This window comes from Porites lutea, chromosome 8 (assembly GCF_958299795.1).
Source record: "Porites lutea chromosome 8, jaPorLute2.1, whole genome shotgun sequence".
Taxonomy (NCBI): Eukaryota; Metazoa; Cnidaria; class Anthozoa; order Scleractinia; family Poritidae; genus Porites; species Porites lutea.
This window is the reverse complement of record NC_133208.1, coordinates 32,189,451-32,260,627: the sequence shown is the minus strand read 5'-3', so window position 1 is coordinate 32,260,627 and position 71,177 is coordinate 32,189,451. Positions and strand designations below refer to the sequence as shown.

At 39.2% G+C, this 71,177-nt stretch overlaps 5 protein-coding genes and 1 non-coding gene across 6 annotated transcripts; 3 read left to right on the top strand and 3 right to left on the bottom strand.

The window, feature by feature from the left end:
• Positions 1-190: 190 nt before the first annotated feature.
• On the top strand, positions 191-1,026 carry LOC140945575 (uncharacterized). The gene has a single exon (XM_073394588.1). It carries the CDS (start codon positions 421-423, stop codon positions 1,024-1,026), a length of 606 nt encoding a protein of 201 aa, XP_073250689.1. The 5' UTR covers positions 191-420.
• Positions 1,027-12,149: 11,123 nt separating this feature from the next.
• On the top strand, positions 12,150-13,212 carry LOC140945574 (RYamide receptor-like). The gene has a single exon (XM_073394586.1). The coding sequence runs from the start codon at positions 12,202-12,204 to the stop codon at positions 13,210-13,212; it is 1,011 nt and encodes a 336-aa protein (XP_073250687.1). The 5' UTR covers positions 12,150-12,201.
• Positions 13,213-14,603: 1,391 nt separating this feature from the next.
• LOC140946770 (uncharacterized) lies at positions 14,604-29,721 on the bottom strand. The gene is made up of 19 exons (XM_073395880.1): positions 29,593-29,721; positions 27,766-28,011; positions 26,877-26,962; positions 26,431-26,519; positions 25,969-26,080; positions 25,745-25,851; positions 25,501-25,581; positions 24,697-24,742; positions 24,039-24,159; positions 23,087-23,172; positions 22,250-22,341; positions 22,033-22,101; positions 21,760-21,813; positions 21,546-21,609; positions 21,155-21,255; positions 19,824-19,952; positions 18,392-18,506; positions 16,630-17,068; positions 14,604-15,596 (listed from the first exon to the last, which is right to left on the bottom strand). Exons 2-19 carry the CDS (start codon positions 27,996-27,998, stop codon positions 15,395-15,397), a joined length of 2,226 nt encoding a protein of 741 aa, XP_073251981.1. The 5' UTR covers positions 27,999-28,011; positions 29,593-29,721; the 3' UTR covers positions 14,604-15,394.
• A 67-nt stretch (positions 29,722-29,788) lies between these two features.
• Positions 29,789-37,660, top strand: LOC140946186 (large ribosomal subunit protein uL10-like). The gene is made up of 7 exons (XM_073395270.1): positions 29,789-29,856; positions 31,426-31,518; positions 32,404-32,579; positions 34,257-34,491; positions 35,529-35,637; positions 36,621-36,697; positions 37,288-37,660. Exons 2-7 carry the CDS (start codon positions 31,465-31,467, stop codon positions 37,588-37,590), a joined length of 954 nt encoding a protein of 317 aa, XP_073251371.1. The 5' UTR covers positions 29,789-29,856; positions 31,426-31,464; the 3' UTR covers positions 37,591-37,660.
• Positions 37,661-43,461: 5,801 nt separating this feature from the next.
• LOC140945843 (coiled-coil domain-containing protein 6-like) lies at positions 43,462-65,099 on the bottom strand. Its single transcript, XM_073394887.1, has 8 exons — positions 64,858-65,099; positions 60,718-60,867; positions 59,081-59,209; positions 54,963-55,066; positions 53,847-54,007; positions 50,229-50,385; positions 48,510-48,714; positions 43,462-47,731 (listed from the first exon to the last, which is right to left on the bottom strand). Exons 1-8 carry the CDS (start codon positions 65,077-65,079, stop codon positions 47,663-47,665), a joined length of 1,197 nt encoding a protein of 398 aa, XP_073250988.1. The 5' UTR covers positions 65,080-65,099; the 3' UTR covers positions 43,462-47,662.
• On the bottom strand, positions 51,744-51,815 carry Trnaw-cca (transfer RNA tryptophan (anticodon CCA)). Its single transcript has one exon. It is a non-coding gene; the product is annotated as a tRNA-Trp (tRNA).
• Positions 65,100-71,177: the final 6,078 nt, after the last annotated feature.

Here is a 71,177-nt window from a genome sequence, read left to right as displayed (position 1 = left end):
CTTCAACTGAGTGATTCATCCGTTTTATTCATTTCATACAGATCCTTCAATTTGCATATATTTTGCATATTTCAAGGAAAAGTGTTTAATTTCGCACTTGTCTTTATTCAAGGCTTTTCTAAAATTTTTAATGTCTTTTAATAGTCGAATTTTCAACGCCAAGACGGGTCTCTCAAATTTGGAAGTTTTTTATCTTGTCGCCAATTTGTACCAGAATTACATGATGCTTTGAAGCGGCACACCTGCTGGCATTTCTCTCCATTACAAGTATTTAAACCCGACTGATTACATGAATATTTTTATCGTTAGCACTCTTCCGTGCTTTCCCAGTTTGCGTAACAATTTAAAATTCAACTTAACTTGCTTCTTTGATTTTGATTTCAGGAGTTGAGTAGGATTAAAAATTGAAACCCGTCAAACATGAACAACAGCGCAAGTGCGGCTTTCAAACTGCAAAATCAGGTGGAAAATCAAGGATTGAGACAGATGATCAAGGTTCTTCCCATCGCCATAGCAATAATTGTTACAAACGGACTCGTGTTTTTCTTGTTTTATAAACGAAAGAGCCTGCGCATCAAGTCTAATTACCTTCTGCTTGGCCTAGCGGTCTGCGACTTTCTGACAGGCGCAGTAAATATTCCATACTTCATTATTTTCTTTTTCAGTGCGGTACCTTCTCGGATGTTTGATCAGTTTGCCTTTTGGTTCTACGCTCTTCACACTCTTACGGCTGTTTCGGCAGCTTATCACATTCTTGTCATAACTGCAGAAAAGTTTCTGGCAATTGCTCAGCCACTGAGACATCATATAGTCACCAAAAAGGCAGTGTTCAAAGTATTAGCGGGAATTTGGTTCATATCAGCTTTTATCGCTATAATACCGCTCTTTTGGCGGAATGCCAAATCAAAAAGCCTTGCTCTTATCATTCATTCTTCCTTTTGCCTCGCTCTCGTATTCTTGGTCCCGTATGTATTTATGGTGTACGCGTACACGGTGATGTTCAAAGTCGTCACCGGTATAACCTGAGATCAGGCGTTATTTTATTTTATTTTTTTTTGCTTGTTTGGCTCGAGAAGGAAAAAAAGGGATAATAGGGAGAGGGCATGATCTCAGGCTATCACCGGTAGAAAGAGGCCATCACAACATGGTCACAAACAGCGACTACAAAAGAAAAACAAAACCGACCGAAAGTGTATCTTTGTATTTGCTTTGATGGCGGCGATATATCTGTGCTGTTGGCTGCCGTATTTCACTCTCATGTTAATTATTAACATCAAGATTTATAGCAAGTCCAACGATTTCGTAGCTATAGAGAAAGCTACGAATGCTTTCGCAGTTATTAGATACATAACATCGGCAACGAATCCATTACTCTACACTTTTTTCAAGCGCGACTTTTGGATAGCCTTGCATGGTGTTTCGGTAAGAAGAAACTCCACTTCGTCTGAAAACACAGGCAGCCCAAGCTCACGTCACGTGAAAGGATTAGATTAATTATTAGCGGTGTGCGAGCCGGGACGTGACTGTTCAACGAAAGCGGTATTGGGTTACATGGCGGCCGTGAATTTATAAAGGATTTGTATGGCAATCCACGTTATAGATTTAGGAAGATAAATACTCGTAGAAATTCTCAATAAAAAACGTCTTACCTTATTTACATGGTGTGTTCTTGCTTGCTGTGTGGTTATTTTCCCGATCCGGTGCGATTTTAGCGATTTTTTTCATTTCTGAGTTTCCACTACTAAAGAGAGAGCAAGGCCGAACACTTCCAATCTGGACAGCCCACCGAACGAAGCCAAAAATTCCAGGTTAAAATATCCCCACGGCCAAAATTCCACCGCAGAATCCAACTACAAAGGTTAAACTTTCATTTCAACTTTCTAGCCACGCAATCGCATCCCTGCGAGCGACGCCAGGCGGCAGTTTGTTTCCCCGATGAAACAGTAAAACGTTGGGCCAGAACCGCGTACAAATCCACCACGACACAACGACCGTTGAAGTCGGCTTGGTAACCTCGTCACGTTGACAAACAAAGACTCACGGGGGGACCCAGGGATGAGAACAGAAATTCATGTTGACAATTTGCGTTAGTGTACCCCGTGAGTCTTTGTTTGTCAACGTGACGAGGTTACCAAGCCGACTTCAACGGTCGTTGTGTCGTGGTGGATTTGTACGCGGTTCTGGCCCAACGTTTTACTGTTTCATCGGGGAAACAAACTGCCGCCTGGCGTCGCTCGCAGGGATGCGATTGCGTGGCTAGAAAGTTGAAATGAAAGTTTAACCTTTGTAGTTGGATTCTGCGGTGGAATTTTGGCCGTGGGAATATTTTAACCTGGAATTTTTGGCTTCGTTCGGCGGGCTGTCCAGATTGGAAGTGTTCGGCCTTGCTCTCTCTTTAGTAGTGGAAACTCAGAAATGAAAAAAATCGCTAAAATCGCACCGGATCGGGAAAATAACCACACAGCAAGCAAGAACACACCATGTAAATAAGGTAAGACGTTTTTTATTGAGAATTTCTACGAGTATTTATCTTCCTAAATCTATAACGTGGATTCCCATACAAATCCTTTATAAATTCACGGCCGCCATGTAACCCAATACCGCTTTCGTTGAACAGTCACGTCCCGGCTAGCACACCGCTAATAATTAATCTAATCCTTTCACGTGACGTGAGCTTGGGCTGCCTGTGCTGAAAATAGCTCACTGACGCAGAGAGTACAGTTTTCGTTGAGATACTTTTCAGTAAAACGCCAATCAAGATCGTTGGACAGCTCTAAGTCCGCTAACAACACCGAACTCTCCCAACTCTAGTCAACCACAGCCGGTGACAAAACATAAGATTAAGAAAGAGAGAAACATGACGACTTTTAAGTACATTGGTGCAGCAAATGCCGCTTATATTATCGCCTCGTGGTTCGGAGGAAACGCACAAAACCTTTCCGGGGTTGCCACCTTGACGAGTACCAGAAAGACAGAAATAAAATAAAACCACCGGAGAAGTCTTCTTCGACAGTTTTGAATGAACACCTCATGGAGGTTTTTGTCATTATCAGATCATTTACTCGCTGATATAGTCGTGATACGGGAGAATAACGGAGCCAGAAAAACTTGCTTTATCAGAAACAGGAGCCAGTCTTCTCTTATTGCCCCCGCAGGGATTTCGCCCAGAGGCGAAATCCCTGCGGGGGCACCCCAGTAACTCGCGCGTATATTAAGGACAGTACTTCCAGTTCAAATATACAGTCAGTATACTAGAAAAAATCTCGATTTGCTCGAACTGGGGCCGCGAGGAATCGGTAGGTAATAATTACGTTTCTATTGTTTGCGCCCGCAAGTACGAAATGGTTAGGATGACGTAAAGACAGAAAATCCCGAAGGGACCGCTTAGGTAGATTTTGTGACATTTATTGTGCTGTCACACTTCGATACTCTTTTGCGTTACGCAGTGACATTCTGTGGTGCAGTTGTTTTGAAAGTTATGGACCAGGAGAGGTTATAAGGTGCGTTTAACTGTGTATATATCAGTAAACACTTGGAGAGTTTGCCAGACACGAGTTCACAAATCTTTGATTTATATTGGAAACCTTGCCAGACACTCTTTCTTTCTCTTTGACAACGGCTAGCTTATCACTAGCAGATTGATGGACATTTACAGAAATTCGCCGACAAGCAAATTCTGTGCTGACTTATTCCCTGCTCACAGATGTCCTTCCGTTATATAGTTTCAAGTAAGACTAGAATGCGCTGGCGTGAATCGATCAAACGTCCTTTTAAAAAGGGAAAGAGAAATAGCGAAAAATTCAACTTCTAATTAAATCTTTTATGATGGTTTAGAATAAACTCTCGAAACTGAGAAGAAAGCTGTGTAAATCGAGCTGAAACTGTGCATTGAACCTTGCGTTTCCTGTATTTATTTCATTGTATGGAATATGTGTGAAAATCTTCATTATGATTCGGTATATTTCAAAGAGCTACACAACCAGCAAGAATACTATTGACCGACAATATACAGAACGGGGGCAGCTGTAGTGTCAACTATTACTAGTTGAGGTATTACTGAGTCAGTTAGAATTGGCGGAACTTTGTTCAGTTACATTTTTTGCCTCATTTATGCAGGCTTATCATTATCTGATTTAACTATTAAAATAACATCTTTTATTATCGAAAGAGTTAGCAACATTAGTAATCCTCGCACATTTGAGCTTGATATACAAAATCACTCGATCGGTTTTTGCCACGCAGCAACTCCGTGTTCTCTGCGCTGTTCAAGGTCACTTCGGTCGCGCATGGACATGAGTGTACAACCCAACATTTGTCGTGTCTTGCTTATGAGTATAACCATTGGTCACAAAAACATCTTCACTTAAAATATGCTCATTATGGTTCAGAGGGAGCTAATTGCACGTGTTTAAAGAGCTAATTGGCGTAGAGGTTATTGTTAAATTAATTAGGTTCTTGCAGTTATTGACTATTAAATATTAGGTTTTTTGTTTAGTTTATATTCTTCTTGCTGAAGGATTTACCTGGTGACGGCTTATACAACTTCAATATAATTCAGCCATTGTGTGGATTAAAGTAATAAAGAAGTCTACGATTTTGTAATGTCACCACTTGTGAAGTAGTTTTTAAATGTTTAGTTTCAGTGCTGTACAGTCTCTGTGAAGCTGGTCGCTTACGAGAAGTGGTCGCTATGAGAGAGTTGACTGTAGTAATAAAAAGCTGTTTCACATTCTTAGATTTGTGGCAAACAACATCAGCCTCCACTAGTAAACTATACAACACGTAAATGGGAAATTCAAAGTTCAATGTTTCGAATGCCAGTAGACTGTTCTTTTGCCCGACTGTTTATAATTACCGTATTTATTCGATTTACCGCCCTGGGCGCTTATTAAATTTTTGGACTTTGAGAGTGGGCGCCTATTCGAGGTAGGCGCTTATTCGAGGCTGGGAGCTTATTAACTTTTTCTGCCTTTAGGATGGGCGCTTATTCGAGGTTGGACGCTTATTCGAATAAATACGGTAAAGGGCTCAAAACATGGTTCGAGTTATCAAGGCTAAAATTATATAGAAATGATCTGAGGGGAAACAAAAACTACTTCGAGTAAGCGGTAGGTTAGAGTTATCGAGGGTTCAAGTTACCGACGGTAAAATTACAGTAATATGTATGACGGAAATCCAGCGGAAATCCATTTTGGTTCGAGGTTCAACTGTATTCACCAATCTCCAAATTCTGCGTCATGTTTGTCGGCTGAAGTGTCACAGCCGTTGGCGGAATTCCCTTTCGTTAACAATCGTTGCCATGTTTGAAGATCGGAGAAAATTTTTGACCTGTTACTGAAAGTGTTAGACCCACCAATTTTCCGAAACATCTACGAATACACTCTAATAAACTGCCTTCATATCTGATGTATCATAACGGGACCCAAGACTTGGGCTTAAACTTCGTTCTCTCTAAAACTATAAAAAATATATATTTTTTCTTATTATAATTGTAACCTAATCCAGGGAATATGTGAGATTTACCAGCAACTGCCATACTAGGCCTCAGTTTATTTTCCCGCGAAAATAGAATCTCCGCCACATCTATGAGCGCATTTCAAGTATAAGATATCAAAACTGGAAAACCCAACGTCACCTGTTTCTAACAGTAAATTGATGGAGGTTGAAAACTAACGGGCTTTACCCAGTCGTATTTAGGGGAAGGAGGAAATACGACTCACCTAACGCCTGCGTGGGAGGAAAGGAAAGAGTAGCCTCACTGTGGCAACAATCCCTTTTATCGAAAATTGATGTTAACGATTAAGGAAAGTTTGTTTGCGCGGCTTACTTACGTCAAGCTTTTTTGGGCACCAAAGTTGTTGCTAATACCGTATTTATTCGATTAACCGCCCTGGGCGCTTATTAAATTTTTGGACCTTGAGAGTGGGCGCTTATTCGAGGCTGGGCGCTTATTAAATTTACACCATTTTTAGCAAGTGAAGTATGTTTATTTTGCAACAAAACAATAAGTGCTAATAACGAAACGTGAAGAAGTAACAAAGCAAGGTTTCTGTAAAATACTCTGAAGAAAACTCCGTCCTCGGGGAAGTCTCTTATTAGAATTTATTCTCTCAAGTGGGTGTGGTGGGGGTGAGCGCTTATTTGAGTTTGATTGGGAGGAGGAGGGGGTGGGCGCTTATTAACTTTTTCTGCCTTGGGCGCTTGTTCGAGGTGGCGCTAATTTGAGGTTGGGCGCTTATTCGAATAAATACGGTACGTTAGCTCGCATACGTGTTGATACAAACGGTCATAACTTTTAATAGCGGAGCTCCACGCGCGCGAAGCGCGCGCGTGGGCGGAGCCCCATTGCTAAGTAAATCTACCCATCCCAGAAAATTTGGTAATCACGTGACCGTACACCGACCGCCGACCGCCGACCGACCGTCCGTCCGCACCACAGGAAAACCAATGTTTACTCTCACATTTTAGCTAGTTTGGGAGCCCAAGAGAAAACTAATTTCACATCAATGTTGTGATCAATTGACAGCTGTCAAAACAGGGCATCCGCTGACCAGTATCACTTGACCGTAGCGCGGGCTCAAGTGTCGACCCATCGAGGTCGAGTATTTTTTGAAGTTATCCGCTGACAAATTACCAGTTTGAAATGATCGCAGGCTCAAGTTTATTTTTTCCAAGGATTCATATCAAATATGTTGTGTTTATGTCACTATGGCCCCGCACTATTAGAATTTTGATTTCAAACTGACTTCGGAAGCGAAAATTCAGCCAGTTTTTTTAAAAGTACAGGCGGGGAAGACCTTATCTTACCATGGTCACGCGTTGGTCACGCTCTACGTCCAATTTTTATACTCTGATTGGTCAAAATTTGACAGGTGAGTTCATGCGAAAAAATTATGCAGCATCTTGAAAATTGTTTACTTTGACAGCTGAAGCTGAAGAGTTTTGTGTCAACTTGTGATGTTTTTAACTGTCTTTTTCTTCTGGATGTACAAAATGAAATACAGCTTCTATCAAGAGTCTTCTGTTATTCATGGCTGGTTTGTTTACTGGGTTTTTGGTTGAGGAACGCGTCGCTTGTCAAAATTTGGTAATTCGGTTTCGGATGGCATCATTTTCGTTTTTCACCTTGCTTAATGTTTAAGAGGGTTTAAAAGTCTCAAGCAACTGTGGCCTTCCTTGATAGCTTTCAGGAACTGAATCTCGAATGGTAAGCCTGAGTAACTATTGTATTTGATGTTTGTTTTTGTTATATCTAATTTCATGAAGTCTTGCACATTCACGCTGACAGTTTATGCGGCAAGTTTATGCACGTTTGTAGCCGTAGTTTGAGTCAATGATCTGACCTACCGGTAGTATCAGGTTTGAACGGTTTGATATAAGCTTACAGAACTTTAAAAAGCCTTCAGATATATTTGCTCACCTCAGATAGAAAGAAAACGTTCCGAAGAATATTTAGTTATAAATTTGGCTGTAGAAAGAAAACTTTGAGCGATTTTCTTGCTTCGAGGAGTTCACCTTGGAAAACAGTAAACACCCGCGCCGGGAAGCCGGCTTATAAAGCTTTACGCCGAGACTCAGGATTTTTAGAGACACTTTAATACTTGTCTTCATGAATGAAAATTGTTATCTCTGTAAATGTTTCACCGAATTATATTTCTTGTTTTGATTGTTAGTAGTCTCTCTTGCAATTTTAATCGCTTGTCTGTGCCGTTTGTTTTCATCGTTCATGAACATCGCTTGCAGGAGTACTCAAAAATGTCGCGCGTATCAAACGCTTTATAAGATTACACATCGTTATAGAGCGGTTTTCATTTGAGTGTCGAAAAGTAATTGGTTTTGCACTTTCTACACGATGCGATTGGCTTAAAAGATTGGCGCCACCTTTTCATCCAATCAGAAGTAAAACCAAAGCCAATTGTGACGCGCTCGCATGCATTTTCCCGCGCTTTGCGTCAGCCACATGTAATTACTTCGAGTTTTGATTGGTTCAATGTCTTGTCTGTGTCCTATGTGATTGGCCAGAGTAATTACTGTGGTTTTGGTTTTACGACACTCAAACGAAAACCACTCTAACTGAAACCATTAAATAACAAAAAAAAATAATAATAAATTCGCTATTATGTTGAAGCTTAACTCTATTAAAGTTCATTCAAACACTCGACCACACTGACAGCTCGCACTATAGAAACGAGAACCGGCTAGCCATATGGGTGATTTTGGAAATTTTTGAACGGTTTCGCTTTACGATTGATCGTCCTGAATATTGACTGAGTGCAATTTGTCTTGAAAAATTGTGAAAAACTGCATTCTGTCCGAGGTCTGTATGATAAATAGTACTGTTTCACCTCAAAGTGATGTATAAAAATTATAAAAGGTTGGTTTAAACACCCCCAGATTTGTTGGCAAGAATTTGCAAAGTAAACCTGTCGAACGCAAAAAAATTCGGGGTGATTTGTTTTCCAAGAATTTGTTTTCGAGGCCTAATCTACTGTGATCTTGAATGTGATCGAAGATGTTTGCTATTTTTTGGGTGTACATATAAGGTTATCAATTCGATGCAAGATGTTTCACTCTAAAATAACTTAGCCTTTCCCTCAAAAGTCACATGAATGTGCCCTTAAGTTAAATGATTTGTGGATTAAAAGTTTATTTTTTGATTTAAATTATAAATTTATTAATTGGAGCTTCGCTTTTAGCTCTGGCTAAATCTATATATTATACTGAAATTGCACATGGGGTTTTGTATGTTATTAATTTAAGAATTTGTTCATGCTTAGCGTGCGTATATCGAGTTATGGATGCACGCGGGAAGTTTGGAGAGCACGAAAGATGCGCAAGAGTTGCACGAGGCGATAGCCGAGTGCAACTCTAGCTTCTTGAGTGCTCTCCAAACTTTCCAAGTGCATCCATAACTCGATATACGCACAGCTAAAAGCATGAGCAAATTCTTTTATAACATAGCTAAAAAATGCTTGCTTTTTGATTAACTGCAAAATTCTCGTAACGCGCTACACAATAACAAAGATCAACAAACGGTTCTATTGGCTGATTACGAACACGCCACAATCGTCTAGTTTGAATGAAAATGTTCTTCCTTTAAAACTGAGAAAGAAAATTTGCTTCTTTATTCGTTAACGATCAATGGAAACTAAGCAGAAACAAAGGTAAAAGAGTCTCAAAGTTCACCTAAAGGTAAAATACTAACATGTTCGTAAGAAGTCGTGGAGTATGGTTTGGATTGCTGAAAAGATGTTTACGTTTTGCTCGGCGAAATCCAGAAAACATGTTTTTGGCGAAGACGACTGTCATCCTTCTTTAAACTTATATTCATTTACGAGCATTGGCTGGTCATTACGGCTTCTTGAGAAGACCTGGCAGCAGTTGTTTTTGTGAGTAATAAATTCATGTCTTCTTGTGTAATTTGTGTTGTTCATGATTGCGAGAGAAATTTTCCTGCTTCAGTCAGATTGTTCGGAGATAACAAAAGTGCGTAACAAATTTAAAAACAACAATAAAAACGGAAATTTTACCCTTAAATGTTGTTGATGACCAGTTGGTGTCTGTTCTGTTCCCAGTGAATGTCTTTTGGCCAAACTTTGCTGCAGCTGGTCTTCCGACAAATTTGCGAAACGCGCAACTTGCGAGTTTTTTTTAATCGGCTTTATTTTTGCTGCTTGTTGGATTAGGACCTACTGAGGTAAATGCCGATACAAAAATTGGGCAGTTTTTCGCTGGTTTCGTCCATATTTTAAAGAGAAGAAAAACTGCACTGCACTGCAGCTTAAAAGACGACAACTGTACTTTGCAGCCAGATAAAAAAAATGCTCACGTCATCTTATTTACGCACGGGCGTGCGTAAATAAAGATTTTGTTCATAGCGGCTCAATAGGACTTATATAGGGCAAGCACGCGCGCTATGTTATAATAAGAATTTGTTCATGTTTAGCGTGCGTATATCGAGTTATGGATGCACGCGGGAAGTTTGGAGAGCACGAAAGATGCGTAAGAGTTGCACGAGGCGATAGCCGAGTGTAACTCTAGCTTCTTGAGTGCTCTCCAAACTTCCCAAGTGCATTCATAACTCGATATACGCACAGCTAAAAGCATGAGCAAATTTTTTTATAACATAGCTGACAAAAATGCTTGCTTTTTGATGAACTGCAAAATTCTCGTAACGCGCTACACAATAACAAATGGTTCTATTGGCTGATTACGAACACGCCACAATCGTCTAGTTTGAATGAAAATATTCTTTCTGTAAAACTGAGAAAGAATATTTGCTTCTTTATTCGTTAACGACCAATGGAAACTAAGCAGAAACAAAGGTAAAAGAGTCTTAAAGTTCACCTAAAGTTAAAATACTAACATGTTCGTAAGAAGTCGTGGAGTATGGTTTGGATTTGCTGAAAAGATGTTTACGTTTTGCTCGGCGAAATCCAGAAAACATGTTTTTAGCGAAGACGACTGTCATCCTTCTTTAAACTCATATTCATTTACGAACATTGGCTGGTCATTACGGCTTCTTGAGAAGAGCTAGCAGCAGGTGTTTTTGTGAGTAATAAATTTATGTCTTCTTGTGTAATTTGTGTTGTTATTGCGAGAGAAATCTTCCCGAAGTCGGATTGTCCGGAGATAACAAAAGTCCATAACAAATTTAAAAACAACAATAAAAAAGGAAATTTAACCTTTAAATGTTGTTGATGACCAGTTGGTGTCTGTTCTGTTCCCAGTGAATGTCTTTAGGGCAAAATTTGCTGCAGCTGGTCTTCCGACAAATTTGCGAAACGTGCAACACGCGAGTTTTTTTTAATTCGGCTTCATTTTTGCTGCTTGTTGGATCAGGACCTAAAAGCAGGTCAATGCCGATAGAAAAATTGTGCAGTTCTTCGCTGGTTTCTTCCATATTTTAAAGAGAAGGAAAACTGCACTGCAGCTTAAAATACGACAACTTTGCAGCCAGTTAAAAAAAAAAAAATGCTTACGTCATCTTATTTACGCACGGGCGTGCGTAAATAAAGATTTTGTTCATAGCGGCTCAATAGGACGTATATAGGGCAAGCACGCGCGCTATGTTATAATCAAACATTTAGAGCACCGCAAAAAATACTCGGCGCCCCCCAGCGCGGTCAGAAAATTATTGTTAATCAAAGCAAACTTATTTTAGTTATAGTCTCGATAGAGCCTTTCACTCGCCAGAGTTTCAGGCAAAATTATTTTTCACACGAAATTGAGTGGGCGGTTTTTACTGAGACGGCCTCTTAAAAGTTGAAATATGTTCCGTGTTGCGCTGCGACGCCGCCCAATGAGGATATATTTTCTCCCATCTAGCCGTCATCATATAAAGCCCGTAATGTCGTCACGAAATCAAATTTAGTTTATGAAATCTTTAGTGGATCAAGTTAGAAAAAGGTTAGATATCTTTGTTGCACGGAAACCGTATGTCTATAAAAGAAAAGAAAGGAAAAATAGGAAAAAGTAGAAGAAAAAGAAGAAAAAAGAGAGTAGAGCGATTTGTACGTGCATGGTCTTATTAAATGGGTGCCGTCGCTTCGCCACCGCTTAATTGAAAATTCATTATGGGCATCCACGGTGATAAACAACTTTTAATCATAATTATATGTCGGGATATCTAAAGCAGCTATAAAATACTGAATCGGATTATCTTACACTCAGTGATAAATATTCTATGACATGACCACATTAATTTGCTTTTTTTTTTCTTTTCAGAAAATGTAAAATGCTTGATGTTATAATACCGATTATGTTGTTGACCACATAACTGGCTACTGATTGAACATTTTTGTCGACTGTCGTCAGAAGTTCATCGAAAAAGTTTGAAAACAGGTACATTTTGTTTAAAAAGGTTTTTGGGGGATAATAGACAAGGGTTTTAATCGGCACAATTTTTCGAATGAGTTAAAATTGCCATGGATTACTATTAATAGTTCTTTTTACCGATGTGATGGTAGTTGTTTGTGTTAAAATTAAGCACCACACACAAAATCCACAGCTTTAAAGCCACACCTGTTCGCATTTCTCTCCATCACAGTATTTAAACACGACTGATTACATGAATATTTTTATCGTTAGCACTCTTCCGTGCTTTCCCAGTTTGCGTAACAATTTAAAATTCAACTTAATTTGCTTCTTTGATTTTGATTTCAGGAGTTGAGTAGGATTAAAAATTGAAACCCGTCAAACATGAACAACAGCGCAAGTGCGGCTATCAAACTTCAAAATCAGCAGGAAAATCAAGGATTGAGACAGATGATCAAGGCTCTTCCTATCGCCATAGTAATAATTGTTACAAACGGACTCGTGTTTTTCTTGTTTTATAAACGAAAGAGCCTGCGCATCAAGTCTAATTACCTTCTGCTTGGCCTAGCGGTCTGCGACTTTCTGACAGGCGCAGTAAACATTCCATACTTCATTATTTTCTGTTTCAATGTGGTGCCTTCTCAGATGTTTGATCAGTTTGCCTTTTGGATGTACGCCCTTCACACTTTTACGGCTGTTTCGGCAGCTTATCACATTCTTGTCATAACTGCAGAAAAGTTTCTGGCAATTGCTCAACCACTGAGACATCATATAGTCACCAAAAAGGCAGTGTTCAAAGTATTAGCGGGAATTTGGTTCATATCAGCTTTTATCGCTATAATACCGCTCTCTTGGCGGAATGCCAAATCAAAAAGCCTTGCTCTTATCATTCATTCTTCCTTTTGCCTCGCTCTCGTATTCTTGGTCCCGTATGTATTTATGGTGTACGCGTACACGGTGATGTTCAAAGTCGTCACCGGTAGAAAGAGGCCATCACAACATGGACACAAACAGCGACTACAAAAGAAAAACAAAACCGACCGAAAGTGTATCTTTGTATTTGCTTTGATGGCGGCGACATATCTGTGCTGTTGGCTGCCGTATTTCACACTCATGTTAATTATTAACATCAAGATTTATAGCAAGTCCAACGATTTAGTAGCTATAGAGAAAGCTACGAATGCTTTCGCAGTTATTAGATACATAACATCGGCAACGAATCCATTACTCTACACTTTTTTCAAGCGCGATTTTTGGATAGCCTTGCATGTTACTTCGGTAAGGAGAAACTCGATTTTCTCTGAAAATAGCACACCTCGTGGTTCGAAGGAAACGCACAAAAAGTTTCCCGGGGTTGCTGCCTTCACGAGTACCAGAAATACAGAAATAAAATAAAACCACCGGAGAAGCCTTCTTCGACAGTTTTGAATGAACACCTAATGGAGGTTTTTGTCATTATCAGATCATTTACTCGCTGATATAGTCGTGATAAGGGAGAATAACGGAGCCAGAAAACTTGCTTTATCAGAAACAGGAGCCAGGTCTTGTCTTATTAACGTATTACTGAGTCAGTTAGAATAGGCGGAACTTTGTTCAGTTACATTTTTGCCTCATTTATGCATGCTTATCATTCTCTGATTTAACTATTGAAATAACATTTTTGAATATCGAAAGAGCATAGCAATATTAGTTATCCTTGGAAATTTGAGCTTGATATACAAAATCACTCGGTTTTTGCCACGCAGCAACTCCGTGTTCACTACGCTGTTCAAGGTCACTTCGGTCGCGCATGGACATGAGTGTACAACCCAAAATTTGTCGCGTCTTGCTCATGAGTAGCCTGATATTCATCCGATTGCTTCGAGTCGTTTTCTCCTCTCAACAACGTCTGAATCGACCGGCCGTTAATGCCGTCCAGTGACGTCACTCACTACCCGAAAACCGGGTAGTGATTTTGATTGGTTGATTGTCTAAACATTCGCATAATTATGTATAATTATGAAAAATTTGGCGGGATTGTCGCTTGGTATTCAGCGGATCGCATCCTTGGCATTCTTTCGTTTAGTACAAACATTTCTATAAGCTTAATCTTTATCTTAAACAGCAAAATTGCCCTTGTCTTTGAAACTGAAATGCTAAATTGAACTGCGAATGAAGAATCATTGCGGAGAGTCGGTAGGTTTTTCATTTAGAGCCGATTTGTGGTTTCGGCGGCCGGTGATTTTGTTTACGCGAAGTTTTCTGAGATCAATGTTATAATTCGACCTTCTTGCTATTTTTACCGTCAAGTGTAATGATTCTGTTAGCTTTTCTGTCTTGTCTCCTTGTTTTTTTTTCTTCGTTAAGGACCAAATAGCTTCTTTTCAATTAAAGCAAATCATTGTGTTTTTGAACTAAGTGTTCCGTTTGTGTGTTTATTTCATTGCGCGATTGCGACCGAGTTTGATTGTAGAATTTAGTACAACCGGTTCAGAGTTGTACATGTATTGCATGTAGTTGATAGTTTGAACGTTAAACATGAATTACGATCGAAAAAATAAAGCAGTTCTGTATCATGCAGACCGGCATTTCCAAGCGATATTTCTCGATTTGCCCCTTAAAAATAGTGTTTTATTTTTTGCATGAATTAAGGCAAAGGTCAAGGAGTAGTGACGTCACTGGACGGCATTAACGGCCGGTCGATTCAGACGTTACTGAGGGAGTAATAACGACTCGAAGTAATCGGATGAAATTCAGGCTAGCTCATGAGCATAACCATTGGTAACAAAAACATCGTCACTTGGTCCAGAGGGAGCTAATCGCACGTGTTTAAAGAGCTAATTGGCGTGCAGGTTATTGTTTAAAAAGTAGGTTCTTGCAGTTATTGAATATTAAATATTAGGTTTCTTGTTTAGTTTATATTCTTCTTGCTGAAGAATTACCTGGTGACGGCTTATACAACTACAATATAATTCAGCCATTGTGTGAATTAAAGTAACAAAGAAGTTTACGATTTTATAATGTCACCACTTGTGAAGTAGTTTTTAAACGTTTAGGCTCAGTGCTGTACAGTCCCTGAGACACGTTCACGAACATAATGTGCTCCGTCTCTGCTGTTTGTTCACAGCTACAAACCACCTTGCTGAAGAAAAAGCAAAGCAAGACGGTTCGGAAGTTTTTGGTTATTGCTTTCAACCGCGTTACATGTATTGCGAAACTGATCGGCTCAAGTGGGTTCCTAAGGGCTCGGCGCAGAACGCATGTTCCCCAGTAAGAAAACTTCAACATCTTTTGTCATTCGGTTGCCGTTGTATCAAGTCTTGAAGTTTTCACGTGTAAAATTCACCCTCGTTCCCAAGGTTCCTTTCTACGATAGAGAGAAACTTGGGAGGAAGGATGCGCCTAGTGATGTAGCTATCACGTGGGAGACGCCTGCTGTTCACGTGCTAGGAAATGTCAATATCTATGCCTTTAGGTTGCCATGGGATGTAATCTTCAACATTTTTAGGTGCGAAATTCTCCAGGTAAAGAATTCTCTGGAAACAAGGAGGCGTCCAGTACTGTAGCGATCACGTGGGAGTCTCCTGCTGTTCACGTGCTAGGAAATGTCAATATCTATGTCCTTAGGTTGCCATGGGATACAGTCTTCAACATTTGCAGGTGTGAAATTCTCCGGAAAAACCGTCGGTGCAATGGCGTCCTGTGACTGAAGAGAATACTGTGCCGCTAGCATCCCTGCTTTTACGCATAAAACTGGAGGCTGGCCCCGGATTATAAAAGAAGCCATTGCAGCAGCAAAGCTGAAAATTCAAAGAAAACAGCAATCAGGAGAATTGTAAATTAACTTTTATGATTTTAACAAAAACTTGTGAAATATACTATAGTTAATTATAACTTTCTGCTGATTCACAACAAGCACAGCTTAAAACCAATTAAGAAAGGCGCAAGGCAAGAAATTTCACGATTGTAAATAGCTATCGATATCTGTTATTATCATTATTATTATTATTTTATTTTTATTTTTTAGTTATACCTAGTCTTATATAATTCATTAGTAGATTATTAAGTATTTTTCTTGTAGTTTATATATATATATATATATTTTTCTTGTAATTTAAAGTCTTATCATTATTGCAAACAATAATAGCCTCTTAGGACTGGTTAATAAAGCTATTATATCGTACTGTATTCTCAGTTCCAATTGCATTCAAGCATTTTCGTTTCTGATTGACGCAAATCTCCCAACTAATTCTACATAACGAGCTAGCGTTGACCAAATTTGGAAGATGCTTAAGATTTTGGTACCAATGACGTCAATTGTACAGAATATTGACACAAAAAGGGACGGCAACCGGGAAGTCCCTGGGGACAAGATTAGGCTTGAGTAACTCAGCAAGAAATTTTGGTTTTGGTAGAGCTGGGACAAATGGCGGAAAATTCCACACATTTTGCGAAGAAATAGCAAAACCAAGCTAAACCACTGCCCAAAAAACGTGGCAAGAACAGCAAAAATACAACTCGAAGGATGATAACTTCGTTTTGAAGAATATCTATTAAACTCATCATCCCGCCCAGGTGTCCCGCCTCTATCCGTCTAATATCACACAAAGTGAAAAAAATGAACATGACCTTCACAGCAGAATGAATGCTTTTTAGGTTGTCGTTCTACTGCGAAGATCATGTTCACTTTAAAATTTTTCAGTGGATTGTGAATTCCAAAACTAGTGTAGCTATGAACTGTCAAATACCCCCGTATACAGACACCAAAAGAATGGCTATTGAAGGGGGATGGTATCTGACGCTATAATGGTAAAATACATCCCAACATCTTACCTGTCACCTGCGCCTGTGACGTTACCATTTTGCACGTGACCACCTGGGGCCGAGGCGGGAAAATGCCGCGCTGACACTAAACTGTGTTGCCGCGTTGGAGCGTGACTTGAAAAATGAGCCGTCGGGAATGGAGTATCAGCGGTAGTATCTCTACAAACCAAGGCTCCATGTTTGCCTAATGTAACTATTACACAATGTATGTGTTTCAAGAGCGGTTTACATAGAGTTAAACACTCGGTGATAACACTGTCTAAAGAACGATCTCTATCAGTATCCTCCTCCTCACTGAGGTTTCTTGGCTGTTCTTGTTGTTGTTTCATTAATGTAGAGTTCATTGATCTTAGTTCCTTTATATTTGGTGATATATAGGTTATATTATGCCACGCATCAGAAAGAAAGGGTTTCTCTGCTTTCATTAAACACGTAGGCTCGAACCAGACTGTCATAAAAACAAAATAAGACTGATTAATAGAACATAAATATGAAATAAGAATAGAAATATGCCCGGCGGTTACTAAATACACTGTTGGCCCCGCCTACAGTAGACTGTGTGCTAATTTTATTTATTTTTTTATTTTATTTTACCAGCTTTTCTGGACACAAGCCTGCCCAGAGGGAATGTGCACGAACGGGAGTCATAGGTCCCATGCAAGGTGCCATCCCTACCCAATCCCACAACCCGCAAAGGTTGGCCACGCCACCGGGGTCTACGACCTCTACTCTTTTCGAATAGTGATGTAGGTTCTTTTACGTCCCACAAGAACAAATCAGCGAAAGTGCTGTAAGACGGGACCAACGGTTTTTCGTCCTTATCCGAAAAGACTAGAAAGTCTAACCATTTGCAGATGTCATTACAAAGGCAGCACTTTCTTCTCATTTACTTTAAAGACCCTGAGTGTTGCTCCGGCCGCGGTTTGAACCCTCGACCTCCCGCTCGGCAGACCGGCGCTCTCACAACTGAGCTAACAAGGCGGCGGTAAATAATACTCACCAAGGAACTACACGATTGCTGCACTAAAATGCTATGAGTATTTTAGAACATGGAATAATCTTGTAAGCAACACAACCCAGTCTATAAGGCTAGTACTTCACCCCGAAAAAAATAACGTTAGTATACCGCCTTCCTTACTGCTGGTTTTCAGTGTCACGCCATTCAAAATAGATCAAAATAAAAATCAAAACCGTTCAATAGATAACGTCCAGAATCTGGGAAATGAAAGGAGGCACATATACAAGGACCCTCGCCAAGATTCAGGTCAGAGGAATACTTCGTATACGACATATCCGAAGAAATGTTTTACCCAAACTTATAGAGATTTGTATGGAGACGCCATGCTGGTGCTCACCTGAATGAGCTCCAATATGGAGGACGGAAACCAACACAAACATCTGTTACCGAGTTTTGCTACAAAAGCGTGAATTTATTCTTCGAGAAACTCATAAACATTAAAGTAATACTTTTTCGAATACATTTACTGTTTAGATAGCAACATTTCCTGAAATAAGTCATTTTTTTAACCTAAATGACAACTCTCTTGGCCGTCATGTAAATGCCGCGTCACGCAAAAGCTTAGAAATTCAAGCGTACTCTATCACAAAACCAAGAACCCTTTTGAAGCGAAAATTTGTATGAAAATTAGTTTTCAGCTGCTCTAATACATCGTAAAAGTAAGTACATTTATTCATCGCTCATGTTCTACCTGGAACTAGTTTGGTGTTGAAGAACTTATGATTTTGACTTTCCTTTTGATTTCTTTTTTACCTGGAATATGATTGGCTGCACAGAAGCTACACGCATGATCAATAGCTTCTTGGGTGATATTGCCGTCCAACATCAGCAGGGGAGCGTGTTTGATTGGTTCCTCAAAAGCGGAAATCTAACAGTAAGAACAAAACAGTAGTAAGCGACAGTCCTTTAGCAACTAGCCAATCAGCGTTAAGCATTGAACCCATGTGACCGAATTCAGCCAATGAGCCTTTTCCACCTTGTGCCACTCAAAACACTTCTTTCAACTTCACAACCCCTCGGGAGTTTACATCAGGGTACAAAATTACGAAAAACGTATGAGTGAAAATCAATAAAAAATACATGACAAATTCCAATAAAAATATGAAACAAAAATAACAAATATAAAGAAAATAGAAAAAACTGGCTGATTTATGGAAAAAATATAAAGGAACAGACTTTAAAAACATGCAGAATTTCTCAAAAGATTGGTCCACAAAGATTACTGTCACAGTCCCCGAAATCTAGCGTGAGGTTAATAATTGTTTAGTGTCCCCACTATCTACTTGTCGTCAGATAACGCATATGCATCGTGTGTCTTGATCCTGATACCATTCACTGTGCCAAGCACCTCTGCCCTTAACATTAGGGGGCTTAATAAGAGAGACGGCAGCGAAAACGTCACCTTAAAAGGGCACTCGCTTTCTTTTAAACTTTATCGCTACTTTAAAAACGACAAGTAGACATAGGGCTAATCGACTAACGTTCCGGCGAAACAACATCGGGCGAATCAGCCTGTTCAGTTACCGCAATTACCATATTTATTCGATCAACCACCTTGGGCGCTTATTAAATTTCTGGACCTTGAGACTGGCCGCTTATTCGAGGTGGGCGCTTATTCGAGGCTGGGCGCTTATAAAATCTTCACTATTTTCAGCAAGTTTAGTATGTTTGTTCCGCAACAAAACAATAAATGGTAACAGCAAACACGAAGATGTAAAAAAGCAAGGTTTCTGTAAAATACTCTGAAGAAAACTCCGTCTTCGGTGAAGTCTCTCTTATTATAGTACTTATTCAATTTTTTTTTGTTTGGGTGAGAGGGGAAAGAAGGATTGGGTGGGGGTTGAAGCTTATTAACTTTTTCTGCCTTTGGGATGGGCGCTTATTCGCGGTGGGCGCTAATTTGAGGATGGGTGCTAATTCGAATAAATACGGTATCCCAAAGCACTAGATACGTCAAAAGTAGGCATATTTTTCTAAATTGAGTTCTTAGGGAGGAAGGAAAATTCACCGCCTTACGTTCACGACCTCCTAATAACGTTATATTAGCATGTTTCACGTTGTACTCATGCAGCATAGGAAAAAGTGATGTACTTAAAAGCGTGATGCATGCGCAAAGGTTTTTAAGTTATTGGTGTCGTCACCGTCGTGACATCTTTAATTCCCTCCTCCCTTGCAAGCAACTTACATTATCCGGTGTGATAACTTTATGAATATCCATATCACCAACAGCCACGTGATATTCGCCATCTTGACTCAGTATCGCTGAGTAAGTACCAGTGTGATTTACTTTAGATGTATATATACCTCGTGTAACCTAGAAGGTGGAAAAAAGGTGAGTACTGTTATAGAGCTTAAGAGGAGAAGGGGGTAGAACGAGTAGTCTGTACGTGTAAAATATTACAAACAGTGAGCTAACCGGAGACCAGGGGCACCCAACGACGGTTTCCTCTTAAATACATTGATAAGACTTTTTCGGCTATCCAGGGTACTTTTAGATGTCTAGAAATGTATTCTAAGCGGCGCTATAAAATTTGCAACTGTTCGGTCATCCTAGGGGTAAATGTGAAAAATAAACGTCAGAAAATCGTAGGGAATTGATTAGATAAGCTTAGACAACTGTACATGAGTGGTATGGTCATCTAGAAATTTTTAGCCGTCCTCAAGTACGAGAAATTTCAAGGCAATATTTGCTTCTCCGAACATATATTTCACAGAAAACAGTCGTTGGGTTGCCCCTGGGAGGGAAAAGGGTTGGTAATTGACCCTTCACAGAGGTTTTTCAACTCTTGACATGGACCAGTTAGGGAAAAACTGTCGCCACTTGTATGCTGGGGAAGGGGGGGGGGCAAGTTTGTGCCCCTCCCCACCCCCCACCATACAAACGTCAATAAAATTTCGCCACTTTGAGGAGTTATATCTTCGTTAGTTTTAATGACGCTGCCCACTATTGTTACTGCGCACACTTTCTGCGCATTTCGGGACTTCCCCCGCGGGACAAGGACGCGCGGGTTAACTTTAATTTACTTTCGCAATGCTCTTTCGCGACATTGGCTTTTGCGCTTTCTAGATACACTGGAAGTAAAGACTCCTAACGTAATGGACAGGATAAGAAAACGCAACGGGAGATTCATCTCTACCAAAAGCAAGCGAAAAAGAGTTTCTTTCAAACTTGGTAGCCTGTTCCATGCGTTCGGATAGGGGAAAGCGGCGCGAAGGAAGAGAGCGAGAAAAAAATAAGGAGGAAAAGATGGAGAGGAAAAGCATCTTTCATACTGCCAAGGTCAGCAGTCTTGTAAATGACTTTTAACTAAAATAATGATAAATGAAAATTGTAAATTTTAAGGTTAGTTATGAACGAGGAACGTGACGTTATAATCGCCATGTCACTGAAGTCAGAGTGAGACAAAGCAAATATCTTACGTCCCCGGCAGGTTTTGAACCTATGAGCCCACGAACACCGGGGTGGGCGCTCTATACAGTGAGCTATGGGGAGCCGGCAAGGGGCTACTTTATTACCATGTTAACTTCTTCACAGTGTTTAAGCATCATAACTCCTAGAGGGTCTGTTCCTATCGCAGATATAAACACAGGCTTCGACCCCAGACGAGCCAGACATTCTGTAGACAAAAAATATAAAACTACAAGCAGTACAGCCAAGCAGTTCAACAATAACAGTACCCTAGCAGAGGAAGTCAAATAACATACATGACTACCAATCGCGATCTACTTCATACATTCAGAACATCAGCAAAAATTCTTTGGGTCACCGACAAGGTTTTAGCATATCCAATGTACACAATTTTCTCCTCACCTCAAACACACACACAGTGTTGTTGAAACTAGTGAATATGCTTGCTGATATTACTAATGCTTTAAAGGTTAAAAAAGCCAGTTAAGACAACAATACCTGCTAAGTTTCTTCCTACTCCACCAAAACTCATCCTCACTTGTCCAGGGTTGGATGCTTCAGGCTGTATACATGAAAAAAAGGTATTAAACTACCAGGGATGGAATACATGTGTCAGTTAAAGTTCCATTAACCAGTTAAATTACAGGTAAGTAAAAGATGTTGTAAAAGTCCTTAACACCAACATACAGAGATGAAAGAAAACTGTACTTACAATAATTTTCTCAGCTGTTGCAATAAAATCTACATTGGATCCACCAATGACAACCTCAAAAAAATAAGAGAGAGAAAAATATTACAGCAAAAAAACAGACTTCAGTTAGTTCTATTCGCAAAGAATTAAAATACAATAATGATAGACTGCATTTATTTAAATTTCTTTTTAAGAGAAGTATCAACCACCCCAGGGGTTCCTGTTTTCATGTTGACTGCCCAGGGATAGCCATCAGATAACCTAAGCTGTGTGGCACTAAGCATATTGACTTACTGGTCTTTTTAATGTGCTCCATTCTGTGGTTGAATCTGGCATCCCAGCTGGCAGCTTACTTTGAACATTCTGTAAAGAGAAATGATAATGGCCATATGGTCTCAAAAATTCAAACCAAAGATTAAATTTGAACCACAACAGTTACACTCCATCGGCTGTTGGCCAAGGTGACATGCAAAATGAACCCATTTCTGTGTCTCTTCCAAGCTACACTTACCACATCTTTCTTTTCCTTGAGTTTACGTAATCTGCAGAGTTCAACAGCAATTGAACTTCCTATTTGGCTATTGTTTTTTATAAGTGCTATATCTGAGAGTGGTAGTTAAGATCTTACACTTGTAACACAAAATAGCAATTTAAACAGCTCACCCTTTAACGTAAATGACCTAATAGATGCATACCCATTCCCAAATAAAGGCATCTCATCTAATAAATGCCCCCTCTACGTTGTTAAAATTGTATTAGTCACCCCTCTATAATACACACACCCTGTCTAATAGATGCCCCCTATGAGAATTACTACAAAATACTTGGAATTAGAAAAAAGGAGTGAAATCATTTCATTCAATGACCCTGATTTGGGATTTGAAAGAGTAATATGGATCTCTAGATGGCCTAGATGGATCACTTGATGGGGTGGATATCCTGCTATTTTTAAACTCTTTTAATCTTTTTGCTGAAAGCATATTAGTTTTGTTAAGCTTGTTACAGTGTTAGGAGAATAAACCCCTTTTAAACCCCTGTTATCTATTAAACACCCCCAGCTGGACTCGTAAAATTAAATAGACTTCCTGGGCGTTTAAAAGGCCATATGTGGAGTACCACCAAAGTCCCATAGGCAGCAATGGCAAGTGTACTGTGCTGTTAAAGTTTTAAAATTAAGATAAAGCAGTGAGTTACCCCTGAAGTTAAATCACAATCTTCCTTTAGTTGCATGGATATGCTGCAAGTACATTGAACATCCATGATCATGTGGCACTTGTCTTGGATGGAGATTGTAATTTAATAATAATTATATTAAGATAATACAAATCAAGTACGAAAAAGTGGATACTGGCTTGAAGTGACTGTCCTTTTGTAAGTTCGTTCACTCTCTTCAGCACAAAAGGTGTCACTTCCTTGCCTAAAACACCTTGATCACTGTAACGTTAAATGCACGAACTTCACAAAATTAGTACGAAGAATAAATCTATAGTTAACTTGGCCCTGCAAGATACATGTCATGGTTCACTTTTCTGTTTCAGTTCATTATCATACTCAAACACAAAGGGATGTCGAAATAAGTTGAAACCCAGCATAAAATGAAATCAACATTCCTGGTCAATTTTCAAGGACATTCAATTTTTAAGGACATTCCTTGAACCACTGATAAAATTAATCAATAAACAACTCATAATAGTATTCAGATTTTTAATTCTGCCTCTCCAAATTGGGCCAGATTAAGTCATCAATGAGAAATTGTGTTGCTGCATTCAAATAAATAGAAGTGCATTTTAATTATTAATGATGGTATGCAGTACCAAAAAAACACCAGTCATCATGAATCCTCTTTAACAGGGGCACCCAACAACAATTTTCGGAAAAATATCTGTTCGGAAGACGATTTGAGATCTAGAATTTTCGGAACATTTGTTGTAAAATTTCTTGCTTGCCTGCCTCCCCTAGGATTTTCGAACATATATTGAAATGGTATAATTGCCTATTTTAACGGATTTTTCCCTTAAAAAGGTCACCTAGAATTTTCGGGAGCCTTTTTTCTGGCTGAAATTTTCGAAAAGGTAAGTTTTGATCCCTATAATTTTTGGATCACTTAAGACTTTCAGCTAGGAAATCCGAACAGATGAAAAATTTTTAGGGGATAAAAATATGCCTTTATCCACCGTTTAAATACTAAAATATGTTTAACAATGCTATGTTTAAGTGGTTTTGAACTATATTCTCGTTGGGTGCCCCTGCTTTAAGGCATTTATAATTATCTACTAGGAAAATTAACACCCAGTTTTTACCTTGCTTCTTGTAAGGCATATTGAATAGCTTTCTCAACTTCAGCTCCAGATGCAGCGTGCTCTTTTGCTATTGGAACAGCTATTACAATTCCACTAGTTGACCCAAGGGATAAATTGGCATCTGAATCATTTAAACAACATCAAAACATTGGTACACACTTGTCAAAAAATGCCAAAAATTTTAAAGAGACTATTAACAGGTATAAGTTACAATTTCTGTCACAAGACTAATTGATAACCTTATGCCACAGAGGAAAACAGCAAATGCAATCAAAACATGGGATTGCTGCAAATAATGTTTATGCTGGCTGTGCTTGATGAGGAGCCTACAACAGTATATGCTGCATGGGGCATGTAACATTTTTTGCAACATTTTAGAGCAATATTAGGGTTGGCACACTTTGGTTAGTGCATGGCCTTCTGTGCATACAGACCCTTGTTCAATACAGTCCAAGTGTGACCTCAAATCCTTGTTTCAATTTTTTTTCTTTAAATGGGGCCTTAAATACCCTTAAAACAGAGCATGCCATTAGCTTCAGGTTTATCATGCAGTCTTATAATTACTGTTGATGTGTTAGTACCCTATGTCACTAAGGACCTTTAGATAACCTTTTTTTACCATTTTCATGATTGTAATTTGCAAAGTGTTTGATCTTACCAATTAATTTAGCTGCATCCACAGAAGATTGTACATTGTATGGAGACTGCAAATATTAATTTTTCAAGAAGCAGGTTGTTAGAGCAGACAGAGCTCAACTGGACAGGTTGCAAAGAAACTTTAGTTAGTTTTACAGCTTGTCCTTCGAGCCAGCTGTAGCTAGCAATCCAGGATCAGTCATTTTAACTAGCTTGAAAAAAAACGTTTTGATAAGCAGGATTGATTACAGTTCTTCTGTAATTTGAACCCTTGCCAAAAAACTTCACTTGCCCATCCGGCAAGTTATTTCACCAACTTTAACTCATCACTTTGTTGGATAAAGATTTGTTACAAAATACTACACACAAACAATGTCAACTGAAAATTAGTTTGGGTAACTTGCAACAACAACAGTTTAAAACAAAGATCAGAAAGCACACATGTAGAATATTAACAAATTGGAGTTTTCCCTGCAGTTTAATCCCAGGCATGGTCTGGCTATTGCATGTTTTCATGCATTTAACAGTTTGCAACATTTTATAGCCTATTGAGTCCGAGCTGTTAATTGCTAGCCACATAATGTGGGAAAGAAATAGGAACAATTTACACATAGTCAAGAATACTGGCAGAACTCTTTCAAATGTGCTACTTTATAATAACTGTAGCATTCCCTGTCTACAGTTGATCATTACAGTTTTATCGTACAAGGAAAACTCTAAAGGTATTATCTTTAAACACAAGTCAGAATTACCGATTTAAGGATACACCACCTCTACAAAGTTAATAATAAACAAACAATAAATGACTGCACTAGCTATCAGTCACCTTAAATCCACTTTGAGGTGTAAAAAAAGCAGGAAAATCCAGTGTATCTCCATATGTGGCCACTAGAACTCCGTGAGTCTCCTACAAAAATAATTAAAAATGTACAGATAGATAGATAGATAGACAGACAGACAGACAGATAGACAGACAGACAGACAGACAGACAGACAGACAGACAGACAGGACCTACAATCATTATAAGTAAATTCTTCCCAAAACCAAACAACCAGAAGACACAACTTACTAAATACTCCAGTGTCAATCCAATGTCCAAAATAGATTTTGCTCCAGCACAAACTACCGCTACTGGTGTTTTACCAAGCTCTGTCAAGTCAGCACTGATGTCAAATGCTGTCAAAATACAGTTTGGCAAACTTTAATGTCACGGTTAATGGAAGGTACAACTTCTCAATGTCATAATTCTTCAGAAGAGAAAAAAACTGTACAAAACACAGTATAAAAACTTACTTGACTGAGCTCCCCTGTGCACACCACCAATACCTCCAGTAACAAACACTGGGATACCTGTGCTGTTAGCAGCAATCATTGTACTGGATACTGTGGTGGCTCCTGTCAGACCCTGTCAAGTTCAAATGTTATCATACAACACATTTTGTAATAAAATTTTGGCAGCAATTTTTTTTTAGAAATAAAAAGATATTAAGAGGAAATCTTTAAAAACAGCTGATGTAAAACTATCACTACCGGAATAACTTTTTAAACATTCCCAATGGTTGTTAGATTTGATCCTACAAGTACAGTTATTCTCTGTCAATGTATGAAAAACAGGCTTTGTTATCTTGCTAGTACATGCTTATAAATTCACACAAATTTTCATCCTAAAACAAGCCAACAAAGGCTAATTGTATTTGCGTCACACAAGGATAACATAACTTAACAATTTAATGATGTCTAAATGCTAATCCAGACCTTGCTGATCACATATGGCAAGTCCCGTCTTGATGTTTTTAAAGCGCTGGTGTCTTGAGCAAGCATCTCTAAATCGTCATCAGACAAACCTTTCAAAGACATGAACAAACAACAACCAAATTAACTTACAGTGTACTAAATATTCAAATTATGTGACTATTTCATATCCCCACTGAGTGCAAAACAAATGACAACTGAAGGTGATTGCTTTTCCCTAAGTGGTTTTCAAATATATGACACTTCATTAAATGTCAATCAATGGATGGATAAAGGTGTGAACATTTGTATATTTGCAAAATTGTACCATTTTGAAGAAATAAAAGTCATCACTATATATAGCAGTGTATGTGGATCCTTTTGTGTTTTTTCTGTTATTAAATAATATTAAACAGTATAGATGAAGCCATGCATTCAAGAAGTAAAAATCTTTTTTGTACACTACATACCCACTTGTATTTTTCCAGCCATTATGGCCACTGTGGCTGATACTGCCCCATTGCTTCTCACAATTTTTTGTACATCTTTTGCAACTCTACAAAGAAGTTAATTGTAGCACCAGTAATTCATAACGATGGAACAATACTCCATCATGATTATTTAGCATGTTAACTTATTTTAACCCCCTTAATAAGGGATTGCAGGTCTTGTCTCCTTGAAAGAATAAAAGGCATGCATGTTGGGCGGTAGCATGTTGCATGACATTGCCTGGGGAGACTCAGAATGATTAAGATGATGATGATCTCCAGACTGAGGATTCACCAAGCCTAGCTTTGGACAATTGTTTTGTTTTACTTGGGACTGCATACCACTATTCTGCATACCATACGACGGTATACAATGGGACACAGTTCTTATTTCTCCCCCCTCAGTGATGGTCACCACTTTTGGTACACAAGGTGGAATTCTGGAAACAAGTGCTCTGGTAGTAGATGTAAGAATGATTGTCACTACCACCGCTTTTGGAAGTTTTGTAATACACTAGTGTAGCTGTAATATGTGCCAGCCTGAGGTGAGGTCCAATCTGAGAAAGCAGGCCAAGCGAAGGCAGTGCTACATAGACATTAAAGATTGCGGGTCTTAAAAAAATAATTCTGAGCTCATCTAAAAAACTCAACAAGCAGTTGAGTCAATGTTGTGTCTCTTAAGCTGTATACAATTTTGGTTGTCTTGGTTATGTTCATGGTGAATGAATGCACATAACATTAACCAAAGTTTACCAAGTAATGGTAAACACTACTTGTAAAACACTGTAGCTAGAATAGTATGGCCATAATATTTTTCAACATATAGAGCTGCCCATAAGAGGCCTCTGACACTGAATAGATCTTTCAATACCTTATATTTTCTGGATAAGGCATTCCATGTGTAATAATGGTTGATTCCAGAGCAACAATAGGTTTTCTTCTGACAAGGGCCTCCGCAACTTCTGGGTGAACTTGAATAAGCCGCTCTGGCAAGCTGTTAAGGACGGATGATCCAGGACCAAGGGAACGTGATATGCGCCGAGCTATCTGCCTCAAGTGTTTTGCTTGTTTTAGAACTTGATTAGATGTTTGAATATTAAACATCTTAATATATTTTCTAAAAAGAGAACAATGACAAGAGTATTCAACAATAAGAGAGTGTTGTAACTGGGATCTCTGTGAGGATATTGCAGTAATATACATGTATGCAGCTGTATATCTCTCACACTTATCACATGCTTATCAATTTGAGATAAGATTATTTTGCAGAGCTTGAAAAAGGCCTGTCTTATTATCCTGGACAAGAGGATTTTCTTGCTGGACAAAATACCTCTAAAGCCTGGTTTTCACTAGCGCATAAGCATAAGTAGCCTGTGAACAGGCCTTTGGTCGAGCGGGGAACTGGGGAGAGGGAAAAGCCCCCCCTTTTCTTTCCCTTCGCTATTTTTTTCCCCAAAAAGAACCGAGAGCCTGTTCACAGGCTAAAGCATAAGCATAAGGACATTCACACGCACAGAATGGCATACTTGAATAAAATTCTCGATACCAGCTCTCCTCAACCCGATATGATAGACAAGATGGGGTAAGAAGCATCTGCCATATTGCCTTTGAAATGTTCACATGAGGTCTGGGCCAAAGTGGCCTATGACTGGTCCACTGCCTTGTGCTTGTGCTTATGATGTCAACCCAGTTTTCACTAATGAAAGCTACAACATAAGCATAAGTATAAGCACGAGAAGAACGAACTTGTCTGTTTTTCATGTGCTTATGCTTATGTCGACCCAGTTTTCATTTGCTTACACATGTACTTGTGCTTATGCTTATACTTATGCGCTAGTGAAAACTACACTTAAAGCTGATCACTGACTCAATGGGCAAGTGTCCAAGCTATTCATCTTATAATTAAAATGAGAAATATAGCAAGCATGGCACTGCAATGCCCCTATACCAGGAAGGGGAGATAAGCTTAACTACAGAATACAGGGCAAATTTTCTAGGTATATTTATTGGCGTGGCTCGGTCGGTGGCTTAGTAGTCCTGACTTTTGAGCAAGCCAATGAGCCATCGAGCTACTAAACTATATAACCTTGACTGAAGAGCCATCAAGCCACCGAGCCATGAAAATATATACATGTACTTGCTCTTAAACTTTTATACTTTTACATCCTTTTTTTATGTCCATTTTATTTTTACAATTATGTCTTATATCTATCTCGTTCTTCAATACGGAGCCACCAAGCCACTTCTAAAATATGGCCCTGTATTCTGTACTTGCTTCGGAAAATTGGAGTGCTGCTCAAGTTTCCCAAGGATTTAGCCCACAATTTCAAAGTACTTTGTTGACAGGGAGGGGGGTATGTTAAATGGAATGGCACTCACATTTGAATGTGTGAATAAAGTAATTGGCAGTGGGGGAGGGGACGGGGTCAGCACGGGGGTGGATTCCAAAATTATGGATCAGACAAATTTCTGCTAAGCACAACAGGAACAGATGAACAGAGGACAGATGATTGCTGCTGTCAGTAATTCATTGCATTTCATTAGACTATCTGGAGTTCTGAAGACAAATGTACGGAATTATGTAATCAGCTGAATCAGAAATATAAAGGGCAGCTTGGTTGTCAATTGCAAGCGAACTTGCGGAAAATCGTGAGACAATTCTTGAATAAAATGGAAAAGATTTTCAATATTTACTTACCAATATTTACTTGATCATAGCATTCTTCTTTTCTGCTATAAACTCCGGACCGTCTGTGACATCACTAGAAAGCGGCCAGCACTGTCTCGAGGAAAAGTCGACTATGTATTGATTTATTTCAATCCAGTCGGAAATTGGTCGGAAAACTGTCGAAAACTCGTCGTAGTGACTGACAGCAAGGCATCTTGGGTAATCGGAGAAATTATGGTATGCCGTGAATGACACGTGCTAATTCTCTTTCTTTCAAGTTGTCTTTGAAGTAAGGTGCGATCTAACTTTGCCGTTTATTTTGTCCATTATGAAGCTTTCCACGGATGAATTTTTCCGCTAAAGGAATCATTATATTTCTTCTTATCCTTAAAGTTCTGAATGGCTAATTTATTACGGCCAGAAACAAAGTAATCGTAATTTCTTTGTGTAAGATTTCCGTAAACCCCTCAACATTTATCGTGTACTGTTTTGGAAAGTTTAAAACTGGCATTTTTAGCAACCTCTAGATCGTTTATTTCGAACCGCATCGAAGGTCGTAATCATTTTTGTTCACTTTGTATCGAACCCACAAAAAGAATGACGATTTAGAAGTCTGTACGATAACTCATTCACTTGTGTATTAAACTGTGTATAGAAAATAAACCAAATTAGGGAAGTTTTCGTCTGTTTATCACGTGGTGTTGGTTTTTAACGCTTCATTCGAAAAAAGCTCAAATATGACTGTTCCCTTAAAGGCAATTCGGTCATTTCGAAGTAATTTAGCCCCCCAAGTAATGTACTATTCGATTCCAAAACTGCCCATCCCTCCCCCCGGGCATACCCCATGCATTTGACTGGAGTTTTGCTCCATGACCCAAACTGAAGTCTGCCCAGTCGGGCATTTGACTTTGTGTCAAAACTCTGGTCAGAGTCGCCAGCAAAATTGTTTAGTAAATTCTTTCTGCATTCGCGATTCAAAGGTCATTGCTTCTATACTCACTGTTTTGTTGGGATATTTGAGAACCTTTAAAAAAGGCCCGTTAAATGTGAGCGTTTTGGAATGAAAAATGTTATTGAAATGACAAAACCCGCTTAAGACAGTTTTCCGTGACTTAAATATTTTGGTTGTGATTAGAAGGATATTTACATTTGAATGAAAAGTTTGAAGCTTGAGAAAATTTTTGAATAGTCACTAGTGGTGGCGCTTTTTGAAGTGCTAGCTGGTGAGACATTTGGCCATCTAAACTACAGTCTATACCTACATAATGGGGAATTGGACACAAATTCTCCCAAAAAGTCAAATGCCCAGGGGTTTTCCTGGAGGGAGTGGGGTACGGGCGGTTTTATAAATATTGCATATTTGAATGACTTAAAAATAGGGGGCTAAGAAACCGGGGCGAAATGACCAATTACCCCTCAAAGTATACCCAGCCAGTACAATGGACAAAGTCAATAATTGATAACACTCCATAACTATCGATGAAATTTATTGATTAAAATTAAAATTGATAAAAATTAGTAGAGAAAAAAATTGTTTTCAATTGATAATTTTTCTGGTAAACAGCATGACGTTCAACTCAGCTGTGCCCAGCGTTTGGCATTTTCATTTGTGTGCAGCAATACCCAATTTCGCACAAAAAAAGTTAGGATTGAAAGAGTAGATTCTTGGTACGGTTACACTGAAGCATTCAAAAGAGTTTGTGCACATTAAACGTGCCTATGTTTCTCAAGAGTCCTGACAACTGTGTATTTGATGGAGAAATGGTCTCCTGCCCCTTTATGCCTATCATTGTAATTGAGTTTGATTTTGTTTTCAGAATGTTATGACAACAGTGTTTCTTCTCCGTTTTTTATTCTTTCTAGTCTTTAAACGCTGTTGTGCGCAATCCTTTACCAGTCAAAATGGTCAGGGAAGACAAGGCAACATGGAAGTCAAATTACTTCATGAGGATCATTGTAGGTTAATGTGATATTTAAAACATAAGAGACTAATATTCTTTTGTTGGAACCTTGCACATTAGACACAATAGTGACTAAGACTTAGTGACTAAGACTTAGTGTGTAAGGTATAGCACAAATTTGATTACAACAGTATGAGCATGGCTTTGGTGTACCAATTAAGTCAGTATTTTCATTTAACTTTCTTTTTTCTGTCGCTCACCGGCAGTTGAACAGACTTTCCACACATGGGCTGGTTTTTACCCGCAATTTTGCAGCCATAGTTGAGTCATAATGTATCGGTCAAATCGAAGCTTCAACATGCCCCCAACCGGGCATACCCCGGGCATTTGACTCCTTTGCCGTCCGAGGGAGGAGGGAATTTGATTATCAGTGTCTTCCAGGGGGTGGGGAGTTTGATCCCCATGCTTTAGGGGTGGGGAATTTGAACTGCACTCTCGATTTCATGTTAAATCTTTAGCGTAGCGAGCTATGGGGGACGCGGTGTTAGAGGATTTTCTTGGAAAAGATTGTGCCTCTGAGGCCAATTGGTTACGAGGAAATGGCTTGAACAAGTTTTGTGGCGTATTTGAAGTATTTAAATTTTAAAATTTTTAATATTGGATTCAGGCTTTGAATGTATGAATGTATTTTACTGTTGTGTTTACAATGAAATACAATACCTATTCCGGCGATTCAATACAACATAAAATAAAATAAAATAAAATAAAAAGCTCAGGTTAACTACTTTGACCTACTGTAAGTATGTTAATTAATAAGGTGAGCAATGATGCAAAAGGTTCCACTGTATTTCAGTAAAGGGTCATTTAGTATTTTGTTCAACGTACTGTATTATTTTAATCACATGCTGAAAAGTAATTGTTCGTTTACTTTCGCCAACAGCAATACTTGGATGAATACCCTAAGTTGTTTTTGGTGGGTGTTGACAATGTGGGTTCAAAGCAGATGCAGCAGATTCGCCAATCCCTGCGTGGACGTGCTGAGGTTCTTATGGGCAAAAACACCATGATCAGAAAAGCCATCCGAGGACACTTGGATAACAACCCTGCCCTGGAAAAGTGAGAAAGTTTAAATGTAAAGTTTGTAACTAAAAAGAACAGGGTTCGCACAGTCTTGAAAAGTCCTTGAATTTTAGGGGAAGTCCTTGAAAAGTCCTTGAATTCCATTTTTCCTTGAAAAGTCCTTAAATTTCTGTGCAAGTCCTTGAAAAGAGCTTGAATTTTCTTCAACTTTGAATGTAGTAGCCTGGAAAGAATTTTTTGATGCATTTTGGTTGTCCAAGACAGAATATAAATCGTATCTCAGTGAATGTAAAGGTCATTTACATAAAGTGCTCCATGTTTTATGCAATAATTAACTATCAGTTTAAGACAAGTGAACTGAAAAATGTAGAGAATTTGGTGAAGCAAACAGTTAAAGCCTTAAAGTCTTATTAGAATATACTGGGAATATGCATTTTTGTACAATCTGTGAAATTATATTCCTAGTAGGTTGTCCTTGAAAATCTAATGTGGTCCTTGAAAAGTCCTTGAAAAATGGTTGCAATTTTTTGTATGAACCCTGAAGTAAAGTAAGACTAGTATGCAACTGCCTAGACAAGGTGCTTATCCAAAAGGAAAGAAAAAACTATTTTTTAAGAGCGGTGTAGCTTACATTATTCTGCCTTGTACTCTGTACTGCTAAGGAATACAGCAGACATGACAAGTTTGTCGTAATTGTCACATGCACTGAGCCAGTCTTGTTCTGGAGCAAACATATGCTTGATTAAGAGAAAAACTTTTCACCTGGAAAGAGTAGATCATAAAGAAACGAGAATCAGGATTTCTGCAAAGACTGCTGGTGTTATCACTTTTAAATTATCACATATTTAGTGCATGTTAGCAAGTTGTATGGCTGCATTATTCCCTTGGTCTTGGTGTGGAATAAGCTGCTGTTTTGTTGGTTATGTTACAATACTTATCACTAACACACTTCTACAAAAGAGGGATTGCATATTCTGGCATTTTTTACAGTGTATTATGTACTTCCATTGGACTGCCTCTACCACACAACATTTTAATAGCACTAACATCAAGTGAGCTCACCCATGACCAGTGTCATAGGTCAGATGTCAGGTTATGGGCCTTAATGATAGCCCTAACATTTACTTTATTGTAGGAAGTAAATGCTCCATGAAATTAAGGTACTGGAAATTAGTGCAACTTAAATTAACGCAAATTTAGTGGAAGGTGACTTTTGAACAAAGGAAATTAATGCGAAATAGAGGGTAACGTTTAAAAATTAAGGAAATTAACGCGATGTTTACAATGAAACAAAACTTGTAGTTGTTGAGAGAATTAGAAAAAAGTTAAACTTAGAATCTGAAATGGATACTTTGTTCTTGGTTCTTTCCTTAAACAAACGAAGGGGGTTAAGCGAAGAATCTGGTATCTTCAAGTTCTACAGTTTCACTGTTACTTGGGAACTCCAAGCTGATAAAATACTCCTCTTTCTTAGGTGTCGAGAATGTCAGAAGGTATTGAGAAATTGGGGTCAAAATAATGGAAATTAAGGTTGCAGAAATTAATGCTACACTTAATTAAAGGTGCGGAAATATTAATGTTGTCAAAATTTAGCACTTAAAATTCGCGTTTTTTAATGAAGCATTTATTTCCTATGATGAGGTATGTTATTATTATTACATGTATTATTATTATTATTTTATTATTTTTTGATTGAGTACTGTTTCCTTGCAGGCTGATTCCTCACATCAAGGGCAATGTAGGCTTTGTGTTCACCAAGGAAGATCTTGCTGACGTACGTGATCTTATCCTGGCAAACAAGGTTGCTGCACCGGCCAAAGCAGGTGCCCTTGCTCCAATTGATGTGTTTGTTCCCAAGGGTAACACTGGGCTAGGACCTGAGAAGACCTCCTTTTTCCAGGCCTTGGCTATTCCAACAAAGATTGCCAAAGGAACTATTGAAATTTTGGTAAGTATGTGTTTTTGTTGCTGTGCAGTTAAACTTAGGGCTCTTTCCAAAAGTCAGAGCTGGCCGGCTGGATTATGGCTGGATCGGTCATTTTGACAATGAAATAGGCTTTTTCCAAGAGTTTTTGCTGAAAAACCATCTCTTTTGTGCATACTAGCTATTTAGGATGTGACAGATCTGGCTTGATAGTTTTGATTAAAAGTGAAATTCTCATTGCAACCGGAATGATCTGTCCAGTCAGTTGTGGAGAGTGAAAAGTGCCCTTAGTCTTTAACCCTTCAAGTCCTAATAGTGATCAACATCAATTTTCTCCTAAAGATATCCATATGTTGGCAAGAGAAAAGGTTATGTTAGTTAATAAAATAATCACTAAAGAGAAATTACCTTGATCTTTTATCAAATTCTCTCAACTAATTCTTAAAGGAAATGTATAGAGATCACTTTGGAGAATTTGTATGCGGATATTGGGGCTTAAAGAGTTAAGCAGCATGCATATGAGTCTTGTCCAGAAGCCTGAGGTAGTGGATTTTGCTATGAAGCTTTTAAATTCTGTTCTTACATGTACATGTATCTTGTCTGATGGGCAAGTGATGTTTTGGGGGGAATTCAAATTACAGAAGAACTGTAATCAGTCCTGCTCTGGCATCAAAATTTTTTTTCCAGCTAGTTGAAATGTATAGTACACACTAGCTAAAGCTTGTCAAAAAGGCAAGCGGTAAAACTGACTTTCTTTGCACCCTGCTTCATGTTCTATTATCAATGCACAAATTTTCCCAGGCAGTTCTCCCTTCATCTCTTGTGGTATACATGTAACAAAGGAGAAATGTTTTATTTAAAGATGAAGACACTTTTGTGTTTTTGTCTTTTCGTTTGTTTTGTGGTTTAATTATTTTTAAAAAATTCAAAGTCTTTTTGTATTCCTGTTGAGCTAGATTATAAGCAAACCCTCCCTTGAATGAAAAGGAATGATCTTGCAACATCGCCACTCGTAGGCAACTGCTGTATTGTTTATTCTCATGTTTGATTTTGCTCTCTAGAATGATGTGCATTTAATCAAGAAGGATGAGAAGGTTGGTGCTTCAGAGGCCACTCTGTTGACCATGTTGAAGATTCTTCCATTTTCCTATGGTCTTGTAATTGAACAAGGTAAAACCCTTTTCTACAAATATAACTTATGGCTTTTAAGTCCTATCACCAATTTATCATACATTGCACCAATATTTTTACTAACTGTACTTCAAGAGGTGACAAGTTTTAGGTAACATATTTTGCAGAGCATTATTTTTTGGGGAGGAGAAAGTTCATTAAGACCAGATGCCACACATGACATCTGGTAGTTTGACATTGCTAGATCCGGTACTATTATGTTTGAAATGTAAATAAATTGTTTAATTTTGGACTTTTCCATGTTATTCAGAGTGCAACTTCAAACATTTTCTTTGGGGACCATGCCCCAGGATCCCCATGAAAGGTCTTAACTTTATCACCCATGTTTTAGCCTAGTGCCTTCTGTGACATGTTTTTTTCTGTGATTAGGGAGCCCAGGCTATAAAAGCCTCTTGTTTTCTTCTGTGCTCCTTGCCTCCTTAATGAATGTATTTTACTTTGGTGTAAAAGAAGTGAACTGAATTGATTCGGCACTGAAAAATGTTTCTAAAAGCTTGAGTGCCATAAATAATAATGTGCACTGTTTTTTAGTAAAATTATGTACACACTACAATATTATATTGTTAATGCCCTAATGAAAACTGGTAATAGGCAACCAGATTCAAGAATGTGTCATCACTAGACTGATCAGTAGAATATTAGTCTCCGCGCTCAAAGTTAGCAACCAGCTGGTCTTACATGCTACCATATTTTATTCAATGTACCTAAAAAAACGTGTGGTCACACTTTTGTTTGCATCTAAAAAGCCCAAGGTCAGTGCAGTTGACTGCGCTGAGCCCATCGCTTATGTACTCAGTCGTAGCCCCATGAAGGGACATAGACTCAAGGCTCTTTTTTGCACTGAATGGAGTCACTGAAAAATGTGAAATGTGTCATTGAAGGTCCTTGTTCAAGAAAGGGTACGAACCCTTAACATAACTGTATTGAAGTTAAGTCATCGTGTTGTTGTTGTGTGTTTTCAGTGTATGAAGGTGGAGCCTGCTTCTCTCCAGATGTCTTGGATATCACCACTGAGGATATTCTAGGTCGCTTTGTTGAGGTAACTTTCTACTGGAAGCAACTTTCTCTTCAGCTTAGTTAACTTGGGAGTTTAAGTTGGAAAGACAAAAGATTTGACCATTGTTAGTTTTCGGAATCGCACAATTTTGGGCTTCAATTTACACTGACACTTGTTTACGTTCACTTCATGTCATGGTTAAAGTCATACAGGATTATCACAAAACCAGAAATGCGTCTGGAAGACTAGTTCTTTACAGCGATTTTCACATTTTAATTATAGTAGTAGCCACATGTAGTCTCCGACTGCCTATTTTTTTATTGTTGCAAAAGAGAATTAGTTAACCAGAAAGCTCAAAAACACAGTAGGCCATTAATTCTGAGTTCCAAAACCTCTTGCTTTCAAAATGAGGCTAACTGCGAAACCTTTCTTGTGAAAATTAGTTTTATTGTCATGAGAATTAAAAGTCATTACTTGCACTTCGTCTTGCTTTGAAACAGAGGCGTGGGACAAACTGAAAATGGCCTGTTACATATTTACGGGTGGGAATTCTAAATGGTTTGATTATGTTCAGAATTGGCTTCTTGGAAAAAAACAAGGGTTAATCCAATTTTTTTGTCTGTTGTCTTCAGGGTATCGTGAACATTGCTTCAGTGTCGCTGCAGATTGGTTACCCAACTGTGGCATCCGTGCCACATTCTATCATCAATGGATTCAAGAATCTTGCAGCCGTTGCTGTGGAAACCAACATCACCTTCCCGCAGGTTGAACAGCTCAAGGCCTACCTGGAGAATCCAGAAGCCTTCGCTTCTCTGGTTCCTGCTGCAGCCACCGAAACAGCTGCTGCCCCGGCGGAGGATACGAAAGAAGAAAAGAAGGAGGAGGAAGAAGAGGAAGAAAGTGATGATGACATGGGCTTTGGTCTGTTTGACTAAACAAGCTGTCATCACTCTCGTTGAACCATGCTCTAAGATTAAGCTTCATCAAAATAAAAACGTTTGAAAGTATTTACTTGTTTCTTTGATGATTCATAATGTGATGTGTTTAGTGAATAACCAGTCAAGTCTCCCTAAAGTCACATCGCCATGGTTTCTTTAGGTTACGTTGCCTGAACCCCAGTGTTTTTTTTACACTAACGTAGCAAGTACTTCAAAAAATGCGCGGAATAAGAGTGGAATGACGGTGTCTGCATTACGGTCTGGGGCAACATTCCGGGCGAATTGGCTTCGAGTCGTGTAGGGAGAAGTATATTCTGCTACTGGAAAGCCCTGATCGAGATCCACACAGTCGGCTCCTCTCTATAAGACGGACACTTAGAGTTGGGCCCTCCCGGACTTTCATTTAACTCAGTCCATAAGACGGACATTGCTGACTAAAGGACGCTAATTGCGTGCCTGTCCCAAAGCTGCCAATAGAGACCTTGCGATCCGACAACGGCGACGTCCATGAAAACGTCGCTGAAAAATAGACTTCGCATCCTCTTAAACTTTTCCCCGATTATCTCAATTCTCCCTGTTAATTAAAAGAAGGGAATTTTGGTTGGAGCTGAAGAGAGTGAACCGCGCCCGAGTTCAGACTGAGATCGTAGAATTTATTGCCCTGCCGTTCCTGTTCTCAAGTGAACTTGAAATTTCGTTATTTCACGTCGTAGTTGTGCAGGGACAGCAAAGAAATGTACAAAAAAGCGTGATGCACGTGCAGAGTTGTTGTTTTGCTCATTAAACCTATTGCTTTTTTGACGTTCTCCTTGCTGTCGCCGTTGTAGTTTCGTAAGGTCCCTACTATTGGAGAGAGTTGGCTGTGACGATCAAGGCGCTATTATTATCAAACGACATGTGATGATGTCTCGATTTCTAACATACTTTCGGCGCGACTCCTTGTAAAGAACAAAGGTGTCGTCTTGTGATATTAGTTTAGTCTCCAAACGTTTCGTGCCTGGCCCTGCCCTTCATCTGTTGAGTTCAAGTCAAATTAAAGTAGGCAAGTGTGACAATTGCACAGTGCACTGCAGCTTGACACTTTTGAATGAGCACTGTTCAAAGTGGAAAGGACTATTCATTCTCACTACAGTAATCGGTTTTCCTCCACTCACAGATTCAGCCAATTATAGCGCAAACAGAGGTTTGAGATAAGCACCCGTCCAAAACGGTACTTACCTAAAAAAAAAGAAGTTAACCTCCTCATACCTCAAATGTGTCTGTCTTATTTACCGTTTTTCTACTAAAAAGGCCATTTTCAGAGCCCGCCAAACTGAGCTGAGGCTAGCCTGTTCCAGGCGTTCAGATAGTGGGGAGCGGTGCGAAGTAAAAAGGAGCGCGAAAAAATAAAAGCGAGGGAGGAGGAGAGGTGAAAGAGGGAACGCCTGTTAGTTTTGTTTTAAATAGACTCTTCCGCCCAGTCATACCGCATCAGCTGTAGGTGGTCTTCACTTGTCAATCAAGACTGGTGTTACAGCCCGATGCATTTATTATTTTTCTTGCGAATAAATCGAAGTTTGTCAGATCAAAAAAATAATATTATGTACACATAATCTTACTAAATACCCAATGTAAGACTTTCAGACAATAGAAGGCGGGAGAAGTATTCATGTATAATGAATTTATTTACGGCTTTAAAACATGATTTCAGCGTGTACGTGACAAAAAATTATGAATCAAGTGACAAACAAATATCACTCATTTCGATAGAAAGCCGTTTCAATACAGATCGTTAACTCAAGCAATGAAAATGCACAACAATTTAAGGGAAAATTTGATTGAGTGGACCTCGTCAATAGCGATAGCTACAACTTGCTTTCCAAGTCCTTTTGTCCATTCATTAGACAACCACGATTTGGCACTTCAGTAAACAATTTCACAGCTTCCACTTTTAACGGCTTCATCCACATCTTCTCCCATCATTGCCGCCGCTACTCCGATTTTGTTCAAATATTCCACTTGGTCTTCCATGATGGCAATCAACGGAGTTACCACAACAATCGTAAATGGCATTCTATCCTGCCTTCATTCCAACGCACGCTTTATTCGAGGAAAAAGCTGGAAAATGAGAATTTTTCCAAAGCCAGTCGGTGAGAAATTGCTAATACATCTATCCTACCGACTACGTGTTTTATACAGTTTCTTTGCTTTTCGCTTTTAGCCTCCACGTTTGGAAAGTCACTCAGCGCTGTGTTTGTTGCGAGTTTGAATTCTGCGTGACGGCACGTAGAGTCTGTCATAACGGCCATATCGCATTTCTCGCTGTGATCGTAGACGCTCTACTGTTGACAAAAACTGTCAAAATCAACCAATCAGAGGGTATACCAGGATCTGGTATACCGGAACGCACTTTTGTTAAAAATTCTTACAAGCGTTCCCGCACCTCTCTCCCCAGTCCCCCTCTACTTTTCATCGCTTTCTTTACTCTGCACCGCTCTCCACTATCTGAACGCTTGGAACAGGCTAAGCTGAGGCTGGAACAAAGGCTAGAGCGGGCCTCATTATTCCGCGCGGCCAAAGGGTTTCGAATCACGTGGTCCAAGCGCCAAAGCGAATTGACCCAGAGGGCCTGGGAAAACACCGTCTGGGCCGAGTTGTTCGAAGGCCGATTAGCGCTTGACCTAGGGTTAGATTTAACCCAGGTTTCTTTTTCTTTTGCTCAAAGACATTTTCTGGATAATTTTCTCTATTATTTTTAAGAGTATCCAATCATCAACTTGCTGACAAAAATAATTAAACTGGAGTTGCTTTTTAAGCTTTCATCTGAATTCAAATTTCGCACTAACCCCTGGGTTATCTTAACCCAGCTTTGAACAACCCGGCCCAGACGGTTGCGGCTGAGGGCCAACATGGGGGATGATCATAAATAGAAAAAAAAATTGACAATTTCTTACGCAAATCAAACTTCACATGCATTTATTGAACCTTTAATATAAAGAAATAGATTAATAAACTGGTCGCAATAGGAATGATGCAGAACCGTTTATGAGGGTCATCCTGTTCCTCGGTAACATGGCTCGCGCCCCGGCTCGCGCCCACGCTCACTGTTACACAGCAAACGTGACAGATTTGCGAGATTCATGTGCCGTTTTAAGCAGCCTCGGGGAGACAATTGCATTGCTGTGTCTCATCAATAACGGAAAGCTAAATCCTCTATTACGCAACATCGTTCTAGAGGTGCTAATGGGTGCAATGAAACCGCAGTTCCAAATCATTTGACTAAGCTGTCCGTGGTTATACATTTCCTTTCTCTCGTCCTGGTACGACTTGGTGAAGCTCTCTCGAAAAGCATAATAATTCGTAGACCTCTTACGCCGTTGTGTTTGACCATTTTTTAAGCATTGCCAACTCAGAGGTTTCGAGTAAAACACCTCCAAGTGCGATGTGGATCTGGAAAGTTTTGGAAACTTAATAACATTCTGCTGATGGAATTTCGTCGTGGTTTCAAAGTCAGTGTGTAAGCGTGCTTGGTTGTTTTTGGTTTTATTCATCATTTTCCAGTCTTCTTGTTCCATTGAAGCGCTCCCCTGTGTTTCTGTCTCTGCTAACCTTAAAGTCTCAAACAATCGTAGCATTAACTCTCGTACTACTTTTTCGTTACTTAGATCGATGATATCTGGAGAGGGAGGTTTGACAACTTGAATTTTCTTTTTAGAAGTTCGTCTCGGCGTTTTCAGACCTTCTCTAGCCGTCTCTGTCTTGGAGTCTGTACAGTTTAAAAGTCCAGTTTGTAGAGAACTTCGCCTTGCTATTCTTCTTCGATTACTGGACGACAGCGTTTCTTTTCCGGACTCTTCAGTAGCAGCTTCCTTTTTACCGGGTGCTTTCCTACCCTGCTCCTCACTGAAAACAGCAGCCTCCGGGTCTGCGGAGTTTACAAGATCTCTGCGTTTCGAAGAACTCTTTGGTTTGGAATCTCTTAGTGATCTCAGGTTATCTTCAAGCTTGTCTTCGCTGATGGATGGCAGAATAGTTTTGGATTTTTCGCTGCTTGCTGGTTTTGTTGCCATTTAAAGTTCGCAAAATGACTTGAAGTTTTGGCTACTTTAAAGTTTTTAAAACTTCAACCGATGAGGTTAATTCTATCACAATCACTTTAGACCGAAAGCCATATTTTGCCGCAGCCCACGTTCGTTTCACCAGGTCATCTGGGAGCTTTTTTCTGCAGCGGTTCATACGTTTTGCACGTATTCGAGACGCACTCATGATAATAAGATCAAGCTACTAAGCCTTTAGTGAAATCCTTTCCATTATATATCACCATAGCAACGAAAGGAATAAGCCGTTCCTTTTAATAAAGGATTAACTATTATTGCAATACCAGTCTTCAAGACCGCTTGATCACCAATATATACCAGTAAAACTGAAGGAAAAGACAGTCATCGATCGACCAGATGAATCGTGCAGTGTGTGAAAACGAAAGTGAACTTTGCAGTTAAGTCAGTTTATTGAGTGCTGTTCAGAGGCTCTGATTAACACTTTATCAATTAAGCGAGTTATTGACACAGAGATAATTGAAAAACTTAAATAAGGCATTCAAATTTCATTTTAAAATAATTAAAATTGTAAACATTCATGCAAGCGGCAATGCGTCTTCGAAATTTTCGTACAGCTTCAAAAACAGTCACTCAATTGTAACAAGAAGACTAAAATATCTTTTCCTTTTCCTGCGACGCCAATTTCCCTTTTTCAGTTTCTTGAAAGCTCAGTCTTTAAATAAGTTAATTTGCATGATTTCTTGTGTGTAAACAACGCTTCCCAAGAGAAAACTTTATTCACAAGATAATTTATTGTTGACTGTAATGAAGCCAGTGTGTTCAAACTCTTGTCCTTTCAAATACTAGCTCAGTCTTCCTCAGAGCGAACGAATTGCGTTGAGGAATAAACTGGCGGTGAAACCGCTTTCTACAGTGCATAAAGAGTTCCAACGAAAAGAACGCCATGATCCTGGCACGGAAGCTGAGGTACAGGGGCGAAGGAGGAGGAGGGGGTCAAGCTGAAGGAAGAAGGGGGGTACCGCTGGTTCTTTTTTGTAAGTATGTTTACACAAAATTGACCACCACTCATAAGAAGTGATAACTGGATGACACGGCGTCGCACAACCGTGCACTGATACTGTAATATCGGTTTACCTCTGGCCCCGGTTGATCAAAAGCTGGAAAGCGCTATCCACCGACTGAAATGCTATCCAGTGATTAACGTAATTGGTTTCCAAAAAGCGTGTCCGCTGGATAGTGATTTCTCCGGTGGATATCGCTATCCAACGTTTGAATACCAGGGGCCTGGTATCCAATGTTCGCCGTTCAGAGGACAGTCCGTTCAGAGCATACTCATCCTCGGAGACCTAGGGGCAGCTAGTCGGGACAATAGAATGTTCGTATAGTAAACTTTCACCACGAACATTCTATCTTCCCGACTAGCTGCCCCTGGGTCTCCAAGGATGGAGCGTACGGGGCGCTCAACGTTTTGTAACAACATGGCAATGCACGCTGGTAGTATCCAGTACGTATGAATAAATGCTGTCTTTCTGAGGTCATCTAAACTGTGTGAAATTAACAATGACATGGTAGATAATGATAATAGAGAGATTTAGAATCTCGTTCACGACAAACGCCAAACGTAGATTTGTACCACGTGACCTTTAGTTACCGTTCATTAAATCTTCACAAAAATTAGTAGTCTCACACCTAGTGAGCTTCATCAACAAGAATTATTTTGAACAGTTTTCATCTGCTCTTTTCCTACACTTCCTACCTTGAACCTCACGATTGCCGTTTGCAGTATATGTGATTCTAAAACTCTCTAATGACTCAACAAGCAGAAGACAAATGAGGATTTAAATTTTTAATTCACCTTAACAAATCTACTCAAAACAATTTTATACGACAACACTAAACTAAAGTAGCTTAAACAACACTAAAGTAGCTCTTTTCGTGGTACGTAACAATTTACTAAACCAATCACAGGCAAAACCATCTCGTCATTTGCTTTTTCGCTGTGATTGGCTTAAACTTGTCACGCCATGTTTACACCAATCAGAACCTCTCTCCACCGCACAGGCTCCCGCTGAAAACTTCCTGTCTTTCCCCTTCCCATCGTCCCCCGCACGCTTTACTCGGCTGCGGAGGAGAGAGAATCAGAACAGGTTATTAAACTAAAACCACTAGCGGCTTTCTCCAGTGTGTTTTCCCGAGCTACATGCATTTAATTCGAGTTGAGATTGGTTCAGTGGATTGGCTAAAAAAAGTTTAAAACATATCATTGCTTTGGGTAAACAGGCTTATTTAGGATATTTCGCTTGTAACTTTGTAGGCAGAGCCGCCAGAGCGAGGCCACGATGTTTTTTTTCGTAGGCTCCAAGATAGTCTTGCGATCCCCCCAAACAAGTCAGCCTGTTCGCACAAACCAAATAATTAACAAAAAAAGCAATAACAAACAACCAAACAAAAAACAATAACAAAACTAAACTCAAACAGACGGGCAAAAAACATAACACCTAACAGAAACCTAAAAGAATGACTTGAACTGGACATCAAAAAAGCTTTCGCGGTCGACCAAAATCATAACCCGGCTCTTGTAAAGGGAACAATTCAAAAACCGCATTTAACGAAATAGCTTTCAGCCTTGTTTTAGGCTTGGTCCGAAGAGATAATAATACAGCATCTTAAATAGCTCTTGCAAATGCCATTACCTAGTTTGAAAACTATGCAGTACTCACACAGTGAGTACAAAGTAATTGTCACGGCCACAAAATTCAAGCACAAAAAGATCTGTTTTCGATGGTAAGAAGTCAAGCCTCGAAAGAGAAAAACCTACAGGCCGTTCACCATTAATAGGAACAAGAGTTGCAAACGAATGAAAATGAAACAGTGCTACAAAATTACAAAAAAAATTATCGTTCAGAATCATTCAATAACTATAAATAATATGAAAAGCAATCAATTGCATTATTTTTTTACTTCTCATTACTGTTAAGTACAAATAAAACTCAGCTCTGTAAGCGAATCTTTGTTTGCAATGCTTGGCTCATAAGCACATGAGGGTATGGTCAGCATTTTCTAATATAACTGTAATGCCAACTTCGAAAGTTGAAAGAACGCAGCACAATTAGCCATTTCTAAACAGGGAAATTTACACGATTTCGTTACTTGGCATTAGTATTTTGCCTCACAGGAACTGCTGATTTTTCTGTAACATTCAAATAAAAGCTCTTGGCAGAAATTTTGCACATAACTCAGTATTTATTTCTATGTATTTTACAAAATGAAAATTGGATTTTTTACCGTTTTCACTTTGACCACTGTTAAATGTGGGAGGGTTCGACATACCATCCAAAGAACTCGGTAAACATTGAGTATAATACTAAATTTGACCAGCAGTTTCTCAACTTTCGAAGCTGATTCCGATTTGAAACACCATGGCGTCTCCACGAAACCAATAGCGTCATCAAAGATTCGCCTACTGCATGAGTTAGACTAAAACTAAGATATCAGATAACAAGGACATGAACTGGTAAACAGCAGTATTCGTGGAAACATCGCTTTGAGGGTGCACACACTCGTGGGCTCAGTAATCTGGTTCAGGTGCTTGTCATCCAAGTTTGTCCTCACTAAATTATTTGGGTTTGAATGGCTGCTATCTGTTCTTAAACTTGTGGTGATGATGCAAATCTAAACTTTATCCTTCTTGTTGTAGTCTTTTAATTGAATAATTAACCATTTATTTATCTATTAGTTTTAAATTAACGTTAACCTCTTGCTACATTTGGTAACGGTCAACGAAATGACAACTTTAATATTGTGCAAAACTTGCATATTGTGTGACACATTGATTTTGCGCTCATAGTATAGTACTTAAATTTAAACAATGAAATCAATATATTTCTTAGAATTAAGCTTCAGTATTTACATCTCATTGGGATTGCTGCCAGAAAAAATAACACCTTGTGGTTAAAAGTCGCCCCAAGAAATTAACTTTACAACATCAAAGCATTTTTACAAGGTAAATATCACGCTGCTTAACGTGCGGAGGTATAAGTTGAAATGTCAACGACCCTCTCTAAGAAAAAGGCCCGTCTCACAAAAAATAAGTAAACAAAAGGAAAAAGAAAGAAAAAACGGGCAGTTTGCGGAAGGGAGGGTCGAAATACAATATTTATCTAAATGAGAAAAATGAAAACCACAGGGCATCTCAACTTGACGCGGTTTGACATCCACCTTAGGACTTCACAGCCTCGTCACCAGGCCAGTTCGCGCTATCCGAGTGGGCAGAGGGGGCTTGGGATCGAACGCCTGGCGTGAATAGGCCACTTGCACTAAGAGGTCACGTGATCAATGCTTCCTTTAAACAATGAGTTGGAATCTTGCTGATGCCAAAAATTGACAGAGCACACAAAAATTATCTTACACCCGAAATTTGAGAGGAAACGCATTTAAGAGAGATATTTTGTGGCACTTTGATTTTTCAACAAAGTAGTATGATTTGTATTGGCCGCCATGTTGGAGGGCATGCTCTTGCCTTCCAACATGGCGGCCAAAACTACTTCTTGCTTATATCTTATTCAACGTTTCATAGTTACGCTCAAATGTGCTGTAAACGTTATCACATCATCTTTTCAACATTTTCCTTGAAGTTTAAGTGCAAAATTTGTGTTCAGAGAGAGGTAATTCATAATTTTAAAAATCACATTTTGGTCACGTGACCATTTACGAACTTATCCATTTTAAGAAAATGGTGCGGGTTTGAAAAACCAAATCACCATTATTTTGTTTAAGATATGACCCACTAATCGTTTTTCGAAGGCAAAATCATACAACTTTCATTTTCATAAAAACGGTGTCACATGCCTCTTAGTGCAAATGGCCTATTTTTCCGACAAGATACACAGGTGACGTCACATACGAAATCGCCGAGGGCGACTGGGAACGAGGCTGAGGACCTCACTGCACAGAAGAAAGAGCCTGTGTTTCGGATTACTTCAGTTCAGTCTATTCATCTTAGTGAAAAATTTTCAATTACAAAACGTCAACCCTCGCGTAATGATAATACGAAAGAAACAAACATTAAAAATAGAACCTTTTCTACTCTGCTCAATTGTGAACGCATTTAATCAACAGCCACCGCCCTAACTAACATTAAGGGGTAGGATGCCTTCGAAATATTAAATGCACTCATAACATTTGATCTTATATTGAGAGAGCCTGGCAAAAAATGCAAACCCATCTGTAAGAAAAAAATAAATTTGAATGGAGAAGAACAGAATGGATAGCTTGGAGTAATCTGTAGAATGTGCATTGCTGAATTTTTTGAGTTAAAGTATCCAAGTATCCAAGTATTTTTGATTTGCTTCAGCTTTAGTACTAACCCTGTACGATGGTCATTTGTGTGGCTATTTACTGATTTATTTCTGTAGTCAGGGCCCAGGTTTAGGAATGGTCACATCACCAAAAGAAACTACTGCCACAGCAAAAAATTCTTTGCAAAAACGAATGAACCAAAAAAAACCGACATTCATTTTGTATATTTGGCACATACTTTTCCCTTTCTGACACTTTCTTTTTTTATGTTTTCTTTTTATTTCAAGATTATAGGGATATAGAATGCCCTCAAGTACCTCCAGCAAGCTATTGGTTAACACAGACATTTCAAAGCCCAAACTAAAACTTACAAAAGTTTCAAAACGACTCACCCATCGTAACAGCTTAGATAAACGGCTTTAAAAAACCATGCTTAACTGCTTAAGACTTTGTCCCCTTATTATTTGCCTTTTAATTGCCTCGTTTATAACCGTAATTCATTCAAGGACGATGGCAGCGGCCATTAACATAAAAGCTCTTTTTACCGTTTACCTTTTAGTAAATCAATGACTTTTAACACCTGAAGACCTTGCTACAATAAAACACCAAGTTTTATCCCTATGTCAACACCACTTAGTATATTACTATACTATTAATGTAGTCTGGGATTCTTGTGATCCGCACTGAACAGTTCAAGTTCATATCAGTCCATACCAGCACAGGTCGTTTGTGGATTATGATCCTGATGAAGGCCTGGGTCGGTGGGGCGTTGCACTGGAGGAGGAGTAAGTTCGCTGCCCTCTCTGTGACAAAGGAAATATGAGATTGCGTGAGTTTGTAACGCAAAACAAAGTCTGTGTGTCACAGCTGGTCACGCAAATTTTCAGTTCCTTCCGCCATTTCGGAAATAACGAATTAGAGACCTTTAGATTCTAAGACGAGGAGGACTACTAGTACGAGATTTTCTCAGCACTAAGTAATGCGCTTGCGTAAACCAGCTTCATTTTGGCGGGAAAACGTGATAGTCGTCGTCATTCTACTAAGGGTTTTATCATTTTGCGATCGGGAAAGGGCTTAACCTCCTTCACTAAAGATAACAGTGCTAACTTTTCTAGTGAAAAAGGGTGAAATAAAGCTTTCCGGGGATGTCTATTTTTTGAAAGTACACGAAAAAACTCTCAGGCAAATCTTGTCTTCGGAGTGGTTCTCGTCCTCGAATCTAAATGTCTCTTTTAACGAACACTAAATGCATTTCAGCAAACCATTCCAGGGTATAAAAGAAGTCTAGCAATAATTTCCAACCATTAAATGCTGATAAGTTGGAATGAAAGCAGCAACACCAAGTTAAGTATTATCGAAATTTCGAGGTAACGAGTACCGACTCAAACAGGAGAAAGTTCAGCTCAATTGTTTTTGACTTCGTTTGAATGAGTTTACTTAATTGTCGTGTCGTTGGTGAAGCCCGTTTCTTTCCTAAATTAGGCTTTCAAAACGTCTAAAGAGTTGGACGCCGCAATATTACAGCTATTTTTCTGCATTTCCAAAATTTACATGCAAGTATCCAAATATAAATAGTCTTACTTGTAATGAGTGAGTCGGCGGAGATGAGCTCGCAGAGGAATGGGACCCACTCAGCCTCTCATTGGATGGATATCTGGGTAAGCGCGGTGACGGCGGAGTAAAACCATAGGCTGGTGATATGGGTCTGTTGGCAGTCAGCGGGAGGGGACTGGATGATGTACGGTCCCTGTGCGCCGAACCATGGGAGGTCATCTCGTTGAAGTGCCTACAGGAAAGGTACATTCTCTATTTTCGAATCCCTCATAATAAACTTCACTTGCCCCCACCCCCACCCCCCATATTTTGCATAAACTATTGTTTCATATGCTCCCAGGAGGAAAAGCATTTGAAAACAACAACTTTTGCAAAATTTGGGGAAGGGGCGGTGGCGAGGGGGAGGGGGCAAGCAGAGTGTTCTATGAGTGATTCAATATACAGACTACAAACAGGTTTGGTACGCCTGAAAGTCTTTGAAAAATTAAGAGGTCATGAAACACTGAACGAAATACTGGATATAAATGGCGTTTATCATCAGCATGCCCATCATTTGATCCCAAAATTATGATCAAAAGCTAAAAACGAGTGGAGTAAATTTTGTCTTACATCTAATCTTTCCAAATTCAATTACGGCTAATTATAGTTTGATCGTAAAACCTCGATAGTGTCTGAATGAATTTAGCCCAATTATCGCATATGGAAGAAAGTCAGGAGGCGTACCCTTTTTTGAACAAGAAATTCAAGGACTTTTCACGGACTTTCAAAGACACATTTCACATTTTTCAGGGACTCCACTCAGTGCAAAAAAGAGTCTTGAGTCTGTCTTTTTTAGTTCTTCCACAACATGACTGCAATTTTAATTTTTCATTCTGAAGGCCTTTCTGTGTCTGCTCCTTTTAGGCACTTGAGAACCGGATTAAGTAAAGTTAGCACCAAAATTCAAGGACTTTCCAGCACCGACTGCAACTTTCAAGGCCTTTCAACGCATTAAAATTCAAAGACTTTCAAGGAATTTCAAGGAGCGTGCGAACCCTAGAGAGAGCAGATTGGTTTTGTCATCCCCGTCAATCAAGAGTGATCATCATTATAGATTTCACGATTTTCGCTACAATAACTACAAGGCGATTTCAGTGAGTTTGTAGTTGTCGTTGATCCTTTCTTAAGTCTCTACCATCTCTGCTTGCAGTGTTGCGGCTTTCTATTCAGCCTTCCAAGTAGTTCATTGAGGAGGCAGCGTGGCCGAGTGGTTATAGCACTGGACTTGTAATTCTGAGGCCCCGAGTTCAAGTCCCGCTCTGACCGCTAGCAGGATTTGTTCACGGTAGTCCCCAGTTCAAATCCTCGACCACGCTTGTAGATAGCCAACTGGTTTGCCTCCGGCCAGTTGGGATTCTTAACCCTATTAAGTTTAATTTGAATCATTTGTTTTAAGACATTTTCTCAGCCCACTAGCATCAGTGCTATAAATACTACCGAGGGTAAAAAAAGGATATTCTTTTCCTATTTTTTTTTTACTTTTCATTATTATAAAAAAAACTATTTTTACCAATCTGTTTCTCACGTCACGTATAGCCTTAACTATAAAATTGCGTTTTTTTCCCCTTAACCTGTTGACCAGACTATTTTCATATCCTACATTCTTAACAGGGGAACCATTTTTCACATAAAGGTGTTAGTAATAGTAGTCCTCCACCATTTTTGTAGTAATGAACGTGCAATATATGTCTTGCATTCTCGGCTTACCTCTCATCATCCATCTCCAAACTGGATTCACTCTCTGATAGTTGTCTACTGAGCGCCTCTCTTCTCTCCATTTCTCGAAGCAGTTTTCTTTGTAATCTGATATTTTCCTCCTTGACCTGACGTTCCTCCTTTGCATACGCTTCCATTTTTTCACAATCTAAAGAGGTGGAGATCGTGTGGAGATTAGCCTAAACTAGTACCCAAATCCATAATAAGTGAGGCGCGGCCACTTCCCCCCACCCAGCCCCAGCGGGAGTTTTTCTTCCCGTGATATGACAGATCTACAAACTTTGTTCCATTAGATATAGATGTCCCAAGAGTTTTGTTTTCAATTTCTCAAGGCAGGATAGTTCGTGCCAAGCAAAATCGAAAATATTACTTATGCCGGCAAACTTTTGTGAGGAAAACAACTTGCATTATGGGGCGAACATGAAAATCGCAAATTTAATCAGACTAAAACGTCATTACAACAAACGAACTCATCACAAAGTAACAAAGGACTTGATTGATCAACACTGAAATTATCCTCGTCAGTACGTGTACTACAGGAAGGGTATAAAGTACGGTGTGGACAATATATAGGCTCATCAGAATCCGCGTAATAAATCATGTGATAAATATTTCCCTTCTGGTCACCGCAAAAGGTCAGGAAAGTCCACTAAGCGGACAAAGAAAGTTTCTGGTATTTTGTGTCAAAAACATCACTTTATGTTGTGTACCCTCAGTTTAAGATACACTACATTGCAGCACGTGCAAAATAAACTACAGCCGGAATAAAACAATCTCTCTTGTTTCTCTTCTAACTTTCCGTGACTTAAAATGGTCATTTGGGCCCGGGGGGGTACTGCCATATATGGGCTATATGGGTATGTGCCGCTGTGAAGGGTATGGTTTTCAAGCAGTTTACTCTAGGATAGGGTATATAAATCAGAGCGTTTGGGTCTAGAATAGGGTATCATTTTTCAGGAAACTGATCAGTTGGTTGAAGATTTTATCTAGATTGGGGAAACAGCTACTCAAGGATAGGGGGATTTTGGGAGTTTACTCTAGTATAGGGTAGCAAAATTCAGCTGAACTAGCTCTGGTATAGGTCAAGGGTTCCAGGGTCCCAGCGGCACATCCCCACCCAGAAATTCCTAAAGTGCCCCCCCCCCCCGGGCATTTGGGTCGCTCTTTAGTGGGCTTTTTACTCACAAGTCATTGGTATTTCACCATTTCCTGCTTTTCCAAGCATTCAGTCTACTGTAATTCGATTTTTAGTCATGTCCAACCACTAACAGTAAATCAAACCTTTCTTTTCTTTTTCCTTAAAACTAATTTAAAAGTTTGCTTCCCCTTGTTTTGCTTTACCCCGAGAAGGAGTTTGATTTGGAGGAAGGGACACAGAGTGGAAAAACAAGAGGGAGAGGAACAGAACAAATCAACAACCGTGATCACGAGGTAAACTGAAGACTCGGCAAGTATAAAAATATCTTTTTAAAACAAATGGAGGAAAAAAAAAAGGAAAATAAACCATGACCCCGACGTGAGTCGAACACGCAGCCTTCTGATCTGGAGTCACACGCGCTACCATTGCGCCACGGAGTCAAGTACGACGCCCATCAGTTCAATCAACGTCCTTATACACATTCATTTGACGTAAATTAATAACCATGGCCGCAGGATTTTCCATTACTTTCCTTGGCGTAATGAGATTTAGAGAAGTAACTCGTTTTAAAATCATGTTTAAAAATAAAGAAACATCTTCCTCTAAGATCCTGGGTTAACGGGATAGTCAGGGGCGAAAAAACAATTAAAATGTTTGAATTTATGTATGTTTGTACAAAGAAAGACTGAAATAATCAGACAAGGAAGAATATCAAGATTTGAGTTCTTTAATTGCACGTGACATGTCTCTTAATATATTGCTTTCATCTTGTTTTACTTAAGCATCAAATATCAACAGGAACACACATCCACGTGAGAAAGAACACGATTAAGTTTTCGAGTCTGTATTCTTCAAGGAACATCAGCCCAATTTCGTTATACAGGAAAGTCCCCATTTCTCGAACCACCGGATAGTGCAAACCAAATCTGGTTTCAGTTTGCCAGCAAAACATAGTAATTTCCCCCACCCCACCAGATTTTTCGAATATCTGGACTTTTTTCGGAGGAGTCTCGGGATTCCACTGTATTAAAATTCATCCTGAAAGTGAGGTCCAGAGGATAGAAACAAAGGAAATAAACAAAAAAAGTATATTCATTCCGTTACTGTCTCTTACTATGACTTGCTGTTCATTCTCGAGTTTACTCTTACACCCTCTGAGCAGAAACCGAGACAGAACTATCAACTTGTAATGACACATTTTTTGTAAGTTATCAGATCGTTTCGATACAAGTCCATTTGCTACCACGGGTTAGGTCGTTTCGATACAAAGTTGTTTCGGCGAAACAACTTTGATACAAGTCGTTTCCATACAAGTTAACTCGTGTAACGTAGGCTCAATTCAATAACCCTTTTACAAGCGTACAGTAATTTACAGGTACGATTAATCAAACTATAACGCAACAGCTACATTATTGTAAATCACACATTCAAAAGCTGTATTTGTTTGGCCCTTGAGTTTCTTCAGTGCAACGACTATAGCTTCTGTACTTTTTTAAGTTAGGCCATTTATCCAAACAAATTGTATCAAGCAAAACGTCGAGATATTTTCTCGGTCTCGCGAGTATCGTTTCCCTACTTGATTGTTGGTGACAAATTCTGGATTCGAGAAGATAGGCCCGCATAGGATAGCGACTCTTTTAATGGTACTGTTTCATAAAAAGCATCTTGAAAGAAGTTATGCATGTAAGAGAATTTGCACGTAGATATCACTTACAAGAATTGTTTCGCCCGGACTTAAGTCGATTCGCCTGATGACATTTAACACTCTACAAAACGGTAAACATAATTATCAGAGATGTTATTTTAGTTAAGCTTGGATTCCTCACGTGCAGTCACTGTCTTTTCACAATCATCCCTTTTTTCAGGCTTAACAAACGACAAATACACATCGGGCGAATCGTCTTAAGTGCCAGTGAATAGACCTTTTCAGCTTGTATGTTTTGTTTTTCCATTTCAGACCACGTGATGGTACCCCTGAAAACTGTTTCTTTCATGCACGTGCATACCCGGGGGGGAGGGGGGGTACTGCCATATATGGGCTATATAGGTATGTGCCGCTGTGAAGGGTATGGTTTTCAAGCAGTTTACTCTAGGATAGGGTATATAAAGCAGAGAGTTTGGGTCTAGGATAGGGTATCATTTTTCAGGAAACTGATCAGTTGGTTGAAGATTTTATCTAGACTAGGGAAACAGCTACTCTAGGATAGGGAGGATTTGGGGAGTTTACTCTAGTATAGGGTAGCAAAATTCAGCTGAACTAGCTCTGGTATAGGTGAAGGGTTCCAGGGTCCCAGCGGCACATCCCCACCCAGAAATTCCTATAGTTACTCCCCCGCCCCCCTCGGGACAGTGGCCTAGAACTAATTTGTGGTTTTCCTGGAGAACATCACGTGGTCTGAATTGGGAAAACAAAAAACATGCAACCTAAACAGGTCTATTGCCTTCGGGCGAAAAGACCTGATGTTACTTACAATCAGCTTCAGATTTGGCAAGCTGCTGTCTGAGTTTCCGAATCTCTTCTCTCAGTGATGTGATATGTGAAGCCAGATCACCCACCGCATCCTCTCCATCTTGAAACTGTCTGGGGGAGGGTGGCTCAGAGATAGGTTCCTCAAGCTTCTCTTGCAGCATTCTGATTGGCAGCAGATAAAATTTACAATAAATAACTGCACTGTAACATCTTTAATAAAGTCTGTGATGCGAAAGAACGATCGCTTAGTAAATGTATTTCCCATGCGGGTAGTCGCTATCTTTGATTTTGAAAGCAGAGGAAGAACGGAAATAGTAGAAAGGGCAAAAAGTTTGTTGAGTTCAGGGTATACCAGGCAAGGCCCCTTTGAGTTGTCCAAAATTTCTACTGCTTGTTTGCCTGCACTGCTAGCTACAGTGAGGAAATATTACACTTGTGTAGCAAGAACATTTTTTTCTTTTTTATGAATGCCACCACAAAATATGTACTGCCAAGGTTTTGGCCAACTTTCAAATAGACCTATTCGGCTAACTTAATGTTGTACCCAATTCAAATCTCCCGGGGTTAAGATTCTTTGTGTATTGTATTTGCATTATAATGTGCCACGCGCATTTAAATGATATGCAAATTCCGGAAACAAAACGTTTCACTCCCAAAGGGTTTGAATTAGGTACAACATTGAGTTAGCTGAATAGGTCTATTCCTGAAAGCAGTTTATTTTTTAGGTTTTCTTTGCTTGTATATTATGTATATTACTATTCTGTGACAGAAGCGGAAGGGAAGCAGAAGAATAAAAAAACAATTATAGGGGAGGGGAAATGCAGAATGCAGTCAGTTCAACTGGTAACCAGTCATTTTGCCCCAGTTACTCAACCCCCTATTTTCCAGTCATTTAGCATGCTCCAAATAATATAATATTCCTAGTTCTATAAGACGTAAAACTGAGCAAGTGCACTTTAAATTCTACAAGCTATAAATCAAAACAAGTGCACTTCAAATACTGTAACAACATTCCTTGCTCTACAGTAGGGGGCTAAGTAACAGGCGTGAAATTACTTGGCAGCAAAATGAACATAAAAAGTTCAACAAACCCATGTAAAGAGTTCAACAAACTCACCTCTTCTCTGCTTCCAGCCTGTCCATTCTTTTCCACAGCCGGTTGACTAATAACTCCTGCTCTTGTTCTAAAGTATTCTCAAGATCCACTTTCTCTTTCCTCAGCTGAAAAAAAGAATTAAAATAATATCACAATGCAGCCAAGCAGTCAGTATCCCCAATTCAAGTCCCACTCCCACCACTATCTAGATTTGTTCTTGGTTGTCCTTAATTCAATTCATGAATTCAAATCCACAAAGGAAAAAAAATAGCCAACTGATTGCCTCCTGCCAGTTGGGGTTTTTAATCAGGTGTGATGGTCTGCTTGGATTTTGTTTCCAATGAGTATTTGAATGGAAAGGTGGTAAACTAGCTGAAATGCTAAGTTCACTTTGAGATTAACAACCTTTTTTTCCAGGAGGGGGGCAAGGGGTGCAAGGTAATGATATCCAATTATTTCAATGGAGACATACAAACTGTAGCTCCACAACCTAATTATATCACATGCAGAAGTGCCAAACTTTAGCACTCAATTAAAATCCCAAATTAGATTGTGCAACTATGCAAATGGTACCATGTAAAGGTGAGATTCTATCAATTTCCAATAATTCAGTTACTGTCACACAAAACTGGGAGCCACGCCAAGCCGACCATGTAGCCCGACCTTTATTATATCAACACTACAAATCATTACTGTTACAGCACCAAAACAGAGCTAACAAAACAGCTGGAACTGAGCCTAGATACAATAGATTAACATACAAGAATAACCGTAACTGAGGCACTACTTGAAAACCTACAACCCAAAAAACACAGGGAGGGAGGGTGGGTGGGGAAGGGAATGCCACATGACCTGAAGACCCCCCGTGCACTCGAACCCATACTCCCAGCAGTGTGTGAGAAAAACGTTTTCCGCTTCTTTCATTCCTCAGCCAGTGGAAAACCACACTTATAATTCAATAATCCTGTGTCTTATCATACCACAACAGACTTTCCAACCTTTTGGAGTATGTAAAATAGGGATATTTTTTTAATCCCTGATGAATCATGGGAGGGCTGAAGGCTTGAGCCTCTAGGAGAGTTTAACGGGGATGTTCCCCAGAAAAATTTGAAATCTTGATGCTCTGAAAAGTCATTTCTAAGGTTTTGAGAGGACAATTTCTGTCTTGATAGTCATTTTATGCTTAATTTTATTAGCACAGTTGAACATTCAAGTACTTAATTCTACTTTATTTTTCATGTGGTTTTATAAAGTTTTCTGGATATCACTTTCAGTTAAGTATATTCTGTAAAATGTATTTGCCATAAGAATTCCTGTTTTTTTCCTATCCAATTGCATACCGGTCAGGATTCGAGATTTTCAAGCAAAATTAAGAGAATCCCAACAAGATCAGGATGGTTGGACAGTCTGCCACAATGTGGTGATGAGACAGTATGCAGTGATAACAAGAATCGCCGAAAAGGCAATTTTTAACTGGGCCGCCAAGGGGCTATTTTTTCTGAAGGGAGGGGCGGCTATACACACTCAGGCTACCATAAAACCTTGTCGGCAACCATTACATGCGACAGAACCTCATGTGAGACTGAAACATAAACTCATTCAGAACGTTGTACCCTTTTGAAAGACTTTCGTAACCAAAAAAAAAGAGTACCATTTTTAAGTGGGGGCTGTATAATAACTTTTAAATTCCACCATTATGAATAAAAATAAACAAGTTAGCCATTAATTCTAAGCAGGAAACAATTTGCATTATTTCCACGTACCCCTCCCCCAATCCCTCTGTGCCCCAAAATATAGCGTGACAGTATAACGTGACTAATTTGAGGTAACTGGAAATTCCAAAAATTGTTGTCGTTCTACGAGCATAAAATGCGACAGACTGAGCTGACTAGACAGAAATATTGTATTGTATGAAAACCAGAAGTATACTAAAACAGACAGTTAACTGCCCATTGATCCCGCCTGATCCAGGGGCCTCACTGACTGCACGGAGACTTTACTGCGCTTTTCACAATCATGCGAACTCTAAAGTTCAAAAGCCACCTTCACAATTGTGTTTATCGCTACTGTCAATCATAATTACGATCACAAGCAACGAACCTTGAAACAGAGAAACACACAAAACGGATCGAAATCCACAAATCACAAACCATGACCTTTTGAACCCGTGAAGTAAAGTTTTGTTTCCTAAGAGGTCCGTTAAGATGACTGACAGCAGCGAAAAACGCAATCGTTGGTAGGCTTCTGAACTTCAGAATTCGCATGTTTGTGAAAAGTGCGATCCTAATTTGCGGTCCACAGTCTACAAGAAAACGCACTATTTTTTCCTCAAGATGAAAAATATTCAGTTTTAAGATTTTCCTCATGGTATTTTTCTCTAACTTAAAGGAATAAAATCCTTTGCATTTTGAGACCTAAAAAAGTTTAAAGATTTCTCGCTCGCATGTTGCGTTCACCAGCACGCACTTCAAACAATGTAAATAGATGAAACGATCGATAACATATTTTTTACCTGACACCGATTTGAGTTAAAAATTCGCTCCAGTTCTGTTTGTCTCACCCAAGAAGAACTTTTTTTTCATGGAAGATAACTATGCCACTTTATAACTCGTTCGAAGTTTTTGTGCCAGCTAAACAATATGGAAACACTATTCACAGTGACTCCTTGGATACCGGTATTAAAAAGACTGAACGTGATGCACTATTATGCCTTTGTTTACTTCTGATCACATCTTCAAGGGAAGTCTCTCTTTTCAAGCGATTCATCTCAAAGCACAATAATTGACCCTTATATTAGTTAAAACCCTATGGTTCATTTATATTAATGCTGTTTTTGCCCCTCACATTGACTGTGTTCGTTCGTATTCAAAACACCTTTACGAAAATTAAGGTCGTATAAGTCATGTGTGTTATGTTTCGAGATAAATGGATTATACGCTTTTTTAAGTTTCCATTTTGCAGTGACTTCAGTTTACATCTCCATAAAATGGTAAAAGAAATATCAAGAAACATCACGAGAGCTGAAAACTTTCAAAGGCATGTTTCTGAAACTCGCTAATGCTGACATCAATATAGCGTGCTTGCTGAATGGGCGAAAACACAGAATTGTGATCACAAGATCATGCACAAATTTAATGATAAAAGCTTAGCAAGATACAAATACAAACAAAAGCAAACCCCCTGAAACCTCGACGTGGGCTACACTTGTATGCTCTACTCAGTCACCAAACCTTGTCAGTGATAGCTCCTATTTTCCTCAAGTCGCTCTCTGTGAAGCTCCCAGATGGGATGTCCTGGTGAAGCTTTAAACTTGTGTGCGAAATTCTCAGGGTCCCTATTTTTGTTCGCGTCTTCTTTATCCTCAGTATCCGAAATTTAGACCTCCAAAGTGGCGTGTGTTGCATTAAATAGAAGGAAATATTTAAGGAAAAGCCAGTCTTCTAACATGGAAAAGTTGTCACGTCCCTTGCTCATGGACGTGCGTAGTGCCATTCATCGGCAACTGAGTTGTTCGCTTCACTAACTACGAAGGCTTACAATCAAGTCTTCAGCCATAGTGTCGTCAACTCGTGAAATACCTTGCTCATAAATTGTGCTTCTTAATTACTCATGTACTACATCGATCGATAATTCTCTCTTTGAGTTCACGAAGCGGCCACGGCGTTCCAAACCTGACGCTCACAGTCATCTTTTAGTGTGAACCTACTGTGAACGGCGTGTCGGTTTGAATGCAACGCGAGCATTTCTCTGAGTTTCCCAGCGCCAACATCATCTAACTGACTTAAACTCGAACAATAAAAAAATTATAGAGTGACTCCCATGATCGAATCGCTTCGAACAACACAAATAGCCTTCTTCAGGTTCGCAATGCTTTGTGGGTTTTTCAGGGGGAGCGCAGACGAGGTACAAAAAGTATCCGTGCAAGGGTTTGTGCAAGAGAAAATCATATGAAACCATTTGTGAGAACATCGTTTCTCGGTACCAGACCCTCATGTCTTCCCTCCCCGGGAGGCCGTTTTTCGCCGCAGACGACCAAAAGCCCATTTTATGACTGGGCCGCACAGGCAGCCCAGTAATAAATTACAATAATAAATTAGATTAGTAATCAGTGCAGCTGACAGATAAAGGACATTCATTACCTGTTCTAAGGTCGTCTGCTTTGAAGTGACATCAGATTCCAGTTTGTCAATTTTTCTCATCAATTTGTTGACTTGATATTCCTGCTCTTGCTCTAGGGTTTGCTCCAGCTGAATCTTTTCTTGGCGTAGCTAAAAAAAGACAAATGGCACCACAATAAAGCTTTCCTTTTTAGAATGAATTATTAAGAGTGGCACAGTGGTGAGAGCACTCGCCTCCCACCAATGTGGCCCAGGTTCGAATCCTGGTGTCGACGCCATATGTGAGTTGATTTTGTTGTTGGTTCTCTCCCTTGCTCCGCGAGGTTTTTCTCTGGGTACTCCAGTTTTCCCCTCCCCTCAAATTCCAATTAAATCTGGAACGCACGGACACGTTTCAACGAGTTCTTATGAACTCCTTAGTGCTCCGTGGGTAAACAAATTACAATTTTCTTTGTGTACTACAGTAAAAACCCACATTATAAGATCCTAAGTTTTTCCAAGCTAGGCTAAAAAGGTTCTGATAAAAATGGTGCTAACTGGAAAATTAGGCTAATCACGTACTTATTAAACAGGTTATGAAGGTTAAACAAAGCTATGCAAGTTAAACAGAACAAAAACAACATTAAAACATGATACTGTGTTTTATCTTCATTTTACTAACTGGTAGAGCTTGGTAGAGGCAGAAGGAATTGAAAGAAGTGATTTTGACAATGCAGTTTTCTGAATAAAACTGTACAGTACATGAATGACCTTCTAACTTACCGGTAAGTGAACTTATGTTGATGGCACCATATTATCATTAGTACATGTCATTTCCATGTTTACAATCACTTTATATAAGTTCATAGAATGTTTTTAAATGTTTTTACTTGCCATTTTTATACTTAATATCACCTGCTTGTCCATTTTAACAGAAAGAATATTTATCAGCTTCAGTTTCAAATTCTTATAATTTGAAGATCCTAACATGTAATCTATTTTGTTTTAGTAAAATCCAACTAGTGGTCTATTATCAATGCTGCATTCTGATTGGTTGAGCTACTACTAGGTTATATGTTATAGCCCCCTAGAAGCAAAAACCGCAGGCTTAAAGACTAGCTTTTAACTAGCTTAAAATTTTTTATTCTCGATATTTTTCACCAACTAGTTCGATTTTACTATCACAATAAGTTTGGCCTCTGAGTCAATAGCCTATTCGGCCTTCAGCCTCATGGGCTATTGACTCAAAGCCCATTCGAGCTCGAGGAATAATTGTTAATTAGCCCTTGAGAACCATATGTGTTTCAAACCAAAATATATATATTTTGAATTTGAGCACTCTGCCAGTAGGTGTGCATACATATCAACTGGTACACTGTATATTTTGGATTTTATATGTATTTGATGTTACTTTTTCTTCTTATTATTGCAGTGAGGATCAGTTTGCTGTTGTTTCCTTTGTTTTATTTTTCTCATCATGATGAGCACAAGGATGTGAAATTGTCCTGGCGAATATTCCTTTTTCATATCTTCTACTCTTTTGGTGGTGAACAACTCATATTTTATGACATCACAAATATGTATTTTGGATTCTCCCAAAGAAAACACACACACGGTCCACAGTAACAAAGCTTGGAATGTAATACTGTTTAGAATACAGCTATTTAACTAATAGGTACCTGCATTAATTTTCTTGACAAATCGTTGGTGAGAAATTCTTCTTCCTGTTCATAGTTCATTGCCAGAGTTTCTTTTTCTTTTTTCAGTGACTGAATTTTCTTCAGCAAGGTGTTGGAAATAAACTCCTCTTCTTCCTCTGCTTTGGCTTGCTGTTTGGTGTAAAAAAAATAAAGTTAAGTCATGAAATGTTGTGGTTCAATCTTATAATTGGTTCAAATTTATTTCTTTGTTCTCCTGCATGGTTAAGTACAATAACTTGTTGAAAAAATATAAATAAATTATAATATTGAACCAAGGATAAAATTCAACATAAACAATAAAATAAATTGACCACAAACTGCTGTTATCCAGTTAAGAGGTGCTTGATACAGGTAAGAACATTGCTGGCCTTTAAGTGATGAATATTACCAGCAGTTCAACTGACTGGAAAGATTAGAAACCCAATCCTGTTTGTCTGCCTTTTGTCATTAAAATGAGAGAAATGACAAAACTCAGACAAACATTGCAAATTAGTCACTTTGACGTCATTCGCGTGCTACGCTATTCACCCCTGAACCGCCAGTAGCAGCTTGAGCAATCCAAGTTACTTCTACCACTTCTGATGTCATCAGTTTTAATGGTCAAGGACAACTTTGTCAGCGTATTTGTGCAGGGATGGGAGCAAGATTCAATTAAGGAAGCCACAGAAAAAAGGCAAAAACCCATGTAACCTTGACCCAAATAATCCCATGTGAAAACCTTGTTCCACTACCTACTTACCTTTCCTTTCACCTGATCCTAAAACCCTAAGAGCTTTCCAAAAAAACTTTTCCCAACAATATAAAGCCTACTTATGACCCAGCAGAAGGAAAAATAGCCCAGCCGAGAGACCCATGAAAATCACTTCCCATCCCCTATCTAACTACCAGGCAGCTGCTGCGTGATCTGTCAAAAATTTTGAAAGAAAACGATTGACCTTGCAGAAACAAAGCATGACAAAGCGTTGTACATTTATATCATGGGTCTAAATATATATGTTATAAAGATGAGCTAGGTTAACTCATACAGTGAAGGTGCAATAAACCGACACAGCATTAAATCAGACAGCACAAAAACAGCATTAAAACACACAGCATTAAATCACTTCTAAAAAAAGGCACAATAAATACAAAAAAAACAGAGTCAAAAAGGGATATTTTGTAAAGAATGCATGCTGTGTATTATAAAAAGCTAAATAATGTTCTCTGAGATTACAAAATCACAACTGTACAGACACCAAGATCACAGATGTGAAAAATGACCATAATTTCACTGCGCAAAGTGGCAGCCATTTTTCGAGCAGACATGTCTTGCTAAACAAACCTAGACTTCAGAAAACATACTGTTCAAAGGTGCTTTTATAGGCTGCAGTCATTCCTTTGTGATTACTGTTTGAATACTCCAACTATATAAAACCTTCACTGCCTTGCCCATGCCCTACATGGTTACAAAAAATCTCATGCTTTCTTCGATTGACATTTTTCTCACCTAAAGCAAACACTTACCCCCTTGGGAGCCTCTTAACTAATAGGAATTTTCCGCACGATTTTCATGGGCTTCTCAGGTGGGTGGTCCCTCTTCCCACGCATCTCCCCCTTATGCACCCCATTCTTTCTTGCCCCAAATACTTCCAAGCGCCGCTAGATACAGTACCAGACAGTATTAACCCTTTAAGTCCCAATAGTGACCAAGATCAATTTTCTCCTAACAACATCCATACACTGTCAAGAGATAAGTTATGAGAATTAATAAAATGATCACACAAGAGAAAATGCCTTGATCTTTTATCAAATTCTCTCAACTCATTCTTTAAGGAAATGTATAGAGATCAGTTTGGAGAATTTGTATGTGGATACTGGGGCTTAAAGGGTTAACCTAACAGAGAATGCATCGCCGAATGCTTTTTTTCATTCTTTTTAAATTCTATTTGGCATTCTTTTTGCGTCCCTTTAGCATTCCATTAGCGTTCCCATTGAATTCTGAAACGCAAAATGGAACGAAAAAATGGGACGCGGTTCTTTGGAGATTGGTCTTTTGCTAAGGAATGTGTTCTAATAAATGTGGCCTTATTTGGGAAAACGTACATTAACGATATTCCGTTGAACGGTCTAGACCGTTAGCTATCCGTTAGACAGATCGATGAAAATCGTCAGAGGTGTTTGGCAATCCGTTAACAACTCATCCATATCCATTAGACTGCTAGTTGTGTCCAACAGAGGTGTTAGTCAGTTTGTTAGCATCTTATGTTGACCCATCAGAACGTGAATCATATCTGTTAACGATCAATCCATCCATCTTTACCTGAAATACTCTGTTGAAGAAGTTCCAACGGAAACTGTCTTTTTGTGGGTCTGTAACACCGTCGCTTTAGAAAAATTATTTTGTAACCCCTGTAACCCCTTGTAACCCAAACCATGACCATTCATGAAAGATTAGCATCGGTTGAAGAACTCTCATACGGTGGCATCTAAAATCTCCAAAGGTCAAGAGTGTTCAAACCATATTTTTCCTCAAACAGGTAACCATATACAAGCTTCAGGAAATGAAATACACTTGCAGTTAAACAAACTTTAGGAATTACAAAAAAAACCTGGTTGGGTGATTAAAGAACAAAATCTGCAAACATTTGTTTTGCGTCCCATATTTGCATTGATGCTCGGAAATGAACATCAGTGAAACGTGATCTACTTTGTTGCCTAGTACATGATCAAAAGTCTCCTCGACAAAGAAGAAACAGATCGTAAATATTTTCGCGCAAAAGTTGACTTGGTGAGAAGTCTGTTCGACAAACAGCATGACTTCAACGGTACTTTATTGGACGTCAATAATATACAGCAAAGCTTTTATTTGGGTTGTCAAGCAATGCTTTATCGCAATCGGCTCAAATGTCAACAAGCTCAAGAAATAAACGCCAAGATACATGACTTTTGATCTCCATTTTATCAGACTAATCTGCAACCGAGTCGACAATTGAGATACATATTCAACACAAAGAAATTATTATCAATCGATGTGCTAAAAGTTATTCCCTGAGAAACACGGGACCTGTTGAGTATTGCATTCAGTTTGCCCGAAAATCGATAAGACCAGATGAAGACTTCCGTCGAATTCATCACTGGTGATTTGCACAATCCTCTTACAAGTAAAGGCAAACATTAGACGGACCAACCGTTAACTGTTGTCAAAGCATTTGAACAAATCGTTAGTTGTTTGGACAAACCATTAGAGCATTAGAAAAGCTGTTAGCTATCTGTTATCCGTTAGTCTTCTAATGGCTAATGGATTATCGTTTGTGTATGTTTTCTTTGGGCATGGAACACATTCTCGTTCATACAAATTTTGGGGTTTCCTTTGCATTCCTGTTATGTTCCAATTATTGCGTTCCATTGGCGTTACATGAACGCGTTCAGTGTTAGGTTAATTCTGTCCGGTTCTGTAGGAACATGAAGTATTGACAAAACACCAACACAAGACAATTTCAAATCCAGTTACATACCAAAGGCAACCACCTTCCACTGGCAGTGCCTATCATAACGTTAAACAAAAAATATATTTCATAGTCCACATGTAACAAAATTGAAGATTGTCTTTTCCATACATTTCTCCCCTGTTACATTCACAAACAGTATTGTAATGTTTTTCTTCTCAGTTGCTAGTAAGTGTCCCTAGTATCATACCCTGAAATTTGAACGATGTTAAAAACTCCTAAGAACAAATTATCATAAGTAAAGGAAGAATTCTGAACACAATTCAGAATAATTATTAATTGGAAACGGGTATGTAAACTTGCCAGTTGAACGAAACAAAATCAAACGCTGGGCGACATGTTTTAGTATTTGCCTTCGCAAATCAATATGCCTAAATTCCTACAATTTCACGCTAAGATTGGCACTAAAAATAAAATACAAACAACAACCTTTTTTTCTTTTATCTGCGAGTCACACCTTTTTGTGTCACGTCAGCTGTTTTTCTGGACGTAACTTTGATCGAGTCTCTCGGTGAAATCTCCAACAAAGTCATTGAAAAAAAAGTTAACGAACATTTCACTAAAGCGATATGGTTTTCCCCTCTAAGCCCTACGTCTGTAAACTGAAATGGATATTGATAACCGCACAACTTACAATTGAAACGCTTGCTTGGCGAAGAGCCCTGTTTTCTTCCTGCAATTGCTTGCAGCGTAGCTTACAAGTTTCCAGTTCCATTTTCAAAACCCTATTTTCCTGTTTTAGACGTGCTATGAGGTTCTTTTCTCTTTGAGCTACAGACGATGAGCTTTCGTCTGCACTCATATCACTGTCACTGAATCCCGTGCCCTCCATTGAAGAGCTCAACGAGCTCGCCATCTTGGAAACACACAATTCCCACAAAGCCCTGCGAGAAGTGATAAGTTGGAGGGGGAGGCAAGTAGCTCGGACATCCGTATTCCAGGGACACTCATTCCAGATACGTAACCACTGTCCTTTCCGGAAAAAATCCAGTTGTTAAAATCCAAAGACGGACTTCCCAAATAAACTCACCCAGAACAATAGCTTTCTAATCAGCCTGAATTTCGTCCGATTACTTCAAGTCGTTATTACTCCAGTAACTCCCTCAGTTGCTGAGAGGAGAAAACGACTCGAAGCAATCGGATGAAATTCAGGCTACTTTCTTATATGATTAACTTAATTTTTGTGTTTGTTTTTTAACTCCCTCATCCACACAGCGCTACAGTTTTTACTGAAAATAACCCAATAATTTATTCTTCTGTTAGAAAAGGACCAGGCTTAGAATACGAACAAGAGTCGAAAGAGTCCCACTTATTTTCTGAGGGATTGTAAAGCGAGCGAGAGAACGAGAGAGATCTGTACAGCCCCCGAAATGATCCCGACCGCGAAATGATCCCCAAATCGACCCCGAAATGATCCCCAATTGATCAATGGTATTCCGTCACGGAATTATTACAAGTCTGTTGCAGCGTTTACAATCTTGAAAAGCATTTAATATTTCACTACAGTTTATGTGATTTTTAGCGCTTTTGTCATCTAATCACCTTTATGTCTTTTGCATCTTCAACATCATTATAAATTTCTAAGAAATGTTAAAACACCATTTTTAAAATTCACTATCCAAGACATGCAATGTTGACATCATTTTTAGAATTTAACATCCATTCAGTTTTCTCTATAACCCGGGCTATATTATAATAAAAAATGGTGTGTTTCTTGATGTTATCAGTTGCAGTTCATGGTGTTGCTAAAAATATACTAGACTTTGTGTAGTATTTTCATTTAATCCAGTTCAAAGTGTAATCCCAAATTAATGTCATTAAAGAATGCAGGCAGGTGAAGATTATTAGTGAAAATTTAATGTTGTGCATTTTGCTCCATCCATAGTTCTAGGACATCATTCCATTCCTAAAATTAATTGGGATCATCTCGGGGTCGGGATCATTTCGGGGGCTGTAAGATCGCACGAAAATGATATTCACTCGCCCTCTCGTCTCTTCCTCACTCTATGATCCCTGGAGGTACTATTCGTAGTCTAAACAAGGCTAGGCTCACACTTTTTACTTTAGCTACCATAAATCTATTACTTCCCCTCTCTCTAATACCCTCCCCCCCCCCCCCCCACCTTTCCTTGGGAAGAAAGTTATTAAGACCGTCCGTTTTTTAAGACCCCTTAAATGGTAAACTGAATTAATTTATCACAAATGTAACACTTCAGACAGATTGATCCTGTATTGTTTCTTAACGTGGTGGAAGTTCGGATTTGCTTTTGATGGTTGACTGCATGATCTCCAACTTCATGTCCCTAGGTTTTTTTCCTTAAACGTGCTTGGAAAAAATGAGCCCCTGGGGAGCTCAAAAGAGGATTCCCGGTATGTCACTATCTAGAGCAGTTTTTGAGTCGAGAGCGGGAAGCTTATTGAAATGGGGGGCGTTTATTTCATTCTTTCTTTCTTCTATTTCATTTCAGCCTCAAATTGAAACTCGTCTTTGTTTCAATTGAACGCCGGAAAACTGCAACACACTCTATTACGAGCAACTAATTCCTGTCCGCTCTAATTGGCCCAGCCTCGTCAAATACTAAGGTTATTATCTTGTACAACACTGATTCACTACCACTTTGGTAAATAAGGTTTATTATTTTAAAATTATTCACGGCCGCGTCCTTAACATCCGATAGCGTGATGTCCCCTAATGATTCATTTTTCACAGTTGTGAATACCTTTGATTGAGAAAGGAGGACAAAGGCGTGGTGTTAAATTGGGCACGAGGCTGGGTCTCAAAAGTGGTACGCTTTTTAAAACGGGGCCGTAATTCCACTTATCAACGAGGCTTGCACAAATGACGTGGACGCTGCGTATTCAAAATTTTAATGTCCGGGCTACTCGAGAGGACAAGGGAAAAATTTTTACGCCACCATTTTTTACAATATGGCAGATTTTCCCAGTTATTTTCGCGTTTTCCGGATGAAGGTGAGCGAAGGCAACCAGAACAGGGGTGACAAATTCAACAATAGCAGAATATTATTTGGTTCAATTATCTTTATCTGAAACTCAGGTTCACATTCGCTTGCACGAACTAAATTTACATCATGTAGTATTAACACGAAGTATTACATTTATTTATTAGTATTACTTAGCTAGCACATTCATTACTATATAAATTACAATTTCAGTCGGAAATTTTTAAATATACAGTATTGGATAGACAATGGTAAATACCGGCTGTTAAATGAGCTTAGTTATATTCGTACTTTGTAATAAATTTAAAATTATCTTTATAAGAAAGTCAGATAAACACTTCAGACAGCGCAACCTCCCTCCCCCTTCATTGGAACTTGCATTTTTTGGGATGAATTCCATGTACCTTCAAGGATTTGGCGAGTTAAACCATTGGGAGCTAATGTGGTAAAAAAGTTGTGACTGTCATCAGAATTTCATGCACTTGCTTTTGAGGAGAACTGGATCTGGTTTAGGAGCGATGATGTAAGCCGAAGAAGAAGATGAGCGGACACGAAATTCGATATCAACCAGAAGAGCCATTGAACTAAAAGCGAATAAAACCACTGCGGTTCGAAGGCAAACCAAAACAAAAAGCTTCTATCGAGTGAACCATTCAATTCTCCCCCAGTTTCTTTTTCTTTTTTTTTTGCCTAGACATTCTGGGCAAAACGCCATCATATTTAGCCGTGAAGGTCTCGTTTAGGGTTGCACGCGAAAAATATAAAAATATATAAATTGCCTGTGTTTTAACATGGTCTCTTTTAGGGGTCCGAAAAAAGCTTCAGCCACGCCCAGATCGGTCTCCTTTAGGGGTTTGATTCAAAATTTCCGACGAGCATCCCCATCCCTTTCTTATGCTGAGGTTTCCTATGCTGAGGCTCGAAAAGGCATTTCAGCGAGCGTTAGAAGTAATCAGTAAGCCGAAGTAGTCAAAGATAGTGTTCGAAAGTTACCGAAAGTACCCCCGAAGGATTGCGAGAGTATTCATTAATTTTTATAGTGTTCACAAGAGTTGGCAAAGGCTTTTAAGTGTTCACGATAGCGCGCGTTTGAAGTAATGGTAAGTTTATAAGAAGATTGACACAAGCCGAAGTAGTCAATGATAGTGGTCGAAAGTTACCGAAAGTACCCCCGAAGTATTGCGAGAGTGTTCATTAATTTTATAGTGTTCACAAGAGTTGGCAAAGGCTTTTAAGTGTTCACGATAGCGCGCGTTTGAAGTAATGGTAAGTTTATAAGAAGATTGACACAAGCCGAAGTAGTCAATGATAGTGGTCGAAAGTTACCGAAAGTACCCCCGAAGTATTGCGAGAGTGTTCATTAACTTTATGTTTACAAGAGCTGGCAAAGGCTTTTAAGTGTTGACGATGGCGCGCGTTCGAAGTAATGCTAAGTTGATATGAAGATTGACCAAGCCGAAGTAGTCAATTATAATGGTCGAAAGTTACCGAAAGTACGCCTGAAGTATTTCGAGAGTGTTCATTGATTTAATAGTGTTTACAAGAGCTGGCAAAGGCTTTTAAGTGTTCACGATAGCGAGCGTTCGAAGTAATGGTAAGTTGAAGTGAAGATTAACGCAAGCCGAAGTAGTAAATGATAGTGGTCGAAAGTTACCGAAAGTACCCCCGAAGTATTGCGAGAGTGTTCATTAATTTTATAGTGATTACAAGTTGGCAAACTTTTTTAGTTCACGATGGCGCGCGTTCGAAGTAATGGTAAGTTTAAATGAAGATTGACCAAGCCGAAGTAGTCAACGATAATGGTCGAAAGTTACCGAAAGTACGCCTGAAGTATTGCGAGAGTGTTCATTAATTTAATAGTGTTTACAAGAGTTGGCAAAGGCTTTTAAGTGTTCACGATAGCGCGCGTTCGAAGTAATGGTAAGTTGAAGTGAAGATTAACGCAAGCCGAAGTAGTCAATGATAGTGGTCGAAAGTTACCGAAAGTTGGCAAACTCTTTTAAATCACGATGGCGCGCGTTCGAAGTAATGGTAAGTTTCAATGAACATTGACCAAGCCGAAGTAGTCAATGATAATGATCGAAAGTTACCGAAAGTACGCCCGAAGTATTGCGAGAGTGTTTACGTATTTATTTAATAGTGTTTACAAGAGTTGGCAAAGGCTTTTAAGTGTTCACGATGTAGATGGCGCGCGTTCGAAGTAATGGTAAGTTTAAATGAAGATTGACACAAGCCGAAGTAGTCAATGATAGTGGTCGAAAGTTAGCGAAAGTAGCCCCGAAGGATTGCAAGGGTGTTCATTAATTTTTTGCTGTTCACAAGAGCTGGCAAAGGCTTTTAAGTGTTCACGATAGCGCGCGTTTGAAGTAATGGTAAGTTTATATGAAGATTGACACAAGCCGAAGTAGTCAATGATAGTGGTCGAAAGTTATCGAAAGTTCCCCCGAAAGGATTGCGAGAGTGTTCATTAATTTAATAGTGTTTATAGGAGTTGGCAAAGGCTTTAAAGTGTTCACGATGCAGATGGCGCGCCTTCGAAGAAATGGTAAGTTTAAATGAAGATTGACCAAGCCGAAGTAGTCAATGAATGAATGATAGTGGTCGAAAGTTACCGAAAGTACCCCCGAAGGATTGCGAGAGTGTTCCCTTATTTTTTAGTGTTTACAAGCTGGCAAACTCTTTTAGTTCACGATGGCGCGCGTTCGAAGTAATAGTAAGTTTAAATGAAGATTGACCAAGCCGAAGTAGTCAATGATAATGATCGAAAGTTACCGAAAGTACGCCCGAAGTATTGCGAGAGTGTTCATTAATTTAATAGTGTTTACAAAAGTTGGCAAAGGCTTTAAAGTGTTCACGATGCAGATGGCGCGCGTTCGAAGTAATGGTAAGTGTATATGAAGATTGACACAAGCTGAAGTAGTCAATGATAGTGGTGGAAAGTTACCGAAAGTACCCCCGAAGTATTGCGAGAGTGTTCCCTTATTTTATAGTGTTTACAAGTTGGCAAACTCTTTTAGTTCACGATGGCGCGCGTTCGAAGTAATGGTAAGTTTAAATGAAGATTGACCGAGCCGAAGTAGTCAATGATAATGATCGAAAGTTACCGAAAGTACGCCCTTAGTATTGCGAGAGTGTTCATTAATTTAATAGTGTTTACAAGAGTTGGCAAAGGCTTTTAAGTTTTCACGATGGCGCGCGTACGAAGTAATGGTAAATGTATATGAAGATTGACACAAGCCGAAGTAGTCAATGATAGTGGTCGTGAGTTACCGAAAGTATCCCCGAAGGATTGCGAGGTTCATTATATTGGACGCAATTTGGCAAAGGCATTTGAGGGTTCACGATAGCGCGTGTCCGAAGTAATGGTAAGTTTATAAACATTAACGCAAGGAGAAGTAATAAACGGTAGTGGTTGAATGTTATCGAAAGTAACCCCAAAAGAACGCAATTTGGGAAGGCATAAAGGCATTTACGATAGAGCCGGTTCGTAGTAATGGTAAGTAAACATGTAGATTTAACGCAAGGCTAAGTAGTTAACAATGGTGGTCGAAAGTTTCTAGAAGTACCCCGAAGGATTGGATTGAAGGAGTGTTCATTACACTAGACGCAATTTGACAAAGCCATTTAAGCGTTTACGATAGTGCGTGTTGGAAGTAATGGTTAGCGCAAGCCGAAGTTATTGTGTAGTCAATAATAGTGGTCGAAAGTTACCGAAAGTATCTCCAAAAGAACGTAATTTCCGAAAGGCATGTAGGCATTTACGATAGCGCCGGTTTGAGGTAATGCATGGTAAGTAAACATGTAGATTTAACGGAAGCCGAAGTAGTAAACTATAGTGGTAGGAAGTGACTAAAAGTACCCCGAAAGATGGCGAGAGTGTTCATTACAATGTACGAAATATGAGAAAGGCATTTAAGTGTTCATAATTGCGCGCGTTCGTAACCACAAATATTAACGAAGGCCGAAGAAGCCGACAATAGTACTCGCCAGTAAC

Excerpts from the sequence above, each read along its gene's own strand:
- LOC140945575 (XM_073394588.1), top strand. The coding sequence starts at position 421 with ATGAACAACAGCGCAAGTGCGGCTTTCAAACTGCAAAATCAGGTGGAA.
- LOC140945574 (XM_073394586.1), top strand. The coding sequence starts at position 12,202 with ATGAACAACAGCGCAAGTGCGGCTATCAAACTTCAAAATCAGCAGGAA.
- LOC140946770 (XM_073395880.1), bottom strand. The coding sequence starts at position 27,998 with ATGTTTAATATTCAAACATCTAATCAAGTTCTAAAACAAGCAAAACAC. Across the intron at positions 22,102-22,249 it reads TCAAGGAAAAGAAAGATGTG|AATGTTCAAAGTAAGCTGCC; the intron begins GTAAGTGTAGCT and ends TTCTCTTTACAG. Across the intron at positions 19,953-21,154 it reads ACTGTGAAGAAGTTAACATG|GTTACACGAGGTATATATAC; the intron begins GTAATAAAGTAG and ends TCCACCTTCTAG.
- LOC140946186 (XM_073395270.1), top strand. The coding sequence starts at position 31,465 with ATGGTCAGGGAAGACAAGGCAACATGGAAGTCAAATTACTTCATGAGG. Across the intron at positions 34,492-35,528 it reads AAGGAACTATTGAAATTTTG|AATGATGTGCATTTAATCAA; the intron begins GTAAGTATGTGT and ends TTTGCTCTCTAG. Across the intron at positions 36,698-37,287 it reads TTCTAGGTCGCTTTGTTGAG|GGTATCGTGAACATTGCTTC; the intron begins GTAACTTTCTAC and ends TGTTGTCTTCAG.
- LOC140945843 (XM_073394887.1), bottom strand. The coding sequence starts at position 65,079 with ATGGCGAGCTCGTTGAGCTCTTCAATGGAGGGCACGGGATTCAGTGAC. Across the intron at positions 55,067-59,080 it reads AGCAGACGACCTTAGAACAG|CTGAGGAAAGAGAAAGTGGA; the intron begins GTAATGAATGTC and ends TCTTTTTTTCAG. Across the intron at positions 50,386-53,846 it reads TGCCAAATCTGAAGCTGATT|ATTGTGAAAAAATGGAAGCG; the intron begins GTAAGTAACATC and ends CCACCTCTTTAG.